This window comes from Musca autumnalis, unplaced genomic scaffold, assembly GCF_047663935.1.
Source record: "Musca autumnalis isolate F117 unplaced genomic scaffold, ASM4766393v1 scaffold_2, whole genome shotgun sequence".
Lineage (NCBI taxonomy): Eukaryota > Metazoa > Arthropoda > Insecta > Diptera > Muscidae > Musca > Musca autumnalis.
In genome coordinates, this window is record NW_027411755.1 from 136631521 (window position 1) to 136703609 (window position 72089).

The 72089-nt window shown below is 34.1% G+C and overlaps 1 protein-coding gene across 4 annotated transcripts; it reads right to left on the bottom strand.

Annotated features, from left to right (window-relative positions):
- Window positions 1-36057: 36057 nt before the first annotated feature.
- On the bottom strand, window positions 36058-51103 carry salm (spalt major). Of its 4 annotated transcripts, none has more exons than XR_012410467.1 (5): window positions 49790-51103; window positions 38321-42332; window positions 37948-38084; window positions 37747-37823; window positions 36058-36910 (listed from the first exon to the last, which is right to left on the bottom strand). XR_012410467.1 is itself a non-coding variant. In XM_073969426.1 (5 exons), the coding sequence occupies exons 1-5, from the start codon at window positions 49938-49940 to the stop codon at window positions 36907-36909; spliced, it is 4374 nt and encodes a 1457-aa protein (XP_073825527.1). In that variant the 5' UTR covers window positions 49941-51103; the 3' UTR covers window positions 36058-36906. The 4 variants fall into 4 exon arrangements, 2 of the variants coding, with proteins under 2 accessions (XP_073825527.1, XP_073825526.1); XR_012410466.1 differs by having other exon boundaries at window positions 37743-37823; XM_073969426.1 differs by having other exon boundaries at window positions 38328-42332.
- Between the last annotated feature and the right edge of the window lie 20986 nt (window positions 51104-72089).

Here is a 72089-nt window from a genome sequence, read left to right on the forward strand (position 1 = left end):
CTAGAATCAATCAAACTATTGTTTTGTTTTAATATTTCACCAAAACCACTGTCTCGTTATCATTTTATAGCTGCTAGAATTCTTACGTTTTATTACGATTTGATGCTGCTGCTCCCGCTGCTGCTAGCCAGCAATTGTTGCTGTTTGTTAAGTTGATCCAATTTCTCATGATGAAAACGGGGTCTGCTTCAATTCATTTCGGTTTTGTTTCCCATACATTTCAAATTCATCTCACTCAAACTCCAAACTGAAGCTCATCCTTTATGGCCGGATGATTATTTTCTTTCACGTACCATATAACCATATACATGTGAAAATTCAACGTGAATGTTTAGTCATTTATGTTGTTGCCATGACCACCACCGTCATCATCATCAGAAGCAGCAGCAACAACAGCAGCCAAGCAATATCATTGCCGTCATTGGCAGGAACATTAGTCTATCTCTACATCTCGTCCCACTAACCATTCTTCACCTCTTGATAATGTTTTGAAGCTCAGCAACAACAACACCAACAACAACATCTGTATGAATTGTTATAAATCAAACGTTCATTTTTTGACTTTATGCTAAATCAAACTTTAAGCAGACAGAACGAATAAAATAATGGTGGAATGAGTGAACGAACCCCCACCAATGCATGAACCAGTTAGGTTTTTTATTATTTCACATACAAAATGTTACTATTTTGGGAAATAAAATCGTTTTTGTAATACATGATTTTGAACCAATTTTGTCGGTCTTCTGCTTGGTTTAATTTCATTGTGCATTGGCAAAAATAATTGTTGTTTGGCAATAAATGTAATGTCTAACGGAACATATTTTTTAAAAAGTCTTAAAATCAAGAACCTATTTCATAATAATAGCGCTGTGAAGAAACCTCTGGAAACAGAAATATTTCAGCTTAATCGGTCTGTGCCGATATACCTGTTCTTCCCAGGCAGGATGCCTTTGTGTATGAAGCTGTGGATTAAGGATTATTTTCTCACATTCCAAAACCACCAAGAGTAGTAAGGAGCGGGAGATAAAGGACAAGCACGGCTATAGAAGAGCTGTGAATTATTGCTCCAATTTTTTGGATAAATCCCCAGGAGAAGCTTTGCTTCGTGAAGTCGTTTGAAAGGAAGTACCCTCCGCTCTCTAGCCCGGAGGCCCAAAGGCTGCGTTGACTACACCGAAACCAATCAAGATGACAATACCGGTGGTCTCAAGTTGTCCGGATCCCGTGTCTTAAAACAGGTATTTGTGAAGAGACTGAGGATCCTTCTGAGTATCCACAGTCAGGTGGCAAGAGGGAGCTCAAACTTCCCTTCTGGTGAGAAGCCACATGAGCCACCCTTACCTGCAATCATTGATAAGTCTGATCCTGAAATCAGGCTCAATGATGATAGAGGGTCTATTGTGGATGGTCATATCTTCGCGTTGGTGGTATAAAACTTATCCCCAGAAATTTGTCGGTATAGTCCACGCCTTCATATAGCCTCCAAAGAACGGCTCCTGCCGCTTTTCGATATTTTGAAGGTTATGACCACAATAATCTGTTGCGTAAGGTCATTACGTCTAAGTATAATTATAACGAAATCCACGAAAGATCATCCACTACAGTCTGCCAGCAACTCTGGTGGATTTCGAACTTGATCTCTGATATTGTAGAAAAACTGAACGACGATAGAAAAAAGAAGAGAGATAGCTATTTCCGTAACAGTGTGGAGAATTTACTCTGATTTTGTCAAGTTGTTCGCTAGCGGGTTGGTACTCTATGAATCGTGACTATGAATAAATTGCCCTAATATAAAGCACATTAGTGAAACAAAAGAAAACAAACTAAAGAGCTCCGCAATCAATAATAAAAGAACAAAAGAAATATCTTGATATCCTGATTTAATTTAAAGAAAAGAGCTATTGTGTAATAATATATTGTAATAATATATAGTGAAGCTGGAATATTATTCATAAACTTAATAATTCAACATAAGAAGTCTATGCATATAAAAATTGTATAATAATAAAACAAATAAGAAAAGTAAAAAAAAAATACGTATGAAATATAACTGAACATAGAATAAGAAAAATGCAGTGCTTATATTCAACACGTGATGCAATTGCAGCTTAAATCTCCTAAACGACAAACTACAAAACAATAATATAAATTATCTGTAGTCATAAACGAAATCTCACCAAGAGAATATTAAGTTATTACTTCAAAACTAAGAGTACGAAAAGGAGCATAAATAACATTGATCAAACAATGCAACAAAAGAAAAAAAAAAATGAAGTTAAAAGGAAATCAACAATAACAGTTGGGACCGTCAAACCGAGACCAGAAAAAAATATACGTAAACCGTCACGAAAATTGCAAACAAAACAAAACTAATGAAGATATAATGCGTATCAATAACATAAGTAAACAGAGTGTGAAGAAGTAAATAAAACGAAGAAAATATACATAAAATGAAGGAAAAGAACAAAACCTTAACAGCAAGAAGGAGATGAGACGAACAAGCTGGTCACAACAAAATAAAAAGAGAAAATAGAAATAAAATAAAATGAACCAAAACAAAGCAAGGAAAAACTAAAAAAAATATATATAGAAAGAAACAAAGAAAAAGAAACAAATAAAAAAAGAAAATACAAATAAAAACAAAAAAAAAAAAAATGTATATAAATCATTCCTTGCTAGAACCGCAAAAAGTATAAAAATATATGTAGTTGCAAAATAAATAAATATCTAATTTAGAAATTATGTAATACTAATGGCAATAAAAAGCAAATAAAAAAATAAATGAAAGAAAAAAAAAAAATAAGAAAAATACAAATACCATATGAATTATAATAAAAATATATTTTATGAATTATATAAATTATCCATATACATATTTTTATAAGAATAAATTGTAAGTATGTAGTTATAAAATAAGAAATAAAATAAGATAATGGATATCAAAATATTTTTTTTATTTTTTTGTGTTACTATAAAGAGATGGTAGAGTAGATTCTCTGAAATGATGTAGGGTGTTGCAACTGAGGTAAGTTGGAATATGTTGGGAGATAGGAACAGGAATAGACATGTGGATAGTTGAACTGAAATAAACGTACAGACTTTTAACACAGAATATGGGCGTTTCTTCGAAAACTTGGAGCCATTAAGAAACGCATTGGCTGTATACATATAAAGTTACAGAAGGGGTGGGCGGCTCAATCTGTACAGACGGACGGAAATTGCAGACAAACGGACAGTTTTTGTGTGTTCATTATGGTTTTGGTTATTTTATGTACCTGACAAGTATTCGCAATTTATATATTTTTGACACGAAATATTTATGTGTATGGTCAGGGTGTTCAACTGTGGAAAGAATCTACCCAAATTCCGACGAGTAGCCGGTTGGAGCCACCGTGTTATGACCCTCATTGGGCACCCAAAAGAAACCATAACAAATCCACAGAAATGGCTGAAATTTAGTATTTGGCATTCAATATGAAATTTGTCCCTATAGGTCCACGCCTTTTATAGCCCCTATAGGACGGTACCTCCCGATTTCCGGTATTGTGAAGGTTTTAATATCATTATCTCCCCGAAATTGCTGCAATTTGGTATTTATCTTCGTTGGGGGAATACAACTTTCCCCCAGAAATTTGTCGGTATAGATTCACGCCTTCATATATCCCCCATAGAACGGTACCTTCCGACTTGCGGTATTTTGAAGGTTGTAGCCTCAATATTCCTCCGAAATGGCTGAAACTTGGTAATTAGTATTCGTTGGTGGTATAAAACTTTGCCCCTAAAATTTGTGAGTGCAGGTCCACGTCTTATTTTAACCCCCATAGAACGGTACCTCCCGATTTTCGGTATTTTGAAGGTTGCGGCCACAATAACCCACCGAAATGGCTGAAACTTGGTATTTAGTCTTCGTTGGGTGTATAAAACTTTCCCTCTGAAATTTGGCATTTAGTCTACGTTGGAGTTAAAAACATATCCGACTGAAATTCGTCGGTATATGTCCACGCCTTCATATAGCCCTCATAGAACGGTACCTTCCGATGTTCGATATTTTGAAGGCCCTAATAACCCATCGAAATGTCTAACATTTGTCGGTATAGGTCCACGTTTCGATATAGCCCCTATAGAGCGATACCTCCCGGATTTCGTAATTATGAAAGTTGTGACGTCAGTATCCCACCGAAAACTTAAATTTAGTATTTAGTCTTCTTTGGGCTATAATAACTTTTCCCCACAATTTGTCAGTACATTTCCCCTTTTTGATATAGCCACCGACATATAAACATTCAATTTTGCACATATTTAAAGTCGCTGTTGCACATGTAAATCATGGTCTTACATTTTGTAAAACGGTTAACAAAAGAACATAGAAGATGTACATATAAGTTATTTGTGTGGATAGGATTGGATATAAGCGATCGTAAAAAGTGCACCACCTCAACTGGTTTTCTTCATAAGTCCAAACTTGTCCGGTGGAATAGACATCTGAATAAATTATATCACGAGGGCTACGGATGTGTGAAGATCACCTATTTCCTAGTGCAATTGAGTGATTACTATACCCGGACCGAAGATGGGCATGAAGCGAACATATTTCCCAAGAAAGTTTCCGGTCACTGTCTGAAATTGAGGGAGAATGTTCGCTTAGGACATATATAATATCTAGCGGTTTATGGCTTCAGATAACGCCTGTTGATTCACAGTTGTCATGAAGTTCATATCGGCTATCTATTGACGTCTTAGAAGTTGTCAAGTACTGAAGGATGTATAGGTTGCATTGTGTTAGTAATAAAGTCGATCGTTTTTCTTCCCACTGTCATAAATACGTTTAAAAACTCAATATATCCTAAAACTAGCAATGCACTTTGATTTTTCACTTTTGAGTCAACAACTCAAGATGTCGTTCCCGGCGTCATACAGTTATTTCTTCATTGGTTTAAACAACGAAGCTAAAAAAACATTCACATAACAAATGTTGGTCATGCATGATTTCTTTTATTAGAAAAAAGCAACAAAGTAACAGACAACAAATTGTTGCAAATAAAACACAGAGTACAGCGAAGAACATTAACTTGGATTAGCTTTTCTTTTTCTTCTACTTTTCCTTTGCATTATAGCCGTCTTCGTCGTCTTTGATAGCCTTCTGTTAGTGTAACCAAAATTATTCTTTCTATCGACTATGTTTGTCTACTGCTAAGGACGTGATAGCTTACTTATTATCCATGGAACGGTGTGTGTGTGTGTGTGGGGAACTAGTGGTATGTCCGTGACAGATTAAATATAGACGAGGGAGTTGCATGATTTAAATTTTGCAATCACAGAAAATGGATATCAACTGAAAATTATTCCCAGTGAAAGCTATGGAAGGACAACGACCAACGACTAAGGAATAGTAGCAACAATACGAAAAAAGAGAATGGAGGACATGTGGGTTAAAAATGAAAAATAGATTTCTAATGAATATAAATAAGACTTGAGAACTAGAACCTGCCATACACGTACATATAGGTAGGTAGGTGGCTGGTGACTTGTGATTGGTTACACCAGCAACAACGGTGGCAGAAAACCAGCCAACATTTTCTGGTCAAACGTTGCAAATTCTGCGACACTTGTCTCAACCATAAGACACGAGTCATTAATTAGTTTAAATTTTTTTGATACACCAGCTATGGCCAAAGATAAGAACGACTCAGCAACCAAAACAGACGTCAGCAGTTTTCAATTGTGTCATTGCTCGCTGTATTGCTTTATCACAACTAAGGTATAACAGAAGAATTTTGTAAACTGTCATCATAATTCAAAACCCGGCAAAAATAGTGGACGACAGAAAACGTTTAACTCCTAGCTTGTGACACGCAAAACAACTGTTACCATTTAAAGTGAGCCACGGGAATAGGGGTGCATTTTTCAACTCATTTCATGTCATTTATGTACGGCATGCCTTCAACTGTGTTGACGGATGGTAATGGGGACGCTGACAAACATGTTACACATTCCTTGGAATCATCCGGTAGCAACATATCATAAAAGCGTGTAATAACCATAAGCATACATGTCAACAGCAACAACCTACCATCAAATGCCTACATGTTTGAGATAGATATTTTTTATTTTCAGAAATATACAAACACGCTCTTTATGAACAAGAAAATGCGCATGCGCGCACAGCTCACATTTGTTAAGAAGGCTAATCATTTACACATTCACACACACACAACTATCTCAAGTGTGCCTGTTTTTCTCATATTTCTTCGTGATGTGATGAAAGGTTGTACATTGAACAAAAATAAATTTTTAACACCCTTTTGCCATAATTTGACATAAACATCATTAGCCATGTATGTTTGTATGGATGTAAAAAAGGGTGCTGCAGCTGCTTGAACAGTGGTTACTGGCAAGAACAGTGCTAAAATTCTATAAAACTCCTCGATATTAGATGCGGTTCTTGTATCGTTGTACCTTCCAATCTGCGGACCACAAGGTAGCTAAAATCGAGAGGTACAGTGATATGGTGGCTATAACGAAATTTATTTAGGAATGCTGTATATCTCTTACGAGGACTATATACCGAATTTTACAAATTTCTTTAAGATAATGCGGCTAAAACCTTGAAATACCGAAAGCCGGGTGGTACCGTTCTATGAGGGCTACATAAAAACGTGGATCAGTACCGACCATTCTCAGGGTGAATATTTTTAAACACCCCAACCAGGACTAAATACCAAATTTCAGTCAATACGGTTAGATTATGTGGCTAAAATCTTCGAAATGCCGAAAATCGGGAGGTACCTTCTTTGGGGAGGATATGTGAAAACTTTTTCAGGGGGAATGTTTTGTACCCCCAGCGAAGACAAAATGCCAAATTTCAGCCATATCGGTTAGATAATGGGGCTATAACCGAAAATCGGGAGGCACTTCTGATGGGGCTATATCAAAACGTGGACGTATAATGAGAATTCTCTGCGTGAAGATTATATACCGAACTATACCATTTCTGTAGGATAATATGGGTAAAACTTTGAAACTACCGAAAATCAGGAAGTACCTTCTACGGGAACTATATCAAAAAGTGAACCTATGTATATTGACAATTCTCGGCAACAAAAGTTTCATACCACCAACGAAGACTAATTACTAAGTTTTAGTCATTGCTCTATGATAATGCTGCTAAAGCCTTGACGTTGACCGTTCTATGGGGGGCTATATGACAGCGTGGACCTATGTATACTGATAAATTTCTGGAGGAAAGTTTTGTAGCCCAAAAGAATACTAAATACCTAATTTTAGCCATTTCGGTGAGATAATGTGGCTAAAACCTTTAAAATACCGAAAATCGAGAGGTACCGCCCCATCGAGCCTATATCAAAACGTGGGTCGATATATCCCATTTTCAATACCAAACATGCTAGAAGTAATATAAACTTTTGTACCGAATTACAAAAGCTCTTTAAGATATTGCAAAGTGTATCTTGATTGCAACAGGTGGACCGACGGATGGGCTGAATTTTATGCTGATCATTTTATAGGGTCTCCGGCGATTTCGATGTGTTGCAAACTTAATGACAGGGTATAAAAACAAAGACAAAAAAGAACCAGTAAGGAAAGAATCAAAGTCGGGCGTGGCCGACTATATGATACCCTCTACTGTGAATGTGTAAGAAATACATGGGGACTCTTATCAAATCTGAAGCGATTTCGATATAATTTGGCAAATTTATTTATAGAACAAATTCCGTCACACGTTCCAAAATGCATCAAATTGGGACAGATATAGCGTGTTAGGTGCATCAAATATCTCAAATCGACCGAAAATATATATGGGAGCTATATCCAAAACTGAACCGATTTTGATATAATTTAGCACATTTATCTATAGACCTAATTCCGTCATATATTCCAAATTTCATAAAAAATTCCCCTACACCCCATTTTTATACCCTCCACCATATGGAGGGTATAATTAAATTTGTCATTCCGTTTGTAACACATCGAAATATTCATCGGAAACCCTATAAAGTATATATATTATTGATCAGCATAAAATTCTATGTCGATTTGACCATGTCCGTCTGTCCGTCCGTCCGTCCGTCCGTCCGTCCGTCTGTCTGTCTGTTGAAATCAAGATACAGCTCGCAATTTTAAAGATAGAGAGTCAAAATTTGGTACAGAAGTTTTTATTACTTGCAGGATGGTTGGTATTGAAAATGGGATATATCGGTCCACGTTTTGATATAGCCCCCATAGAACGGTACCTCCCGATTTTCGGTATTTTTAAGGTTTTAGCTTCATTATCCTACTAAAATGGCTGAAATTTGGTACGTAGTCTTCTTTAGGGGTATAAAACTTTCCCCCAGAATTTTGTCGGTATCGGTCCACACCTTCATATTGCCCCCATAGAACGGTACCTCCCGATTTTCGGTATTTTAAAGGTTTTAACTTCATTACCCTACTAAAGTGGCTGAAATTTCGTATGTAGTCTTCTTTAGGGCTACAAAACTTTCCCCCAGAATTTTGTCGGTATCGGTCCACACCTTCATATAGCCCCCATAGAACGGTACCTCCCGATTTTCGTTATTTTGAAGGTTTTAGCTTCATTATCACACCGAAATGCCTGAAATTTGGTACTTAGTCTACGTTGGTGGTATAAAACTTTCCCCCAGAACTTTGTCCGTATCGGTCCATGCTTTCATATAGCCCCCATAGAACGGTACCTCCCGATTTTCGTAATACTGAAGTTTGTGACATCAATATCCCACCGAAATAGCTGAAATTCGTTATTTAGTCTTCCAAGAGTTATAAAATATTCCAGAAGGTATTATCAGTATAGGTCCACGTCTTCCTATATCCCCATAGAAGCTTACTTCTTGATTTTCGGTATTTTTTTAGTTTTAGTCACATTCTCTTACCGAAATATAGGAAATTTGGTATTTTGTCTTCTTTGAGCCTAAAAACTTTCCGTCAGAAATTTGTCGGTATAGATCGACGTTTTGAAATAGTCCCCTTAGAATGGTGCCTCACATTGTTTTACCGAAATTGCTGAAATTTAGTATTAAGTCTTCTTCATACACGAAAGGAAACTAATTATTCCATTTTACTTCAATACAACTTGTGGTGGAGGGTATAACAAGTTCGGCCCGGCCGAACTTAACGCCGTTCTTACTTGTTTAAAAATGCTCTTTTTAAAATAATTACGAATGTATCGGTTTCGAAATTAATTTGCGAGACAATTAAGGTAGTGTCTCCGACCTTACCTACTTTTTTAGGACCCAAAGACTTGACCACGGCCTTTTTTAAAAATGTGTTACATCTACGTAGGGGATGAATGATACCAAGCAACGTTCTTGACCGGCTTTAACATGGCAAAGTCCAGGATTTATCTTGGTCCCTCTTTCATCTCAAGTGGACACTGACCTCCCCGTGGTGTCACCTGGGAACTGCCTTTAACACCTGTTAAAGGTAGTGAGCTAACATGTGCCGCGCGTTCACCCATAAGAACGTTAAAAACTTGGGTTTGGGCGTCGGGTTAGTAACCCTCCCCTAGAAAAAAAAATCCTACTATAAAAAAACGAAAGAAAAGAAAAACAAACCCCTCTAAAGTTGACGAAACCCGCAAACGTTTTAAGGACCATGATCTGCGAATCTGCACCTGAAATGTTCGCACTCTTTATAGAGAAGGTGCAGTCTTCGCATTGGCAGACGTACTTGAAAATACAAGGCCGATATTACTGCCATACAGGAAATACGATGGATTGGGAAAGGCGTCACAACAACACCTAAAGGTGACGCACTGTATTATAGCTGCCATGACGTAAAGCATGAGTTTGGTTGCGGATTCGTAGTTAGTCGGAGACTAAAACATCTGGTATCCAGCTTCACCCCAGTGAATGAAAGACTTGCTGCAAATCGAATAAAAGCTAAATTCTTCAACATCAGCTTTATTTGTACTCATGCTCCCACTGAAGAAAAGGACGAACAGACCAAAGATATATTTTACGAGCGCTTAGAAGAAACATATGACCGTTGCCCTGCCCATGACATTAAAATCATTTTAGGTGATTTTAATGCCAAAATTGGAAAGGAGAATATCTTTGGCCCAACAGTCGGGAAATTCAGTCTCCACAGTGAAACATCTGACAATGGTATGAGGCTGATAGACTTTGCAGCTGCAAAAAACATGGTAGTTAGCAGTACCAGATTTAATCATCTCGATTTTCATAAGGGCACCTGGCTATCTCCAGATCAAAGAACAAGTAATCAAATTGATAATGTTGTAATAGATGGAAGACATTCATCCAGCGTGTTGGATGTACGATCGTTCCGAGGCGCAAACATTGATTCGGACCACTACCTTGTTGCAGCCGTTGCACCCGTCTAAACGTTGCAAACAAAGCACGAACAGACTCAACGCGGAAGTTGGACATCGATAGGCTGCAAACACAACAGATAGCCACAGCATATTCCACTCAACTAGCCCAATTGCTTAACGCGAGCACTCCTCCCGATAACATAACAACACAATGGCAACATATTGCCCACTCCATGCAAACAGCCGCAAAATCCATACTTAGATTCCAGAGACATCCACAAAGGAATTCATGGTATGACCAGGAGTGTCGTGCTGCTACCGAAGAGAAAAATGCGGCATATAGAGCTACTTTGCAATCAGTAGCAACGCGTAGCGCGCGAGAGAGATATCGGGAGAAAAGGAGAGAAGAGAAACGTCTTTTCCGCAAGAAAAAGAGAGAAATGGAAAAGCGGGAGTGTGAAAAAATCGAGATGTACAGGAGCCAGAATGAAGTCCGAAAATTCTACCAAAGAGTGAAACATCAAACAGATGGCTTTGGTACAGGCACATCCTCCTGTAGAGACCAGCAAGGTAATCTGGTAACAGATACAGATAGCGTGCTCAGGATATGGAAGGAACATTTCTCCAATCTGCTGGTATCCAATAGTAGCGAAGACGATGATACCACAGATCCAATCCCAGAAGATGGTATAGAATGTATACCGCCCGGCCAAGATGAGGTAAAAACAGCAATCAAGCGGCTGAAGAATAATAAAGCAGCAGGAGCCGATGGCTTACCAGCCGAGCTGTTTAAAACTGGAGGCGACGCGCTGATAAGGTGTATGCATCAGCTAGTTAGCACCATCTGGCAGGAAGAACGCGTACCCGACGATTGGAACCTGAGCATCCTATGTCCCGTCCACAAGAAAGGAGATAAGACTGTATGCTCCAACTATAGGGGCATAAGTCTTCTCCCTATTGCCTATAAGATAGTGTCAGGGATATTGTGCGAACGACTAAAGCCAATGGTCAACGAAATAATTGGACCATACTAATGTGGCTTTAGACCTGGTAAGTCCACCATTGACCAGATATTTACCCTGCGGCAAATCCTAGAGAAGACCCAAGAGATACATATTACACACCACATATTACATATATTTCACCTTTTTGTCGATTATAAAGCAGCATTCGACAGTCCCCTCCGATCAAAGGTATTCCACGCAATGTCTGAATTTGGTATCCCCGCAAAGTTCATCCGGCTTTGTAAGATGACTTTAACTGATACTAGGACCTCAGTTAAAATTGGAAAGAACCTCTCCGAAGAATGTTGGACCAAAAGAGGTTTCAGACAAGGAGACAGCCTTTCGTGTGACCTATTCAATATTTTGCTGGAAAAGGTAATACGAGATGCAAATGTCAAAAGAAATGGCACAATTTACACCAATAGCCACATGTTACTTGCCTATGCTGATGACATGGACATCATGGGACGATCAGTAAAGGAAGTAACTGATACCTTTAGGAAGGTCGAAGCAGAATCTGCGAAAGTGGGTCTGGCGGTAAACGGCGAAAAGACCAAATTGGTGGTGTCGACGCGCAAAGCGTCCATAGAGCTCGGACCAACTGTTGGAAGTTGGTACCTACAATTTTGAGGTAGTTAAAGACTTCGTCTACCTCGGCACTGCCATAAACACAACAAACAACATCAGTTGTGAAATAAGAAGAAGAATTGTATTGGCCAACAGATGCTACTATGGTCTAAGTAAGCAATTTAAAAACAAAGCCACATCTCGTCAAACAAAAATAACACTATACAAAACGCTGATACTACCCGTGTTAATGTATGGCTCCGAAGCATGGGTACTTGCGCAAGCAGATAAGGTAGTGCTTGGTGTGTTTGAGAGGAAAATTCTTCGAAAGATCTACGGGCCGATTTGCGTTGACGGTGAATGTCGACGTCGTATGAACCACGAGCTATATAAGCTATACAAAGACATGAATATAGTTAAACGTATCGAGATGCAACGATTGCGTTGGCTAGGCCATATCATGAGAATGAGCGATGATGAACCCGCTAAAAAGGCGTATGAATACATGCCCCATGGCGGTGCACGCAGAATCGGCAGGCCTAAGCTTCGATGGAGCAAACAAGTGGATGAAGAAATGGAAAGGCGCGGTATTCCAAAAAGTCAAGCGAAAAACTGAGAGGAATGGAGATCTTTTCTTAGTTCGGTCTATGGAACAAATGTTCTGTAATGGGCCAACTAAGTAAGTAAGTAAGTTACATCTACCAAACTACTAAACCTATTTTCCTGAAATTTTCATGGAATGTACAAGGATGGCCTCCGGTGGAAATAGGATGCACATTTTCTTGAATTTCTAAGAGGCGGGGAACTTCCCTTTGCCATAGTTAAAAAACCCCATATATTTATGAATAAATATCAAATGCCGTCATAATGGAAAGAACATTTTGCCCACTTTTTTCAGTTTTCATTCCAATTTAAATTTTTTTCAGGGAATGTACAGGGATGGCTCCCGCCAGGATACATATTTTATTAAATTCCGGAGGGCGGGGTATCTTCCGTATGCGATATTTTTAAAAAACGCTATATTTGGTTTAAAAATTTTCGAATTAATTCTAGGTACTTTTTTGGGGCCTAGAGACCCGAACACGCCTGTTATTTTAAATGTTATATCTCCAATACGACTGCCGTTGTTATGTATATTTTGTGAATTTCGGAGGAGGTGGGGTACCTTCACAACGCCTTTCTTTTAAACGCTATAGGTATAAGCCAAACTTATGATTATATCGGTTTCAGAATACATTTTGGGAGGCTATGGGGTTTTGTGTACATATTTGGAGCCAAAATACCGGACCACGCCCACTTTTTTAAATGTGTTATATCTTGAAAACTGATGACAACGCCCACTCTTTTCAATAAAAAACAAATGAATTGTTGAAACAAAAATAGATATTGTTGTTCCAACAAAAGCGAAAAATATTTTTTTTCTGCGTGTAGTTGAACTTGTTTGAGCTTTCTGGACCCGTTTTACTGACTTTCAGAACAATGACTTTCAAATATTTCCTAATTATGTCTGTGGGGATGTGTTCTCAATGATTATTATGTCCGTGAACCTGATTTTGCATACTTTTTGTTTGGTAATGAATATACTACCCAAAAATTCGGTATTCAAGCTTTTCCAGAAGGGGTTTAATTTCCATATTTGATGGGTTTTATTGGATTTGGCGCACTTTTTGAGATTTATTTTGATAGCAGACAGTAATACCGATACATTTAGTAAAAATTAATACATTTCAAAACTATTGAAAGAGGAAATAGAGCTTTGTTTGCCCTATACATTCCAGAGGTATTTTGATGTTTTCAATGCCAAAATCGGACTATTTTACATTGATCCATTATTCGACAATACTATGTGTCAAATATTCATTCTTTGAATACTTGTCTATGGCCGATTCTTCATTGTTTATTGTTAATGTGGTCTCAAGCCCTCCATGACGGCTTTTTTATCACCTTCAATACTGTCATGAAAATGCAAAATGACTGCAAAAATTTATAAAAATGATTAGTTTTATAGTACAGCCTTTCCCTTTGCAATACATTTATTGTCACCTAAAAATAGTAGGCAATTCTTATTTTAGTCCGTATTTGTTATAAATAGCAAATAAATGTTGTATACTTTGACGGAATATTGTTTTGAGAACCAATAGCAAGAGATTTGCACAAAAACCCGTATAGTGTTTACATAATTTGTAGCCATAAATGAACAATTATTATGATTTTTTTTACAATTTTGATCTTTGCAATACATTTGTTGTCTAACTGTATGTAAGATGTAAGTTTTTGTTCTAAAACACTGTGCCAAGTCTAAAATATACTAAAACTATATTCACACATTAGCCTATGGTTGTTTGTCATAAATTTGTTAATGTTTCTGTTCCGAATTCGATATTCACCTTTCGTGGCGCTCCACATAAATTTTTATGTAAATATATTTTTTATTTATTTGTTTGAAAATTCGAAAATATTTGTTTTATTTCTTTTTTACGAGTCCAAAGAACGACAGCAACAACAACTAAAGAAAAGGGGTAGTTTTTCATTAAAAGATCGAAGATCATGTTGCTTGGCGCTTGTATTGCAATACGAAACGGGGGCACATAAATATACTATTTGTTGAAATATGGGTACAGTGGAATATGATGTGTTGTTGTTTTGATATGTTGGCTAAGGCAAAAGGAGTAATAGTGGCATTAATGGCAACAATAACAACAACAATTGAACACAAGTCATCCTAGTTGTTGCTGTTGTGGCGGCAGTCACCATCCTTGTTGTATCATCATCATCATCGTCACTTGGAAATTGTTTACATTTTTGTTCAACATTCATAGAGTTAATTTGTAAGTATGTAGTATGTATAAGAGTGTGTGTGTGTGCGTACGTGCAACATTTATTTACAACATATTCAAGAGTCAACACTTGAATATGCTACAAAGCCAGTTAGTTATTCAGTCAGTCAGGCAAGCAGTCAGTTGTACAAACTGCATGCCACATGATGATGATGCACTCCCCTCCCGTCCGATATCGCTGGATCTTGTATGTATGCAACAATACCATACGTAGGAGCAAAGCGGCAGCTACATACCTCTCCACATATGGATGAGAATATACACATGTATGTAACATTGTTTATGGCATGTAATTGTTGTTCAGTTCGTTTGTTTGTTTGTTAATATTATTTGTTGTAATTGCATGCATAATTATAAAGTTATGCCTTCTGTTCTGCCCCCGTCATCATCGTCATGTTTTGTTGCCACTGAACATTCAACAAATCATGTTGATTGATTTGGGTCGACTCAAAGAAATTTATGACAAACTTGGTAATAACTTTTATTTGAGGGGAATGGGACATTTTAAAATAGATTGAACGTAGAAATATATTGATTGTAGGCCTAGGTTAGTTTTTCGGAAGTTAAATTAAATATTTTGACATTTTGTCAGTATTTGAGGAACGTAAATAACGGGTTGAATGGAGCAAACTTCTGTTTCCCTTAACAACGTAGTCGCGAACTCCTCAGGCTCCCGAAGCCTATCAACCATTTTTGACTCCCACATAAACACTTAAGCTGCTAGGTGGAAAAATGTTCACCTTTCAAGTAAATGGTTCACAGAAATCATTAGAAAGCACACTGATGCATTCCTGAGGATATCAAAATCGGATTCTATTTTCACAAATTTGCATGCTGGGTTTTGCACGGTGTCATCGATCCTTGCCCTATAGGAATTTAAACGGCTGCACCATCCCGAGTAATTGTGCCAAAACTACTATGGTTGTGTTGGCAGCTGACACTCCTCATCTGCAATGGAAGGGGATGTTCTCCAAGGACAGCATTCACACGATAGTTTTTATTGGTATCTGCGACTGCATTTGTGTGAATGCTGCTTGATAAACTCCTTGATATAGGGGTTCTCTCTTGTAACGTTGGACCTCTTTTTCTAGATCATGGAGGTCCCTCCTAACATTTCTCGATTGGAGGTCCTATGCACCATATGTTGATTATGATGGTTCTCAAGTTAAAACACCAGCAAGTACAGCAACGAAAGCATGTTATTGTGTTAGTGTACTTTGGTTCCTCGTGTATATTGTCCATTGAGGAGGCAACCTGTTGCAGTTCTCAGGGCTGGATTCTGACAAGTTTGAATATTTTTTCATCGCGTTGCAGTTATATTCGCGGACCACACTGTCGCCTCATAGCTTACCACACATAGACCGATCTATCGCGTTATATGTGGTCAACAAGGTTTCTTCGTCTACACACCATATTACCATATTACAAGGCAATTCAGGGCCTTCTGTTTGTAATTTGAGCCAAGAATTCCGTGGAATCTATTAACTTCCTGGGATATCCCAGGAAGGACAAGGACAACTTAAAAGCTTTCTATGATCTCAAGATCTGCAATCTGACACTAATATTGTGACTTTTATAAACTTAAATACCTAAAAAAGGAAAGACAACATCCTGTTGTGCCGATGCACAGGTAATATATTAAACACCGCAACCGGTTTGTCCGGTTTTGGAACGGGACTATCATTCTGACCTTCCACATGTTGGAGACCTCGAAGGTGCTGAGACAAAGGTTGAAGGTGCATGCAAGATAATTTGCACCGTGTTGGCCAATGTGCTTCAGCATCTTCGTTGCCAGGCCACCCGGTCCAATTGTTGTGGAGCTCTTGAAATCCACTAATTTCTCAATCTTACATCGGAGTTAATTGCAATGAAATTACAAAAAGGGATTGAAACCGCAACGGCTGGTGTTAAATGTTGTGTGTGCTGCTGCTGCTTAGGGGACTCCGGGGGAGTCTGAAGACGATGATGAATAACTGGGAACTGTGTTGACGCAGCATGCAGCAATATAGTCCCTGTCGTAGTCCCTCACATGATGCACCCACTACCGGCATGTATTACATCTCACCGTATATTGAGTTTGGTGGATGCAGATGTGACAAACCGAGCACATCTTTATTGTTCCTAGATTTTTCTCCGTACCGGTACGGACTAAAATAATCCGGAGCAGACATTTTGGAATATGCAGAAAAACGACAAAAATGCAAGCATGTGTACACAGGGGGGTGGCTGCCGCTAGCAGCAACCCGGGTGTTGTGTTGTTCCGGGTCAATCCGGTATCGAATAACTCGCCACAGACAACTTAATTTATTTTGGAATTTGGAATTTTGACTCAAACTTGTTTTACTATAAAAGAAAGGCTGAGGGATTTGAAAACCTTAATGAGCCCTTTGCGTTTCTTTTTCCTGGACTTTAACTGAGCAAAAAAGTCTACTAGGCCATAGTTCTATAGTGAAAATCGAGCCTCCCGATTTTGACATTAAATTTTTTATTCACGTTTTTTGGACATTTTGGCATATAACAGCCAAAACATTGAGATTTTCGATCGAACACAAGGACAGCAATTGTAGCCAAGGCAGTAGTTAAGAACTCTCTAATACACCGCAAAAGCATTGGAACGCTCCTTCAGGCAGTTTTAGCCTTGAGAAGGTGCAAACTTTTCGAAAAATGTCGATAAATGGCACTGTGCTACAAAAGTTGACCAGAAAAATATTTAAGCGTTCTGACACAAAATTATATCGTGTTGGGATCCATGGACAACGACAATGCCTTTAGTTCGTTTGTATAACTTCGTTTTATTTTTTATAACGGTAAAAGTAGTGAAAATCTGGGTTTCTTGCATTTTCAAATTTAAACGGGCATATCTTATTTTTTTACAACGGATTTCTATTGATCCTTCTTCCTTTTAAAGGTGTGAATAATATCTTTCGAACAAGCTATTATTTTTTTTTTAAATCGGTTAACAAGGCCAAAACTGCCTTAAGGAGCGTTCCAATGCTTTTGCGATGTATTAGAGAGTTCTTAACTACTGTCTTGACTACAATTGTTGTCCTTGTGTTCGATCGAAAATCTCAATGGTTTGGCTGTTATATGCCAAAATGTCCAAAAACTTGGATAAAAAACTTAAAGTCAAAATCGGGAGGCTCGATTTTCACGATAGACCTATGGTCTAGTAGACTTTTTTGCTCAGTTCAATCCTAGGAATAAGAAACGCGAAGGGCCCATTAAGGTTTTTTCCTTCCATACAAATCGCCCCGGCCTAGTATAAAATCCAAAATATTACATACATTTTAATTTTGATCGACCAAATATTCTAAACGAATATGGTCTTATAATGAACTCAGTCTTCAGAACACTATCTTACAAAGAAATGTCACATCGGTCCACTTTTGACCACAGCCTCCATATAGGGTTACCATCCTTTTCTTTGTACATTATAAGATTTAACCACATTTGTCTGCAGAATTACTTGTAATAATGTATTTTGTTTCTCAGTGCGGGAAAAATCTCCACTTTTTAGCGTGGTCCAACATTAGGTTGTCCCAAAATTAAAATAAGTTATTTGTTAAAGTGAAAACTCCTAAATCTTTTTTCTTTCGCGAGTTTTTGTTACAGCTCTATGTTGGGTGCCACCGTGGTGCAATGGTATGCACACCCGCCTTGCACGCAGAAGGTCAGTGGTTCGATTCCCCGGCCAGACAACATCAAACATTTTTCAACGGTGGCAAAATACCCCTCAGTAATGTTGGCGACATTTCCTGAGTATATCAGCCTTGAAAAACTTCTCTACAAGTGGTGCCTTAAGGCACGCCGTTCGGACTCGCCGATAAACAGTAGGTCCCATATCATTGAGCTAATATGAATCGGGGTGCACTCATTGATATGAGAGAAGTCTCCCGTATGGGATGTTGTGGAACAATGTTTTTTTGTTTCTATGTTACCGTGACCATAGAAATCGCTAATAGCAGAAAAAAACATTATATTAAAAATAAATGTAATTTCTTGCCTAATATAATAATAAAATTACTTAAAAATATTCCAGAAAATATAAATTCAGCAACTAAAAAAAGGAGTTAAACTTTTTGTCATAACTGCCAAAACCGCAGGTTTCCGCAAAAAGTCTATACAGTTTTGAAATCTACAGGCGCTAGGCTTCAATTTGGTACTAGTGGCCATTCTTGCGAATTTTTGGAAAGTAACTTAAACTTTAAGGAAATCCATACATCTGTATTAAATATTTTCATTTTGACCGATATTATAACCCAAATAGTATATGACAACCCCTCCAATTTAGGGATTTTTCATAACTAGAAAAATGAAGTTAAGGCAATTTACTAAATGATTCAACTTAAGGTAAGGCGTTAATAGTAGTCCTTTGTTTCATAAATTCGCTTAGAATATACCCATTTTTTCAAATTTTTAAATACATTTTTTCTTCAAAAAAATTGAAAAAATAATTAGAGTTTCGAAAAATTTGGAACGTTTTGAAGCGATTTGCGTTTTTAAAATTTTAAAACGGTGTCATGATTTTTTTGATTTTTGTCGTTGGGCGCATCCACTGTGCAATGTGGAAAGGGTATTATAAGTTTGTTTTGGTAAAATTCATGTAACACCGCGAAATATTCGTCATCTTCATATCTCGACCAGTGATGCCAGATAAGTTTGGTCGAAAATCGAAAATTTTAGGGAGCCAAAATCGTCAAATCGGTAAAATAGTATTTCAAATCGTCAAAAATCGGCAAATACAATAAGTTAAGAAAACAATTACCAATTCATAAAACAAAGCAGTTTTCTGACAAATAACTACCTACGAAACACTGTTAAAAAACGATGTTCACCACCACCCCAAACCTCACTTGCCGCTTCTGGGATGTTTGTGGAATAACTATAATATATTATTAAGTACATAAAAATCTTTTATTTAAAGAAGAGATTTTTTTAAATTTTAAACGTTTTTGGTAAAAAAAAAACTAACCAATTTTTTTAACAAAGTTTGAATTTAAGTCGATAATTTTTTTAAAAGTAATATTTTCCAAATTCCCTCGTCTAAAGACAAGATTATTAGATACTTTAAAAGCGAATAGAAATATGTGATAATCTGTGGTTTTCATCACGCCATAACGCGGAAGTTCGACTCACGGCGCATCTGTCCTTCGGGGTTCATAATATACTCACCAAGACCTTTCTTTCTTGCCCCAGACTTTCACCTCCATTTTGTTGCACAGTGTTATCTAATCTAATCTAAAAAAATGTGTTCAGCTAGGTGAAAGGTACCACCTACGGGGCTATATCAAAGAGTCAACCTATCTTTAAATTTTTTGGCGGAAAAGTTTTATAGCTGCAGGGAACTTCAAGAGTCAAATTGAGGGTAGTTTCTTCAAAACAATGTAGACCCTCAAAAATGGACCCATGTTGACGAATTTTAGTGAAGAAATTTCGTGACCACTGAAAATTCCCGAAAATCGGGAGGTACAGTTATATGGGGGGATATACCAAAACATGGACCTATATTGACGATTATTTTTGAATAGACAAAATTGTAGCTAAAATTCTCAAAATACCGATCATTACAGCTAGTTCGGTTAAAAATTGCAGCTAAAATTCTCAAAATACCGAAAATCGGGAGATACCGTTATATGGGGGCTATACCAAAACATGGACCTATATTGACGATGTTTCGATGGAGATGTTTATGACCACTGAGAAATTCAAATGTCAAATTACAGCTATTTCGGTTAAAAACTGTAGCTAAAATTCTCAAAATACCGAAAATCGGGAGGTACCGTTATATGGGGGCTATACCAAAACATGGACATATGTTGACGATGTTTGGTGGAGATGTTTCATGACCACTGAGAACCTCAAATGGCAAATTGCAGCTAGTTCGGTTAAAAATTGTAGCTAAAATTCTCAAAATACCGAAAATCGGGAGGTACCGATATATGGGGCTATACCAAAACATGGACCTTTGTTGACGATGTTTCGTGGAGATGTTTTATGACCACTGAGAACCTCAAATGTCAAAGTGCAGCTTGTTCGGTTAAAAATTGTAGCTACAATTCTCTAAATACAGAAAATCGGGAGGTACCGATATATTGGGGCTATACCAAAACATGGACCTATGTTGACGATGTTTCGTGGAGATGTTTCATGACCACTGAGAACCTCAAATGTCAAATTGCAGCTAGTTCGGTTAAAAATTGCAGCTAAAATTCTCAAAATACCGAAAATCGGGAGATACCGATATATGGGGACTATACAAAAACATGGACCTATGTTGACGATGTTTCGTGGAGATGTTTCGTGACATCTGAGAACCTCAAATGTAAAATTGCAGGTAGTTCGGTTAAAAATTGTGGCTAAAATTCTCAAAATACCGAAAATCGGGAGGTACCGTTATATGGGCACTATACCAAAACATGGACCTATGCCCATATCCTTTGGGATATAAGTTTGTTGTTCACTAGGAACCCTGAGTGCCAAATTATAGCTAATTCGGTCTGCAAACGTCAAAATACCTCAAATCCAGATGTACCGTTATATGGGGGCTATACCAAACAGTGGACCCATATAGCCCATCTTCGAACTTGACCTGCCTATGGAAAAAAGACCCTCGGGTGCAAAATTTCAGCACTCTATCTCAATTATTGCGGACGCTAGAGTGATTACAACAGACGGACAGACGGACATGGCTAGATCGTCTTAGAATTTTATCCTGATCAAGAATATATATACTTTATAGGGTCGCAAATGATTGGTTCGATGTGTTACAAACGGAATGACAAACTTAATATACCCTCCATACAATGGTGGAGGGTATAAAAAATCGTCAAATCGGCGTTTCTGTTCAAATCGGCAAATCTGGCATCACTGATCTCGACGAGATAAAGCGATTTTGAGATGTGTGTCCCTCCGTCCGTCTGTCCATTATAAATTGTAATCAAACTCCAGGCCGCAATTATGGACCGATCGTCATGAAATGTTGTATGTAGGTCGGGTTCAGACCAGAATAGATCACTATATCACTATGATAAGATAACTGAGTTACAGCCTAATATAGCCAGTTATTTGTTTGTAGTGTAATCATAAACACGCTAGAGGTCGCAATTTTAGCTCAATAATCACGAAATTTTGCACGTTGTAAGAGTTTAGGTAGAAGAAGATGCCTACAATTTTGGATGATGATCTGATATTATTTAGGACCATTACCTTTGTATGAAAAATAAAAAAAAATATTATTTGTCAATATTTTATTTCCTGGAGGGCATGTACCGGTAAAGTAGCCTACATATGGAAAGAAAACTACTGACCTTTTCCCCTGATGTAAATTACTATAACGTGTCTGCTAAATAATGGGCCTACTGCCTAATATTTAATTGGTTTTGTGTAGAGAACCAAATTTTCCCATTCCCAGTTTTTGCTTTATTGCAAATTACATGGCGCCCTAGCGTATTAATTTTCCAATTGGATTTTTATACATACATTGCAGCATGGGTTGCTTTGCCACCTTATTTTAAAACGATTCCCCAGCCATCAAATCTTCATCGGCGGCAAAATACCCTTCAGTAATGTTGGCGACATTTTCTGAGTATTTCAGCCATGTAAAGCTTCTCTACAAGTGCTGTCTGCTGTGGGTCCCATATCATTGAGCGAATATGAATCGGGGTACATTCACTCATTGATATGAGAGAAGTCTCCCTTGTCCCTTCTGGGAAGCATTACCGACTATCGCGATATCTCTGTTGTTTGACCACCTAATTTTGACTACGACAACCTAATTTACATCGTTGTAAAGGTGATATTTTCTACTTTCCTTGTCAGGTTTTGCTTTTGAAACAGAACTATTGGCTTTCAAATAAAACGTTGACCTTTTCTATTTCAGCCATGTAAAGCTTCTCTACAAGTGGTGTCTTAGTACACGCCGTTCGGACTCGAGATAAGCTGTGGGTCCCATATCATTGAGCGAATATGAATCGGGGTACACTCACTCAAGTCTCCCTTGTCCCTTCTGGGATGTTTATGAAACAATTAATATATTATTATTTAAGCTTGGTCTGATACGGTGCCAGAATCCACAAAGTTATTTCTTACAATAAGTTTATTTGTTTTATAAAGAAATTTTGATTTGTGGATAGCAAATTCCCACAGGGTCGGCCCGTTCTTGGCTTAGTTGTTTTTTTTTTTTAATTGTTTGCTAACATGATTATTCCACTAACCGAACTGACACCAAATATTAGCAAATATGAGAGTATTATTAGCTGATAACCCAAAACAGAATTGAAATGAAATCAAAATAATACCCCACTAAATGTAAACAAATACACTTTCCTTTATACCCCTATAAAAGGAGGAGGTGCGAAGAGAATAAATAATAAGCAAAATAATATCACAAATCGAAATCAGAACACAAGACGGCTATTGCAAAGAGATTTTGGTATTAAAGTCGTCGTCTTCACTTGACAACATCAAAATAATTGAAGGCGTTTTATTTAACGTTCGCTTTTGCAATATTGGGCATAAGATATTTTTGGCTTATATCAGGCACACGCCTCATATTTGTACGACAATATGCCATGGATTAGTTATGATTAGATATGGACAGACGTTACGCCACACTGAGCCACCGGGCGGGTAATGAATGGGTGGGTGGTGGTGAAGGAAGCGATGTGACTACGACGATGTTGTTTGTATGGTTGCCCAGCGAGAGAGAGGCGGGTAAAGATATTAGCAGTATCGATAACAAAGCATATTTAACTTTGTGTGTGATAGCTTGTGTTTAAGCCAAACATAAGATTATATGTTTGTATGTGAATGAAGATTGTAGTGCTAGTGCCGTTGTTGTAGTTTAGCATACAAAAGCAATATAAACAAGCTATTTCACACAACACTTTGAACATACATACAAATATATATTATACATGGATTGTTACAAATAATTGTTATTACACTTCATGTCCGTCCTTGCATAGCCGGTGTGTATGTATGTGTGTTGTAATCTTGGATAACGTCACAAAAACAAAATTGTGGTTAATATTTATTTGTTTGCCTAGGCGGCAAGTGAGAGAGTTTAGGCCAAATATTAACACGGCACGTGTTAATATTAAGCCTCGAACGTATGTTGGTTTATTTCTTGGCTATTCCAACATTGTGAAAGAACAATATTGGGGGCGTTAGTGTCGGTGTTTTTTGTTTCTCTGCATTTTTCTTGCGTTCTTTGCTCGAGCAATGTTTGTTGTCTTCCTGTCAAAACATTCTGATTAGAGATTATGATTAATTGCCTTAGATACCTATTTGCCAATGATAGATAGACAAACAAGCAGATGCTACTGTTTTGTGGCCTGCCAAGACATGTGTCTACAATAACACTAACAAATTGAGGAATTTCGCAGTTAGATTGATATTAAGTTCGAAAATTAGTTAGCATTGGGAATATAAAATATTCGGTCCTCAAAATGAATCAAATAGATACATATATTTCGTTAGACTATAACGGTTCACTCTTTTGGGTACCTCCCCCACAAAAGTTCGCATTTTTTGATTAAGCAGAGTTTAGGGTCGTCTCGAGAATAGTTTTGGAATTTTTACCGTGGTTCATGGTCATTAAGTCCGTACTTCCTAGTCGGAAAGTTTTAAAAATCACACGGTGACCAACTAAAACGGCGAATGGGCACGATGTCTACCGAAAAGAATGACTCTCAAACTGAGACCAAGTTTCAAGATGGATAATGTCGACCCATTCCTTCAGGAAAATCTCAAAGCGATAAAACCAAATTAAAATGTCTTATGAGCACTATAACGTACGAATCGAGTATTCGCTTCTATTAGTAACAAGTCCTTCGAGTATCTCCCCCACAAAGTTTTAAAGCTTTCGCACCGAAATGGCAGTTAATGGACTGTTCGAGAATCATTCTGAAATTTTTACCGAAGATAAGTTTTCGTTTTCGTGAGCAAGTCCATACTTCCGGACTTAATAGTCCGAAAGCTATAAAATCTAATGGTGAAAATGTCCCAAAATGGATAGTATCGGAACATATATTCCAGTTAAAACTTTGTGATCACGCCAATCACGACCGCAATTTTTTTCTATTGCAAGCCAATATAATGATAATAATAATAATAATAATAATAATAATAATAATAATAATAATAATAATAATAATAATAATAATAATAATAATAATAATAATAATAATAATAATAATAATAATAATAATAATAATAATAATAATAATAATAATAATAATAATAATAATAATAATAATAATAATAATAATAATAATAATAATAATAATAATAATAATAATAATAATAATAATAATAATAATAATAATAATAATAATAATAATAATAATAATAATAATAATAATAATAATAATAATAATAATAATAATAATAATAATAATAATAATAATAATAATAATAATAATAATAATAATAATAATAATAATAATAATAATAATAATAATAATAATAATAATAATAATAATAATAATAATAATAATAATAATAATAATAATAATAATAATAATAATAATAATAATAATAATAATAATAATAATAATAATAATAATAATAATAATAATAATAATAATAATAATAATAATAATAATAATAATAATAATAATAATAATAATAATAATAATAATAATAATAATAATAATAATAATAATAATAATAATAATAATAATAATAATAATAATAATAATAATAATAATAATAATAATAATAATAATAATAATAATAATAATAATAATAATAATAATAATAATAATAATAATAATAATAATAATAATAATAATAATAATAATAATAATAATAATAATAATAATAATAATAATAATAATAATAATAATAATAATAATAATAATAATAATAATAATAATAATAATAATAATAATAATAATAATAATAATAATAATAATAATAATAATAATAATAATAATAATAATAATAATAATAATAATAATAATAATAATAATAATAATAATAATAATAATAATAATAATAATAATAATAATAATAATAATAATAATAATAATAATAATAATAATAATAATAATAATAATAATAATAATAATAATAATAATAATAATAATAATAATAATAATAATAATAATAATAATAATAATAATAATAATAATAATAATAATAATAATAATAATAATAATAATAATAATAATAATAATAATAATAATAATAATAATAATAATAATAATAATAATTGTTCCACAAACATCCCAGAAAGGACAAGGGAGAATTCTCTCATATCACTGAGTGCACTCCGATTCATGTTAGTTAAATGATATGGAACCTATTGTTTATCGCCGAGTCCGAATTGCGAGTCCTAAGACACCACTTGTAGAAAAGTTTTACATGGCTATGATACTCAGGAAATATCGAAATTGGCAAATATTTAAACCCACCCCATCATACCCTTCTCATAAAAGTTGCCCAGGTACCAAAACTTTACCGCCCGATTTTAGAACTTTTGCTGAAAATGTCGTTACAGTTTAGACGTCCAAGACCACGTAGAGAAGCTGTCACTAAAGGGAAATGGTATGGCTTCAACAATGCCATAGATAATACTATCAGTCTACAACCGCCCGTAGGTACATCCGAAAGGACATCCCTTGTTACCGACACGAATTTCAAGATGTCATACCAGCAGACATCGATCGAGAACAGTTAGTGGTTCTCGCTGAATAAAGTTAGTACACGTGTACGCTGTATATTCTAATGAAGACAACCGTGCCCTACGCCAGAGGTCGCAGACGTCAAGACAATCCCCAATGCAGGGACGGAGGATTACCTTTCCAGTCTGTTCGATACAGACCTTAAGACTGGCTGTAATGAACCGTACAAGGAATATATGTACTCCTGGTTATATGGCCAATATTAGGCCTCTTTTGGAAGGTCATTATCGATTGGTCTAAGAGGACTTTAGTTTCATCATGTGTTTCGGCATTCGGTCCTCGACAATGACCAGGGGGTATAGCGCTGGCTGAGCTGTTTGATAGCTCTACGTTTTGCACGGTCAATGAGGACGCCCCTACTAGAATTAGCGGAGAGTGTCACAGTTCGGCAGACATAATCATTGTGTGAACTGGTCTGACAAATGACGTCACCAGCTACCCGTAGTTTCTCTTGGGTCAGACCATCTCCCCATTATTGTCTCCATCAGCAGACCGCCCGATTTCAGCACCTCTGAACGTCGCACTTCCATCAATCATGGGAAAACTAATTTGCATGGTTTCAGAAATCACCCCTGCAGACATCCGCCCAACCCTTCTGATGTTCGGGTAGCAAAAAGGACGTTCCGAGACGCCATCACTGCTGCAGCCGCTCACTATAAGCCTGCAGGTCGTATACCCGAAGTGAGAACAAATTTCCCAGAAGAGGCGGCCTGCAGACATCTGCCCAACCCTTCTGATGTTCGGGTAGCAGAAAGGACGTTCCGAGACGTCATCACTGCTGCAGCCGCCCACTATAAGCCTGCAGGTCGTATACCCGAAGTGAGAACAAATTTGCCAGAAGAGGCGGCGGGATTTGCAAATGATCATGATGAGTTTCGTCGAGCCAAGCCCAAAGTCAGGGAGCTGACAGCTGGCTCGATAATGGGCATAAGCGAAACAAATGCCTAAATCATCTGAAGTGTTGCCGGAATAAGTGAATTGTGCGCACTGGTTAAGTCTCTCTAGAACCGTGCAAAAAGGAAGGTAGGACCTCAGTCACGTTTGGTGGTTCCCACCACAACCACGCTGTTTGAGGAAATTGAGCAGACTACAGTCCGGTCAAGTTTGAAATGTTGGATAATCAACTATATATGTGTGGACGATATTCGTACGTGGAATTTAGGAACAAGAAGCCCAAGCCCTGTTGACTGAAACTGGGAGTTCCCCAAGATGGTGTGATATTTGCGAAACTGTATAACCTCTACCTCTCGAAAGCTATGCGGATGATTGTACGAACTTGACGTCAGGTACCATACCTGATATTATATCTGAAATACTGAATTCGTATTTGACTGAACTTACCAACTTTTTCCATGTGAGGAATATGTAAATATCAGCCACCAAATCTACAGCCGCCCTGTTTGCCAGATGGTTTACATAGGTGAGCACTGAGTTGAATGTCATGGTTGATGGTAGAAGAATTTCGACCACCAACTTCGCCAATATTCTAGGGGCCACATTCGACATCATGTTCACATCGTCAGTGCATGCCACAGCTATCTGCGACAAGGTGAGATGTAGGATTAAAGTCCTTAAGTCCCTAGCCGTCAGTATTTGTGCAGATAAGGAAACCTTTTTGACAACATAGAAAGCGATCGATCGGATATTTTAGATTTTATATTTGGTGGTCATAATTGAACATTTCGGGTGCCGATAAGGATACCTTGTTGACCACATTGAACGCGTTCGATTGTTCTGTGGTAAGCTATGCGGGGCCAGTGTGGATTTAAAGGTATCAGATATTTCTGATCAGATATTTTTGATTTTATATTCGGTGGTCAGAAAACTTCTCCGAACAATTGCTGACATAGGTCTATACCGAAGCCATTAAACGTAGCTACAATTGGACATTTCACAGTTTCAATGATCTAAACAGTAGATTGAAATCTTCGTCGAAAATTTATCGAAATTTAGAAAATATCACGGCTATTGCAAACAACATTAATTAATTTATAATTTTGATGTCTTTCTCGGCAGAAAACCGAAGCCATGAAAACTTAAAAAACATCAACTAATGTATTGATTTTGATGAATTTCAGCTTTTGGCAGAACTTCAGCATCTATCATACATTAAGACCATACTGTGTCTTCTTCAATCTTGTAAAGAATATTTAAAAACGTATACCTAATTTCTTGAAATAATTCATATTACTTCGCTCTTCTAATGAAATCAAAATTCCCTTTAATCGATATTTAATACATCCAACGCACATTAAGGTTATCATCTAAGAATTTCAAAATTTTATTTTTTTTTAAATGTAATAAAATAGTATTTTCAAAATAAACTTCCACCATAAAATCGATAAACTTATCACCCGACCAAAAGAGTTTTCAGCTCATATCACTTCATAACACCATTACAGATTTCTCTGAAATCAATAATGAAACCATATTTCTCTATTAATAAAAGGTAAAAAAAGATATTAATCGCAGCATAACTCGTTCAAGAAATTTCTTAGAGATCTTAGATTGAAGATACAAAATGTTTAATACAAGCCAAAGAAGTATAAGGTTTGGATGTCCATACATTTCTTAATTTTCGTTTTCATTCCTATCTTCATAGTTAACATAAACATTGGACACAGATTCTGGAGAAATTGAGTCAATGAAACATTCAATGTGAAATAAAGATAAATTTTACGGCTCTAGAATGAAAACAACATAACAATTTTTTATGTTTCGTTTTTCGTGTGCCCGTTCGTGAGTCTTTGCTAGATGTTGTGACGTTTCTCTGTTGATTTGATATTTTTTATTGTTGTTTATTTACATTTTGTAAGGTTGTGTGTTTTTGAAGTTGTAAATCAAAATATTTGTCAGCACAATAACAAATCATAATTTCTTTTTTACTCAAAAGATCATCATCATGATCACGCTCTATCTTTGTCTGAACAACTGGCACCTTATACAAAAAACAACAACAAAAAACGAAAAAAAAATATTTTTGGGTGACTTAGTGACCATCGTCGTCATAATCATCGTTTATTAAATGCCTCAAACTGGTATCCAGCTGTGCCTGGCGAAAGCCGCCAGCATGGGTAACAATAATTGAGTGCAACACACAAAGGCAATGAAATTGAAACTCACAACACCACCAACAAAAACAGAACCTTAGCCAACGTTACTTCAACAATGTCACACTAGAACCCACAACGTTGTTGGCGAACAACAAAAAATGGTAACAAGTGTATCACGCTATAGCAGATTTCAAGGTGTTTCTGAATAAAAAATGTTGATAATATTTAATGTTTTTTTAGAGTAGAAAATTCAGTTCTTGCTGAGACACCAATAACAACAAATGTTACAATTTTTTGAAAAAATGAGGTCATAACCTTCACTTTTAGATAATTATGATTTATTGACCGGAAATAAATAAATTTATTCAAGGTTATTGCTTATTTAGAAGTTTTGTGTTTTTTAGAAGATCCAGAGCATTATGTAGAGGCGGGATATGCAATTTGCAATGTTAAAAAAAACTAGGCCACAAAAGTAACACCAAATTTTACACCTTAATGTTTTAATACCTGTGATTCATTGAAAAAAGCAAGGACAAGACAATTTCAATCATATTTCTGCCTGCAGCTTACACTCCACCATGATCAATTTTTAAAAATTTATTTAAAAAACAAGTAAGAACGACGTTCCACGAGTTGTATTGAAGTAAAATGGAACAATTAGTTTCTTTTTTTATGAAAAAGACTAAATACCAAATTTCAGCAATTTCGGTAAAACAATGTGGATAACCTTAAAAATACCAAAATTCGGGTGGTACCGTTCTAACTTCGATCAATACCTACAAACTTCTGGCGAAAAGTTTTTAGACTCATAGAATACTAAATACCAAATTTCCGATATTTCGGTAAGATAATAAAACCTTCAAAATACCGAAAATCAAGATGAACGCTTCTATAGGGGATATAGGAAGACGGAAAAGTTTTTACCTCCAACCACCGACGTAGCCAGGGGGAGGCTCGGGGACATACCGTTCTATGGGACCTATACAGACAGATTTAGGGGGAAAGTTGAATACCACCAACGAAGACCAAATACCAAATTTCAGCCATTTCGGTGGATTATTGTGGCAACAACCTTCAAAATACCGAAAATCGGCAGGTACCGTTCTATGAGGGCTATATGAAGGCGTGGAACTATACGGACAAATTTCATATGGAAAGTTTTATGCCCCCAATGAAGACAAAATGCCAAATTTCAGCCATTTCGGTGGCTTATTGTGGCCTTCAAACACCGAAAATTTGGAGGTACCGTTCTATGGGGGCTTTATGAAGGCGTGGACCTATACCGACAAATTTCTGGGGGAAAGTTTTATACCCCCAACAAAGACTAAATACCAAATTTCAGCCATTTCGGTGTGATAATAAAGCTAAAACCTTCAAAATATCGAAAATCGGGTGGTACCGTTCTATGTGGGTTATATCAAAACGTGGACCGATATAGCCCATTTGCAATACCAAACATCCCAGGAGTAACATAAACTTCTGTATCAAATTACAAAGCTCTATCTTAAAAATTGCGAGATGTATCTTGATTTCAACAGACAGACAGACGGGCATGGTTATATCGACTTCGAATTTTACCCTGATCAAGAATATATATACTCGGAGGCTCGGGGAGATACCGTTTTATGGGACCTATACAGACAGATTTAGGGGGAAAAGTTGAATACCACCAACGAAGACCAAATACCAAATTTATACTTTATAGGGTATCCGATGAATATTTCGATGTGTTACAAACGGAATGACAAATTTAATTATACCCTCCATATTATGGTGGAGGGTTTAACAACACTCTCTGTCTGTTTGATTCCTACTAGACTATTATCACTTCGCAATTCTCAGTTATACTCAGCCTACGAAATCGGAATTAGGAGCAGATCTCACAGACTACCAACTCTAAAAATTTCAAAACAACCAGATTATTAACATTAAAAACGAATTTGATCACAAACATCTTAAACCTTTATAGGAGGCCTAAAATGTCAGAACTTTCGTGACCCTTATATTGGGAAGTATGGGCATTAGGGTTATGACTTTTTGACATTTTTTCTCAAAAATGATTTCCTGTAGCGGGGATGAATGAACTTTTGCATAATAATCACTACGCTATCGTTTATTCCATTGAAATATAAAAAAGTTCACGCACAAATCGATTTTAGAAATATAAATTTTTGAAAAAATTTATGAAATGAAAAAAAAAATTTTTTTCAAAAATTATTTTTTGTTGCACGAATGAATAAATATAAGCCTACTAATAATTATAATAATGCTCATTTCATTCAAATATTGAAAAAAGGTCATGCACAAACCACTTTGAAAAAATTTAAAATTTTTTGTTTTTTGTTAAAAAATTATATCTTTAAATAAAAGCGTTTACGACATTTTTACGATTCTCAGAATTGAAGAAAATTAGCGAGAAATAAATGTTATGTCAGTTAAATTATTTCATGTGACTCTAAAGTTTAATTTCAATTGTATATCTGCTCACAGTGACTTCAAAAAATTGTCCATAGTTTTGATAAATTCAAATTTTAAAACCATTTTGTGCGTGAGGTTTTTTCACCGAATCACCTTATAATTATGATTTTATGTAATCATATGTCAAAACTCATCACGCTATGATACAGGGATATGAGGTTGTAAAAAAGTCATAACCCTAATGGGCATATCCAAAAAATAATTATACCGTTGTAATCAGTAGCTCAAGGACTGCCAATTGGAAACAAAACCCAAGAAATAGCCTTATGAATTTAAGTGAAAAAATTTTGAACATTAGCGGAGGTTGTATTCGAAAAGGTCCATCGCTAAACTCAATCCCAGTCCATCACTAAACTCAATGTAGATATGGAAAAAAATAAAAATATTAAGATGGCCAGAATTTGAATTAAAGTTACTCCTTTTTATACCTTCCACCATAATAATTTTGCCATTCTGTTTTAATTAGGAGGGTTGGCGTTTTTTGTTTGGGATGACGACTTCTATTTTGTTTTTCAAAATAGTCAGGCTTAATCCCATAGTCGTTGTTTTAATATTTTATTAAAACAACTTTAATTTATTAGTGGGAAAAAATTGGCGATGTTTACCAAGGGGTAAGGCAGGGAATACTATAGTTTCAGATCTCGCCACAGATCTTCATCAGTTCCCTTATTTCTTGTTTTTCAACAAGAAACTTTTTATACCCAAGTGTCAATTGCTAGCTCAAATAGATACGTGCGCAAAGAAAAACTCTGATCGAGAATTTCTTTGTCACTACCTAAACTCTAGCAACTTCACTTTTTTTGAGAAAGGGACGGGTAAAACTTATAAAGGGCAATGAAAACGTTGCAATATCGATTTCTTGGAAGTGGGGAACCTGCATTAATTTTTCGGAGGAACTTTTGGTAGAATTTTTTCATGTAGAAAATCTGATCTTGCTTTAATTTTTCAGATAAATATCAAAACAAACATGGAAGGAGGTGAGCTAGAAGGACACAATATTCTACAAAAAGATTCCTCATTATATTTCACTGAAAACATGTCATCTCAAGTAATGAAAAAACAAAGCCAACCAAGGATATAAAGTTATTTTCTCAATAAAAAATCATTATAAGTCAGAAACTTCAGTTATGGGATCCTTTGGGGTTCTTAATATAAACCACAATGACTTCTCATAAAATACAAGATGTGAAGGTATAGTCTTCTTTGGGGGAAACAAACTTTCCCCAGGAAATTGTCAGTATAGGTCCACGTTTTGAAATAGCCTCCACAGAACGGTAGCTCCCGATATTCGGTATTTTGAAGGTTTTAGCTACATTATACTGCAGGATTATGTAAAATTCGGTATGTTGTCTTCGTCGAGGATATACAGCATTCCTGCAAAGAATTATCAGTAAAGGTCCACGTTTTGAAATAGCCCTTATAATAGGTACCTCCCTATTTGCCCTATTTTCAAGATTTTAGTCGCATTATGCTACTGAAATGGGTAAAATTCGGTATATAGTCTTCGTTGGAGATATACAGCATTCCTGTCAGGAATTGTCGGTATGGGTCTACATTTTGATGTAACCCCTTAGAAAGTACATACAGTTTGTCAAGTAATTATTTTCACACTACGAAAACGAACATAATTAGTAAAGAATGGTAAATAGCTGTGATAAAAATGTCAAGTTTTTTGTAAAAATTAAACGAAGTTCGGTACGTGATGCAGATAGTATACTAAGAATCTGGAAGTAGCACTTTTGCAATCCCATCATATCGAAAAATAACCTATTCCAAACTATTGTATTGAATGTATACCACCTTAAGAATTATAAAGTAGAAGTAGGTGATGGGCTGCTAGTTAAACTGCTAAAGAATGATGATGTTTCATATCCAACAATTGTAAACTTACTTTTGCATGTCCCGTGCACAAACAGAAGTCCGCAATAACCCAACACTTGGAAAAGACCCATTTTCCTAGCTAAAACTATTTCTATGTAATTTTTGTATTGAAATTTATTATTATTTATAATAATTGCCACAAAATATTGATTCGGAATTATTTTCAGCCAAAATTTAAAAAACGCCGTCAAAATACATTGAACATGGCGATCCCATTGTATGTGGTCTAAACTGAAAATTTTTGCGCTGTTGATAATTTTTGGTACGAAGGGTTTCTACCACCTGATATGTCAAAATGTAAAATTTCAGCAGAATCGGCTTAAAAACGTGAAAAAAAGCTTCAAAATACCTTGAATTTGGGGTACCCTTGTATGGGGGCTGTATCCAAACGTGGACGACAGTATTTGGTAGAGAAGTTCACTGATTACTCGAAGTTCAAATTGCAAATTATCAGGAAAATCGGTTCAAAACTGTACCACCCACATATCAAGCCGTAGATATTAACGAGAAAAACATCCAGCAATTTTTGTAGAGAAGTTTTTTGACCAATTGGAACCCCAAATGCCAAATTACATCCAATTTATAACGAAAATATAGCTACGAACTTTAAAATACCTGAAACCGGACGGTACCGTTATATGAGGAATAGTCCAACGTGGAATTTGGGGGACAGTTTTTTGACCACTAGGAACCCTAGATGCAAATTATAGATAATTTGGTCAGAAAATGTATCACAAGAAAAAAACTCCAAAACAACTGAAACCGGTCGATATCAGTAAATAGCCGTTATTCCAAAATGTAGATCTATGTCCACATTTTTTATGGCTAATTTTATTAGAAGACAAGTGTGAAGGCGTTTTTCACTTCACTTACATTTTGATGTACATACGTATATTCATCAAGAGCGAGAGTTTCAACGATATGTTAAAAACTAGGTTGAATTGAATTTCTTAATAGTTGTCAAAAGTTAAGCCAAACCCAACGCCCACCTTGGTTTAATACCCCTTTGGTTTAATACAATAAAACGCACTCATTTAATTTTTTTTCACAAATTTCATAATGTATTTTTTGTATATTTCTTTTTTATTTGTTTTGTTTTACTCTTTCATGAGATGTTTGTTTGTTTTCTTACTAAATATATAATTATAATAATTTTGTTTGTTCTTAATAGTTTATACATTTTAATAAGTTTTTTCTTCATTTTTTTAATATATAAATTATTATTTAATTTGTTATTGATATTTTAGTTTATAACTTAATACATTAAATTGTACACTTAGTTGTTTAAAAAATAATCTAAACGTAAACTGTTTGTTTTGTTATTTTATATAATAATATGTTTGTTTTAATATTGTTTAGAATTATAATTAATGTTATTTATATTGGTGACTAATTACAATTAAGTAAGGGAAGTGGGTGTTTTATACTTAAACTAAATGATATAGTATTTATTACATGAACAACAAAAAATGAAATTAAAAAAATAAAAATTTCAATTTGTCATTAAATGTTTTTTATGTACAAAATGCCATTAATTTTAGTTCATTTGTTTTTTAGGAAAAAATGTTTTCAAAAACAATAAAAAGTATGAAATAGTATCACAATTTTTTTTTTATAATTTTTTTATTAATTAATTAATGATTTTTTTGAAATTTTAAAAGAAAAATAATTGCAATAATTTATTTACAAAAATAAAAGGAAAGGAAATTATTTTTTAATTTTTGTTTTTGTGTTTTTTTCTTTTGATATTTTTCAATTTTTTTCTTTGCATTTTTTGTTTTTGTATTGCACAATAACTATTGTTGTAAGTGTTAAATATTTTACATTGTTATTAGGTTTGGTTTTAAATTCGAATTTTTGATTTTACTTTATTGTGTTATTTTTTGTTGTTGCTGGTCTTTTTTCCTACTTAGCTGGAATTGTTTTTGTAAAATTTCTTAGTAGATTTTTTTATGAAACGAAATCAGTCTCTTTTTTTGTTGTTTTCTTTATGTTTGTTTGCTTTAGTTTTAATAGCATTTTTCCATTAAATATTCTTCTTTCTCTTTGAAGTTAAACGAAAAAATAAATTAATGGAAATAATATTAAAACTTATTGATCTTCCTAAAAACAATATTATTATTTATTGTTGTAGTTTTTTGTATCTAAATAACAATTCTTTGGATTTGTTTCAATATTAAAAAGAAAATTAGTTGGTTTTTATGTCTTTTTGGTAATTGTTTATAGCCATAAATAAATTAATTATTTTTGTTTTTTTTGCCCAGGCCCGAAAGATGTTTGTTTATTACAAATTACCCTTGTGCCTACCTTCGGCCCTGTGTTTGTTTCACCACAAATAATTGCGCTTTAATTTCTGGGGATTTAATATTAGTTTCAATTGCTATTTCATCATTTTGACGTCTTTTTATGGTTCATCACTCCATCCATATGCTTAAATTAAAAGCGTATAGCGCTCTGTTTTGTGTGAAACAACAAAAACAAAAAGTCAAGCCGCCAACCAATTCATTCAACCCACTGAAGCAACATCAACAACAACAAGCTATCATACTCATGGGTGTTTTTGGTTGGGGGCCTGAAGCTCCCCTTTTTGCCAATGCCTGTATATGTGTCACCAGTATGGTACTGTGTGTGTTGCCTCAATGGGTTTCGTTTGTTTTTGTGTCTATGTATGAGTGAGATCATTGCTATGCGAGTTTTGTGATTTAAATGTTATGAGACTTGTCACGAAAGAGGAATGAAGAGCTTCTCTGATTTGTAGCAGAGCATGGAGTTCAATAAGAAACCCATACTCCCCATGCCGATCCTTCTCTCTTTTCCTGACAGTTTTTCCAACTTAAATTTATAACAAAAAGTTTGCATTGTTTTTGTTGTCATATCTTTGGGATTTCGTTTTGAAAACCACGTCGATTTTGTTAAAAGTTTTACTTTTTTGTTTGGATAAAATAGCTCTACAACTTATCTAACCCTGAAATCCGGGATATTATTGTGTGATATACTCTGATTCTGGCCTATGTGATAAACGCCAGAAACGGGGAGCCACAAATGCATTGAGTGTGATGACTTAGTATGGACCTCAGTCTTCTTTGGCGCCACTCATCTAAAAAGAAACAAAAAAGGTAAAGAGAAAATTAGTTACAAAATTCGTTTAAAGGAGAGACATAATGAGGATAGTGAAGATAGGGGGAGATAATGAAATGCAAAGGAGTAGATGGAATGCTAGAACTTCAAGATCCAAAAAGCTTTTTAAATATTCCAGAGAGAAAGAGCAAATACATGTGATATTTTATCACAAAGAAGCGCTGTTTTTCGTCAGCAAGTAGATGAGCTAGACAGAAAGGCCTTTGGGAGAATTGTTCCTTAGATTGTCCTCTTCAACTTAACTACGCTATGATAAAGTTTTATACTAAAAAGGTATAGTTTTTACGTTTGTGGTACTAAAAAGAGTTTTATGACTGAAGAGTCCAAGATATGAGTTAGACAGACGTCTTCAGGAGAGGCAAGCTACATAGGTAGTTTGGGTCTTTGGAAAACGTGTTCCTCAGAAGATCCTCTTCTTTTTACTTCCTTACATGAAATGTGTGCAATAGACTATATCTAAAATCTCGCCTTTACCCGCCAGCTTCTCTAGCAATTCAAAATTGTCTCTATTTCATTTCACCTTCTCCACACGCTTCCCACAATTGAAAATCAAATAGAAAAATATTTAAAATAAGCTTAGTTTGACAACTACACAAAAACTACTGCTCTTTTTAACATTGAACGAACGTGTCTATCTCATTCATGTTCATTCGTGACAAGAATAATGACTTTATAATGATTAGAAATTCTCCCTTCGTACAAACTCCCTCCCAATAGAAAGTGGAGAAAATAATGAAATAAAAATGAAATGAAAATCAGTATAATTATTATTGTTGTTTTGGAACACTTACATACTTGACTGCTCGGTTCCGGAAGGTTTCTTGTTCCATATCACGAATTTTATGGGTTAACATGTGTTGCTTAAGATTACCCTGGAAAGATAAAAACAAAAAGGAAACACAGAATTAGTGATTTTGTCAAAAAAAATAAGCAATGTATCTTTGAAAAGATTCTAAGGAAATGTTTGTTTCGCATTTTTGTTTCGGTGACACTTACCTTTGTTGTAAAACCACGATCGCATATTGTACATTTGAATGGTCTCTCTTTTGTATGACTTCTATAGTGAATCTCCAAAGCCGAATGGCAGGGGAATGTTTTGAAACAAATGCCGCAGGTAGTGCTGCCTCTGACTCCTAGAAAAACAAAACAAGAAAAATATAACAAAAAATTAGTTAAAAACTCCAAACCATTTTAAAACTAGAAAGCGTTTTTTAAAGCATAATAAGTAAGCCATGCAGCCAGCACCGATGCAATGTTAGCAAGCTGGAGGGATAACAACTGGAGCTTTTTATTATTTTTTTGTGATTCTCAACAAAAGGAATTTGAAAAAACTTAAAATTTATATTGGAATAAAAATTGTTTCACTCACAACTCACCCGATAGAGCTAAAGGATTGAATGGTGCCGCCGGCATCACTGACTGTGCTATCGTATTCATTGCTGTGCACATATTTTGCGTGGAAGCCGGTGGAAACAGCGGGAGATTTGGAAACATGCCAAATGGTGGTCGGGGTCCAACCAAAGGATTTGGTGGCGGTGGTGGGCCCTGTGCCATTTGACCATGCGGCGAGGGCGCCGAAGAGGAGGAGGCGGCCGATGTATTGGGCGATAAGGCTGATTGTTGTTGTTGTTGCTGCTGGTGCTGTTGTTGCTGCTGCTGCTGATGATGATGTTGCGCTTGTGCCGCCACCTCACGACGCAATTGTTCCTGATGCATTGCCACAACGGCATTGTGTTGCATTTGTTGATGATGTTGGGCTGCAGCTAGGGCAGCTTGTTGTTGCATTAAATGCTGATGTTGTTGCTGCAAGTGATGATGTAAACCTGGTGGCAAACAGTCTACGGGGCTAGCGCCTGTAGGTGGTACGCCGGGGCTAATTTGTGACATTTTTGGCGATTTACTCAAAGGAGATGGTGATCGTTTTATCGAAGATACCGACAAAGGTTGGGGTGAACGTGCCGTATTCACCGCAGAGCTGCTAGCGGAGTTTGGGGCAGCCCTTGGTGTCAAATCCAAGGCACCATGAGAAGTTTCCGATGCCGAGCGATCGGGCGAATTAGAGCGTTTAACATTTACAGGTTTATTCAAAGCCACCGGACTATTGGGTGCCGAATTCACCGAATTTCCATTGGATGTGGCCGATTGTGGTCGAGAGCCAGCATTTGCCAACCCCGCGGGATCAATCCTCAACTTTTGTTCAAACAACAAAGTTTTGAAATCATCTGTAGACTTTGGTCTATCTGCCGACTCCATATCATTGGAGTTGGACATATGTTCCGAAGACATGTCATCATCATAATCTTCTCCACAATCCATTTGATCTTCCATATCACCCTGGGATGATTCCGAGCCTATTGTACCGTTGTGAGGACCACCCATATGTGGCATTCCTGGACCGCCAGGCATACCAAAATGAAAAGCTGCAGCAGCGAATGGATTCATAAAAGCTCCTGGCATCATGGTGGGTGGTGGATCTCTTATTTCAGCAGCCTGTATTTGTTCCGGTGTCAAATCGGTGGGTTCTCCCGTATGCAGACGTATGTGTTGCTGCAACACCAAGGCATTGGAGTATTTCTTGTGGCAAACAGGACATTGATGGAAATTACGCATTGGTGGGCGGATTTTATGAACAGCCATGTGGGTCTTTAGGTTACCCTTTGTTGTGAAGGCTCTTCCGCAAATGCGACACTTAAATGGTCTCTCTCCCGTGTGGGTGCGGTAGTGCATTTGCAAAGCACTTTTGCACGACAAAACACGATCACACACAACACACTGATTTGGATCGGTAATCTTCTTGTTCTTCATCAATTCCTTCAACTTCATGGTTTCCGAGGAGTTTGAAATTTCTATGAAATTCTCCCATGAATTGTCATTACTGTGGGGCCGAGGCAAAAGAGCCATGTCATATGGTTTCAGGGGATTGCAGAAAGGAGCACGTTGTAAATGGGCCGGTGAACGTATCGGCGAATGTCTGTCTTCAGTCTTGGTAAAGTTAAGCGGGAAACGTTCGGCAAAGAAATCCTCACGATGATGCATCATTGATGGTGGCAATTGTCCAGGAGTGGGCAAATGATCAAGACTATGTTGGGATCCCGGTGAAGGTTGCGAATATATAACAGCTGGTGGTTGGACTGGTTGCACCACTGGTGGTAAATGTTGTATGGGCTTGATTGTGGCTGGTGGCGGTGATGGTGAGGCATTAGGTACTTGGGATCGGGGGGCAATAGAAGGTGATTGTGATGAGGCAGTTAAATGTTGTTCCTCACGTTCAACCTCCACTTCTTCGGGCTTTTCTTCTTTGATTTTCATGCCCGTTGGTGTTGGTGGTGACATTGGTTTAGGAGACTCTGTTGGGGGTGACTCCACAGGCCTGCTTTCATTGACCGCCACTTCTTCTTCATTCATTTCTTCAGGTAATTCGGATTTAATTTGTGCGGGAGGTTCGGGAGAATTGGGCTGAGAAGTTTTACTCAAATCTGTGGGTGTATCTTGTTGGGATTTATTCAATACAGCCTGGGCAGCTTGTTGGGCTTGGGCTGCTGCTTCTCCCAAGTTGCTGGGAACTTGAGGAAAGAAAGGATTGGGAAAATTAGCCGTTGAACTTTGGAGCGATTTCAGCAGATCCAAGGGTGGCCGATATAACCCTGACAAGCCTGGGAAAGGATTTGAGGGACTGGGAAAATTCAATGCAGGCATTTGTGCTGGAGCCGTTGCTGTGCCAGCTGGTGGTGCTGAGGGCATTTGTTGGGGCATTGCTGAGGGCGAATGTGATGGAGAACTTTCGGGTGACATTTGATCCAGTAGAGGAGGATGGAATTTATCCAAATGTTCCGGTATGGGAGTGGCATTCATTGGAACATGGGGAAATTTGTGGGCATGACGCTGAAAGTGTACCTTCAAATTGCCTTTGGTGGTAAAACGACTGCCACAGACATTGCACTTAAATGGCCTTTCACCTGTATGAGATCTAATGTGTATTTGCAGGGCGGAGTCGGAACCAAACACCTTGCCACAGTAACGGCATCTGTGTTTGAAGAATGGCTCATTCCCGGCCTTGCCATTATTTTCTTTGAAAGCAAATTCATCGGCCATATTATTGGCCAAAATACCCTGAGATGCTGAGTCCAATACTTCTTGGGCCCGTTTTTGTAAGAGATCCAAAGAATTTGGTTCGGGCAGATCATCGTGATGGGTAATAATGGATGATGCCAAGTCAGAACCAAAAGGCAAAGGACGATTTTCCATTTCTTTTAGTTTGTCCAAGGCATAATCGGAGCTTTTATTGTGGCTGGATTCAACACTCATGCGTCGCTGTGTGGTATCGGGTTCTCCTTCATTATCACGTTTACGTTTCAGCGATTCCAATGGTACACCAGCATTGATGAGATGTTGTCTAGCCTTATCCTCTGCCATGCGGGCTTCAGCTTTTTGCCTCAATTCCATTTGGGCAATGCGTTCTTCTTCTTCATATGTATCTTCTTCGCCATTTTCACCTTCTTCCTCCTCCTCGTCTTCGGCTTCAGTTTGATTTTTTGTTTGATTCATTGCCAACTGAGATTGTAATTGTTGGATCAATTGAATTTGAAAGAGTTGTTGTTGTTGCAAATTAAAGAGAGTCTGTTGCAGGAAGGCCAATTGTTTCATGGCAGCCTCATTGTCCTGACCCGAAGCACTATTTGCAATGGTTTTGGCTGCGGCTTGGGCAATTGCCAATTGCATATTTTTAATAGCCTCTATGTTGACAGGTGTGGTGGGAAATTGACTGTTGGCCATTAGAGAACTACTTGGTAGTGATGGGGTGGTCGGTACACTATCCATTTCAGATTCTTGGGTCTTTAGTGATGATAATTTTTCCCCTTGTGTTTCGGCGTTTTCTTCAAAATCCATTGATTTTTGAAGATCTTGGCCTGGGTGCTGCTGTTGTGTTGAGGTGTTATCGGCCTCCGACATTTCCTCATCATTTTCGGCAATTGATGTCTTGCTGAGACACATGTTTTCTTTATCTTCTGAATTGTGGGATTCGTCGTGGTGGACTTCTTCTGCGGCGTTGTTTGTCTCTTGATTTTCTGTGGTCGATTCTTGGGCCTTATTTGTGGGCTCTTGAGATTCATTGAGGTCTGGTGGTGTGGGTGAGGGAAACTCTTGTTCCTTGGGATATGTTTTTTGTGGTGTAGATGGATTTTCTTCTTGTGTCATCTCACCGAGTGTGTTGTGGCTTTGGAGTGATGAACTGGTGGCGGCAACAGGTGTTGCATCACCGCAATTATCATTGCTGGGACTTACGGTTCTATCACAGGAATGACGACTGTCCTCTTCAGTGGCTGTGGCCGCAGCCAAGGGTGAACAGGAACCATTTTGTTCATGATCCTCGCTGGGTGAATCTGAAAATAGTTTTAAAATAGGGGGTAAATATTAGTAGGGGATTTCGTACGAGTATATTTTGCTAAAAACTATGTGGGATAATTAATGGGAAATTTTTAATTATTTTTTACTATATTTTTTTTAATAATAAGAAAGACGGTTTTTTTATTTTGCTTGAAGTGTTCTGTATTTTGTTTCTAAGCCATTTTTACACCTGTATCAATTGTTTTGGCATTTGTGGCGTAAAGCAAGTGTTTTAACATTCCTAAAACAAGCAACCTGCTGCTGTTGCTACTCAGCCTCGCTAGCTAGCTATGCATCCAGCAACCTGCTTTCTTCATCTTTGGTTAGTTTGCCATGCTTTTGCCTATAATCTTATAAAAACAATCTACTACTCTCTCGCCTAGTTTTTGTTTATTTCTTTTTTTCGTTTGGTTTTTGGTGGCAAACTGGCTGACTAGTTGCTTGCTTGGTTAGTTGGCTAAACTAGCTGGCTGCTGTTTCTATTTCTATGGCCTTCTCTTCTTTGCTGTTACTGCTAGTCAATATGACTTAATCGCGAGCATGTCGCTTTGTGGCGGCTCTGTTTTCAATTTGTGTCTTCGCCTAGTTTTGCCGGGTGGTGGTGATATGCAACACCAAACTCTTCCGTGCCACCAGGCCATATGTGTTGCCATGTGTTGTATATCTTGCATTGTTGTCATCATCATCATCTGGTGTTGTATCCCTGAATGCTAACTTACCAGCCAGCAGTTTAGTTACAATTGTTGTTGCTTTATTTTTATAAATATTATTTTTTTTTTGTTTTTGCATTGACGCTCAATGCAACAATTAGTTAAGTTTTTAGTTTCGACTATGGTGATATGGTTTTGTAAGTTAATCAAGACCAAAAAAATAGTTTTTCGTGGGCAAAATATCAAAGGTCCATGCCGAAAATATAAGTTTTAAATTTTTTAAAATGCATATTTGGTTTGAAACAAAAATTAAGACCTTTAAAAACTGAAGTTCAACTTAACTAGATTTGCCATGCTGACCCTTGAATATAAAATACCCATTGCATGTTCAAAATCGAAATGATTTAAGGTGTTTTAAACTGAAATCGTCTGCTTTACTTGTATTCACAAAATTTTACATGACCACACCATGTAATTGATTTCCAATTTAATGTCTTTGACGTTTCCTTGTCATTATGAAATTCTTCTTTCAGCAACATTGTAACTACTTTCTGTTGAAAAGTTTTATTTTTTATTAAATAATTCAAAAGCCTGCAAACGACCTTTTGAGTTCAAACACAAGAAACCCAAGTACTTGATATTCATTATACTTATTTTTTCCGAGTCCAATTAAAAATTGAATATCTATGGAATTGTATGCGGAAGAAAGACATTTTGGTGGGTTCTGAAAATGAATATTCAAAAACACAGAAACAAGTGCAACAATGTTGTCGAGCGCAGTAATAAATTAATTGTATGAAATGTAAGCTATTCAATTGAATAATAATAAAAATATAATTAAACTGGTAATCGAAATCGATACAAGGCGTCGATTGTTAAATAAAAAAAAAACTAAATGGCATAAAGAATTAAAGTGAATATCAATTTTTTTTTTTTTAATTTTTGTGAAATCAGATTTTTTAGTTATAATAAATTGAAATATTAAAAAAAAAAAATAAATTTATTAAAAAATAATGAAAATTAATTTTTTTATGATTAAATTATTTTCACAAATGTATTTTTAATGTTTTTTATTATTTAATTTTTTTTATTTATTTTCTTTCAGTATTATTGTCGACAATGATGATAATTATCGAATTTTTCTTAAAATATATACATATTTAAATATTCGAAATTAAACTTTTTTGAAAACAATTTAAAGAAAGAGAAAGATGATAAAATTATTTCCAGAAATGTATTTAATTTTTTTTTTTTGTTTTGAAGATTTTTTATTATTATTTTTATTTATTTTCATTGAAAATTCTAGTTCATTATCATCTTTGCTTGTTCTTGCTTTTTCTTTACTTAAAAATATATTTCATTTTTTTAAGTCCAACCGGTTCTGTTGTTTATGATGACACCTAAATTGTCATTTACTTTCAATCTCATAATTTAAATATAATTTTGCAAATATTGATCTTTAATTTTATTTATAAGACTGGCGGCTTCTTTGGTGGCAGATAAGTTTTTTTGTTTCGATCCCAAATGATGATTGAAATATGATAAAAACAAATGACAACCAAATACAGTTCTTAATTATAATAACAATTAATTATGAAGTCGAGTGAAATAAAAATAAGCGTGTGGATTTTTTTCATTGATAAAAAAAGGTATTTCGTTAGAATTTAATATATTTTAAAGGGCTAACTTATTAAAGAAATTTCAAATTTCTATATAGAGATTTTTTTTATTTTTTATGATTTTTTAGAAATGTTATATAATAAAAATCAAGTTATATAATGTTGACAAAGTTCCCTTTTTTTTTTGGAAACATTTTGTTTTCAATGGATTTTTTTTTTATTTTAATAAAATAAGTATTAAACGAAGAAGATATTTTGAATTTATAAAGGTAGATACGTATATTATTTTATATACATATATTATTTTTAAAGAATATTGTTTAGAAATCGTTTATAAAGCCCACCTATAAAAATAAAATTGGCTTTTGACTACTTCAAAAATATTAAACATTCAAATTTGCTTAAAAATATTTTTTTCCACAAAGGGAACACTTTTATGCATATAATTGTTATTGTTTTTAACTTCTGGTGTTGCTATTGAATTTAAATAACTTAAAAAGGGGTTTAAAAAATCTTCCTTCTACGTTAGGTAATAAAATAACATTTTTTAAATCTTGAAAACCTTGAGATTCCCCACTCACTTTATTAGACTATTTCATTTTTTTAATTAAAAATATTATTACTCATAAAATAAGCAATAACAAAACATTTAACATTTAATCATAACCAATTTATTATTTAATTAAATTTCTTGTTTCTTCCATATACAAACTGTATAATCTATTTTTTATGACATTAATATACATATTTCCTATGACAACAACAAAAGTAATAACTCATTGCTTTTAGCATATTTTTTAATACAAAATATAATAAGTTTGCCTGACATATATGGCGGTTTTTATGTTTCCAGCGGAAGAGTGTTAGATTAAGCAATTTTGGAATCAAACATAAAAAATCTAACAGGAAATACATATATAACAAAATATAGGAAATATGATTAAATTGTAGAGGTTTCAAATAAAAAAATTAGTAGGCAGAAATTCTTTGAAAATATACAAAAATTAAGAAATTAATCTCCCATAATTAAAAAAAATTGAAAAATTTGTTTCCTAAAAATTGTGATATTATAAAACAACCATCGTTACAGCCTCAAAATATAATCATCTCCCAACTATTTCAATAGTTATAAAAGTTTGTCTCCAAATCTTTTGACTGTTGTTTATTGCCAACCAATTTCATTTCATACTGCATACGTCTCGTCTCATAATTTACCTCAATCTTAAGCGTTAGCGTCATTATCATTGCCATCATAAATATCTGTGCCGCCAACTCACAGAAAAAAGTCACCAAAACTCAACGGAAGCTCTTTTGAAATTCAATTAAATATTAAAAAATTCAAGAAAATATGAAAAATTTCCTCTCTATATCTCAGCTGGCAAGCGACCCAAAGAAGAAGGGGGGATTAAATTAAAATATATATTTCATAAATTGTTTTCTCTGTTGAACCAAAAAAAAACAAAAAATACAAATATTGAAATCATTTCGTTGAATAAATTGTGACTGCCGCCACCTCCGCCCCCCATGGTGTGTCTTGTGTGTGGAGTATTTTTTGGTTGATAAATCATGTTTTCAAATTATATATAGATTCATATTTAACACAAAAAATAACATATAACTACAAACGTATGTTTGTGTTAATTTTTTGTTTTGTTTTTAGTCAACCACATTTTGACAAATGAGTTCAGTTTTAATTTCAGTTTATATATTTAACCTCACCAATGATTTTGGAGGAGAATGAATGGGTGGTATGTTAAGTTTGTCAAAGGGTTTGTAACACCTAGAAATGGTCACAACCTTTTGAAATTTAGTTTAGAACATTTCATTGTTTGTTTTTAGTATGCCTTGTTTCAAAAATAACCTCATAAACAAAATCATTAAACCCCGCAACAAATCAGGAAATTAATCTATTCATAAAGTATTAAAAATTTGTTTTAAAGAACTTGATTTCTTTTTTGGCTAATTGCCATTAATAATAATTTTGTTAATAAAAAATAAACAATCAATAAATATAAACATTATAATTTTTAATTAAGTCAAGCAAAAATTTGCCATTGGCTAATAAGCAAAATGGTATAAGTTGTAAAATTTATTAAAAACATATAAAGCTATAAGCAAAACAGTATAAATTGTACAATTTATTAAAAACATATAGAGCTAGTCAGTATATGAAAGTTAATCAGTTATCTTGAACAAAATTATTGATTTCTTGCTCTTCTAGTTTGTAAAGCTTCCATGTAAGCGTAGATCGTGAAAATGACTTTCGTGTTTTTGTTTAAAAATAAAATGAAATTTTCTACTTAACAAATGTTAGTCATTCCGTGAAATGTGATAAATATGTTAATAAATATGATAAGCAATATTAGTTGATATTTAAATATTCATAATGATGATGGCTGTTAGAATTAACCTTTGCATAACAAAACATGAGAAAAATAGTGACTAGGGACCCGTAAACAAAATAAATTAATATTAAATAATAAAATTGGAATCAATGAACCAAATTTTGACTACAATGGAAATGGTCTGAATTATGTTGAAGATGCCCAAGAATCGGCAAAGTAATAATTTTAAGTTTGCCAGATATTTAACAAGAAATATGTTTGAATTCATTTTTTTCAATTTAAATTATCTACAAAATGTCTTCATACTTTTTTGGAACAACATCTTTAATACTTAGTGAGATATAAGCATTAAGAAAGGTGTCGTAAGATCTCTTGAATTCGAATGCATTTATAGACAATAACGATATTAAAAAAATCCAATTTTTTAATACATATAACTGGGAAATTGGAATGCCCTGTGTTATAGGGTTAACTACAAATTATTATTTTGCAAACAAAAAAATCAATTAAGTCTCTTTCTCTCTAACTCCTCTTTCCTAGATTTTTCTTTTTATACAATTTTCGCCGTCTAAAAAAAATTAACATCTCCAAAAATTTATTGTTTTTATTTATCTATCTACCATACCTGTTTTAATATATTGAAATTTTATGTTTTTTTGTCTATGATGTTTGTCATGATAATATTTATGATTTTTATAAGGCAATCAACCTTAACAGCAAAAATAGCTACAAAAGAAACCGAACAAAATATAGTTTATGACTTTTCATTAAATCAAAATGGTAACAAAAACAACAACAATAAAGCCCTATTAAATTTTGACCAAGATAATAAATTAAAAAACAATTCAAAATTAGTTTTAGGTGCTGGTGGATATGTTTAATTAGTGGTTGGAGTTTTCGTTGGAGTTATTATTGTTGTTGTATGTAAACTAGTTTTCTAGACTAATAATAGTATCTCCATATATGATATATTTTTTCAATCTTTGGCTTTTAAATTATTTATTGGAGTTGAGTTTGATGATGGGGCAAGACATTTGATAGTTAACACAGGTTTTGCAGAAAAAAATGCAAAAATGATCTCCCCTAGAATTTGGAAATATACATAATAAAATCTTCTAAAATTCCCCACAATGTATTATGATAATAAACATAAAGTAGCTTGAATTTAATCTAATAAAATTTGTTTTAAAATATCCACCTGCATCCGAGTAAATGTTAATGATTTAAAGATGGGCAAATAGACATAAAGTCTCAATTTTATAAACGATCAAAGATAGATTGGTTTTAATCTAATAAAATGTTGTTCTACAATATCTACATTTATCCAAGTAACTGTTAACGATCTAAAGACGGGCATCATTCCGGATTTGTTGTGATAAGATGTCTAAAATCCTCCATTGAGCAAAATTCCTATTGCAATGATTGTAATCTACAGAACAAAATCTAATTTTTTTGCACATAATAAGATACATAATCCACTTCTCCATAAATTGGAAAGTATAAACCATCCAAAATTTATTGGTTTCCACTCATACCCCCATTATTATAAGTCTTCTTTTGTTATAGTTTGGATTTATCGAACAGATTTATAGCGTTCGGGTTAACTTAAAGTTAAAAGTGATGATTGAATTTCAAGGAGAAACTTCAATGTGAAAATTATATTTTTAATGCCTCCAAATTAGTTTATTTTGCATTTTCAAATCCAACAGATAGTAAAAGAACACATGTAATAATTGCCCATAGCCAAGTAACTTTAACCGGTCTAAAGGAACATCATATTCGGAATACATCATATGTATTTAAATAAGGCTTAATAAGCGTTTATAGGCTCTATAACATCAATAATATAAACGATCAAAGATGGCTTGGTTGATATATAGGAAAAAAAAGATATTCTACAGTTTTTTACACATCAAAAAAGACAGATTCGTCCACTTCTAGACGCTATAATTTAAAAATTATAAACGATCAAAAAATTATTGGTTATCTACACTTATCCCAGTTACTTAACGATCTAAAGAAACACAATATTCGAAATACATCATATTGAATGAGTCTTATTACCCGCTTTAAAGGTTTTAATATTAAAAACATAAACGATCAAAGATGGCACGGTTGTAAAGGATTAAATTACATATTTAAAAGATTCCACTGTATAATTAGCTCCAAAATTATCACATAATCCAAGTAACTGTATATTTGCTATAACATCAAATATTTTATACATATGTACCTATATTGTTTGGTTGTAAATAATATATCCAAAATATGATTTACAACATAATTAGCTCCAAAATTATCACATTATCCAAGTAACTGTTAATGACCTAATGTGGCATAATATGCGGGATACGTTATAATGTAAAATGAATCTAAAATATTTATATTTTTTTATTTTATAATTTTTATTATTTATTTATATTTTTGAAATGTTATATATAAATAAATAATCTATTTTTTTAGAAAAATTTCCAAATCTTTCTTTTCTATAGAATACATTTACTAACAATTTCTAATAAATTATTATTATTCTTTTGGCAAAAACTAAAATTTATGTCTGCCCACAAACAATATTTTCTTATTAAAAAATATTGACTCAAAATTTTATATGTATAAAAACGGCATTTTCTAATTAATATTCAAATTTCAGATACATAACACTTCTGAAAATGTTATACCAACTTATTATATATGTATATTTTTCGTTGAGAAAATTTTGGAATAGATATTGGAAAAATCCAAATTTTTCCAAGGATTTTCAAATATGATTTAATTTCACTGAACTTTTTTTTTTTGAATTTGTTATTTAATTTTAAAAATGTTCAAATTCTTTACTCACCTTTTTCAGCACTTTTAGCACGATCTTTTAATTGTTTAACAATTCCATATTTAACCGTGCCAAATTGTATCATTTTATTAATGGTTTCTTGATGGCTTTCTTTAAAATCACTTCTCATTTCACACAAAACCGTTGAGAAAATATTTTTCATTTAGACAAAGAATTTGGGGGAAAAACGAAACGATTTGACCGATAGAATATTCCTCAAAATATTTAATTTTAATAAAGCGCAGACAATATAACACAGGACGGGAAATGCGTCGTTGTTGTTTTTACAAAAGATATAAAAATCATAAAGTTTTTTTTAATTGTTATTAAAGTCCACGGTAGGGCATATTTTGTTAAAAATTATTATTAATTTTTTCTTATATATTTTTATTATTTAAAAAAGTTGTTTTATTTTTAAGAAACCATAAAACTGATTTATTTGAAGTTTACACTTTGAAAGAATTAAATTCTTTAGTTTTATTTTAAAAACACATTTGTTTATTAAATTTATAATAATATCCTTTTCAATAGCAATGTTCCATTCCAATATAAACTAATGATGATGTGTTGTATTGGCTGTTGTTGTTCTTGTTCTATTGCCTTGTCCAATTGAATTACTTAGACTTTTGTAGTTTTTGAATATTGTTGTTCATGGTTGCAATGCTGGCTTGTGATTGGCTTGTCGTTCTTAGTTATTTATTCATTATTATGAAATTTTTTTCTTGTTGCTGCTATGTTTCATAATTCCAACTTTGTTGATGTGCTGCCAATCTAACTCAATGTTTTTCTTTCACTCATACTCTCATTTCGTTTTTAGTTTGTTTTCTTTTAGTTTGACATTTCGAATTTTTTGTCTCTCTTATTTTTACCGGCGGCTTTTCAGGTTTTAAATTCCGTTAAAAGATTGTGATAATTTTTTAAATTATATTTTTTTGTTTGTAAATTTGTATTTGATTGTGCTGCTGCTAAACATTTCACTTTTATAAATATTTTTTTTATTTTGTAAATTGTTATAAGTTTGGTCTTCTTATTATTACGTTCTTTCTTCTTTGAAAACACTACGTTAATATTTTGCTTTGTATTTACTTTGTTTTATTTTTTTCGATTTCTGAAAATGTTATCTCTTATGTGTGTTTTTCACGTCTCTTTTGCTTGTGTGATACGTTCAGCACGCGCGTCAAACTTACACTGACTTCACAAATAATAACAGCCCAACCAAAAAGTCACTCAAACAATTCGTAATATTTTTGTTGCTTGTGTGCAGCAGCAGCACAACCAGACCACCAGCGCCACCACCTTAAATGCGTACTCATACTCAGCACACTCACTCATACAGCCATACACATTTCACTATCAAGCAGTCCACCAGCCAGCCAGCAGCAGCAAAAACATGTTATCATTTCAAATATGAAACATATATCAACATTAATTTTTATGTGCCTTCTCTTTTTTTCTTTTTTCCTTCAACCCAACACACACAACAAACGGCGGGGCCCTCACTCACTGACACAACAAACACACAGAGCACAACGGCAGCAACAACAACAACCACAATGTATAATGTTATGAAAACTCAAAACATCATAATTTTATTAATATTTTGTATTGCCATCTCTTTCACGAGCACAGGCTGTAAGGCAATGCCAATGGTATAGTCTTTCCTTGTCTCACTAACTGCCGTAAGTTTAACTGTTAACTAGACTCACACCCTTTTTTGTAAATGGATGAATCGAAGAGATTCTCTCATTGTGCGGGGCTCTCATAATAACACAAGTGCAGCTCTTTTCATTCTCTGTTGTGGATTGTTGTTGATGGGTACTCACATAACGAGGAGAGTGAGAGCCTACATTTATTAATGATTTATCAATGAGCAAAGGTAGTTGCGGTATTCTTCCTCTCATGAGAGAATTTTGTTATTAAAAATGAGCTAAGGGAAATATTTTTTTTAGTTATTAATAGGTATATAAAATTATTTTTTTACGAATTAAATATTATAATTAAAATACAAATTAAGAATAAATATAATTAATTTATTATAGTAAAGCCAATGGGCCATTAAAAACATGTTTGTGCGTGGCTGTGTGGGAGTATATATTTTTCTGTTTATTCTCTCCCACAATAATTGATCATAATTCATTCATATTGTCGCTGTTGGCTTATTCGTTATGAAGTGAAATGTAAGCAAAAAAAAAAACAAAACACACAACAACAACATTACATTACTCTCCAACAGCAGCTACGCAACGCATACACTCTCCTCTATTGAGGTAAGCAACTGGTTTTATTTCTCTTTTACTCTTTTTATCCAAACAACCAGCCATTTTAACTCTGGCCTTCTCTGTCTTTCATATTTAATAATTTAAGGTTTTTTTATTCATATTATCGTTGTATGTATTATGTTGTTTTTGTTGGTATATTGTGTCTTGCTTGTCATAACCAAAGGCACCAATGTACAAGACATCAAGTCTTAGCGACAGCGGCAACAATAATAAAAAGTCTAACAACAACAACACAACCAGTGATGAGTATGACTGTAACTACAACAAAACAATAACAGCCAACCCCCTTCATTTTAGTTTTTATTCGATTGTGACTGTTTGCTTCAACGTCTTCTTTTTCTTCTGCTGCTGTTGCTGCTATCGCACATTAATATTTGATGAATACAAGGCGACGGCAATATGGTTGGTGGTGTTGACTCTCTACTACACTCTTTGTGGTTGTTGGTGTTATATTTTCATCATATTCTTTATTATGACTTGTATTTATCATAAAGTTGTTTTTTTTTTCGTTTTGGTGGGGTTTTTGTGGTTGTTGTTTTTTTGGTTGTGTTGTGTTTTCTTCTTAGAGCCAAAGGTAACCTCCCACTTTCTTAAATGATTTGTCGCTGCCATTATTTCGGTTACTGTTGTTGCTATTTTATTATTCTTTTTTTGGTTAAAGAAAGAAAGCGTCCTTTTTTTAGAAATTAAGGCTTTTCTTTAAAAATAAAGAAAATATATATTTTTTTAATTTTTTTGTCAAGGGAACCCTGAATCGGTAATGGTGTGGTGAATGTATTCCTTTTTTTTTTTTGAGAAGAACAAAATTTAATATTTAAAAATGTTAACACTATTTCATGCTTAAATTCTACTAATAAAACACTATGCATTTTATTATTTTAAAATTTGTGCCAGAAATGAAATGAACATCAAATTAATAAAAAAATCTGCCAAGTAGGAGGTGTCCTAAAAATATCCAAGAAAGCAAGGAATATACCTAATAGGGCTATCAAACCTTTCAAAATTAAAGAAAACCACAGCTAAATTTTTAAATTTAAGGATTTACTTTAAAAATAAAGAAATTATTTTTTTTAATTTTTACAAGGGAACCCTGAATCTGTAATGGAGTGGAGAATATATTTGTTTTAGAAGAACAAAATTTAATTTTTAGAAATGTTAACACTATTTCATGCTTAAATTCCACTAATAAAACACTATGCATTTAATTATTTCAAAATTTGTGCCAGAAATGAACATCATATTAATAAAAAATCTGCATTTTCAACGGTGGCAAAATACCCCTCAGTAATGTTGGCGACATTTCCTGAGTATTCCAGACATTTCAAATTTCTCTACAAAGTGGTTTCTTAAGGCACCCTGTCCAGACTCGGCGATAAACTGTAGGTCCCATATCATTGAGCTAATATGAATTGGGGTGCACTCATTGATATGAGAGAAGTATCCCCTGTCCCGCCTGGGATGTTTTTGGAACAATTATATAGGTATAATTTGTTATGTGTTTGGCCCGCAACTCCTCTATACAAAATCTATAATATAACTACATTAAATTATTTGAATGGCATTTCTTTATCGGAACAAAACGTCTCTGGAATACCCCCGAATGATTTATAGTGAATCAACACTGTGTATATTTTAAAGAAGAAGATTTTCAGAATACTTTCATTGTCAGTCATCTAAGTTAACAGCCAGTTTCTGTATGTCGAAAGAAGAATGTGTGCGAATGAAACACGCCCGAACTTTAGTTTTCAAAATAATTTTACCTTTGCTTTTGCTTCAAAACAAAAAAACAAATTTGAAAAACACACAAGAGTTTGGACGTGTTTCTTTCGCACACATTCTTCTTTCGACATACAGAAACAGGCTGTTAATAAATTTGTTAGGTATACAAATTTATATTTATAAATTACATTCTATATTAGATGTCTATTTATAGTTGTAATCCTGCACCATAATTTCTAAGATATTTTGCTCCTTGTACAGAAAGTAATATAGAAATATAGTTAAATTATTGTCAAAAAGCATCAAAAATATTGTTAAATAAGTGAAAAGTCGTTAAGTTCGGCCGGGCCGAACTTGTTATACCCTCCACCACGAGTTGTATGGAAGTAAAGTGGAACAATTAGTTTCCTTTCGTTTATGAAGAAGACTAATAGGTCATTTAGATATGACATCATTAGCCGGATTTAGCACATTATCAGGTTTTATTTGCTAAATCCAGCCAAAATCTACCAGATTTCCCATACAAAAATAAATCCTCCTATTGAGTGGATTTGTTTTAAATCTGGCATAAATCCTCGTATACAACTCTGTTTTTTGCAACATGTTGCTAGAAAATACAAAAAGTTGCAAGCCTAAAAATAATTTAAAATGTAAAAATTTGTAAACATGGGGAAAAATTAAATCTGTTTTGATGTACAAAGTTGATTTTAATCAACCAAGACTAATATTTATGATGTCTAAACGATAAAATAATTCGTTTATTTATTTTAGATGGGCAAACTTCGATAAAATAATTCTTTATTTGCTCTTTAGTTAGCATAATGTGCTAACATTTTCACTATTAAACAATAAATTTGTAATTTGACGTATGCTTTTTTGAGTCGAATTCAATTTACAAAAAATTCTTTTGACGTTTCAAATTCGATCAGATGGGCTGATGCATCTACCTTGGCAATTGTGATATGAACAAAAATCAGCTGACTGCCATTTGAATCCTCCAAAATGTATATCTAAATGCAATGAGATTTGTACTGGATTTATTAAATCCAGTCGAGGATTTATGGCTAGTCTAAATGAGCTATAAAACTATGGGTCTAACTTTCAAAGTACCGAAAATTCGGAGGCACCGCTCTATGGGGGCTATATGAAGGCGTGGACCTACACATACAAAATTCTGGGGAAAAGTTATATACCACCAACGAAGACTAAGTAACAAATTTCAGAAATTCCGGGGGAATATTGAGGCCACAACCTTCAAACTACCGGAAATCGGGAGGTACCGTTCTATGGGGGCTATATGAAGGCGTGAACCTATACAGACAAAATTCTGGAGGAAAGTTGTATACCACATATTCAGACATTTCGGTGAAATAATGAAGCTAAAACCTTCAAAATACCGAAAACGTGAGGTACCGTTCTATGGGGGCCATATAAAGGTGTGGACCTATACAGACAAAATTCTGAGGGAATGTTTTGTAGACCCAACGAAGACTAAATACCAAATTTCAGCCATTTCGGTGGGATAATAAAGCTAATAACTTGAAAATATCGAAAATCGGGAGGTACCGCTCTATGGGGGCTTTATAAAGGAGTGGACCTATACAAACAAAATTCTAGGGGAATGTTTTGTAGCCCCAACGAAGACTAAATACCAAATTTCAGCCATTACGGTGGGATAATGAAGCTAAAAAGTTGAAAATACCGAAAATGGAGAGGTACCGTTCTATGGGGGCTAAATAAAGGCCTGGACCTATACAGACAAAATTCTGGGAGAATGTTTTATAGCCCCAACGAAGACTAAATACCAAATTTCAGCCATTTCGGTGAAATAATGAAGCTAAAAAGTTGAAAATACCGAAAATCGGGAGGTACCGTTCTATGGGGGCTATATCAAAACGTGGACCGATATAGCCCATTTGCAATAACAAACATCCTAGGAGTAATAGAAACTTCTACACCAAATCACAAAGCTCTATCTTAAAAATTGCGAGCTGTATCTTGATTTCAACAGACAGACGGACGGACATGGTCAGATCGACTTAGAATTTTACCCTGATCAAGAATATATATACTTTATAGGGTCTCCGACGAATATTTCGATGTGTTACAAACGGAATGACAAATTTAATTATACCCTCCATAGTATGGTGGAGGGTATAAAAAGCAGGGACTACATATAGTAGTCCAGTATTCTTGCTCTCAGTCTCAACACCCTCCTCTATACGAAATCTTTAATATAACTGCATTAAATTATTTGAATGGAATTTCTTTATCGGAACAAAATGTCTCCGGAATACCCTATGATTAACAATGTATCATCACTGTGTATACTTTCTAAGAAAAAGATGTTTAGAATTTGGACACTGTCACATAAAATACCTCCTTTTTTCCATTGTTAATATATCTATATTTAATTAATATGTTAGCTATATTAAATTATATTTACAACAATTTGTAAATATAATTTAATATAGCTAACATATTAATTAATTAAAATTACATTTTGTATTAAGCTGGAGAAGTTTCTTTATATGTATCTGTAATCCTGCCAATAATTTATAACATAGTTTTCTTCTCGCGCAGGAAAAAATAAATAAATAAATCTATTTAAATTATTATTATTGTTAAAAAGCTTAAAGGGTTACATTTTCCTAAAAAAACTAGAACTAGGCAGAGTGTTCAATCTCAAGTATCATTGCTAGCTTCTTTGTATTTTTATTTATAGCAGTATTAAAGAACATTAATATTATAATGCTTCAGTTAAATAGATTATAAAAGCTAAATGGCAATTGTAATATCTAAATTGTTTTTTTTTACTAAGCATTATATTTTCAAGTCATCCTACTTTTAATATTAATCCCAATTTTTGGAGTTTTTAAATCCATTCCGAAATATATACATACGTATACATTTTTTATTTATAGAATCGAATAGGTATCAGAATGTAATTTGTTATTTAAAAAAAGGTAGAGGACATGCTCAAAAAATCGCCCAAGGATATTAGGGATGGGGATAGTCTAGAACGACCATTAAATCTTCAAAAATTTACCTACTATAAGGAGAAGTTTGAAGCTCGTTTTTTGCAAATACAAAAGGGAAACTTTTGAGTATGTACGGTGCTCAAAAATATTGTAGTACAGTCGAACCTTGATTATCCGGGAACCTCTATTATCCGGGATAGAAAAGAATTGTTGGCATTTTTTCCACTACCTCTATTGTTTGTAGTAAACTCCATTATCCGGGAGTAAAAACACACCTTCCAATTAATTTGATTAATCAAACAATTTGTGTACGTATGGTATGACAACATGGCATGAATTTAGTTCAGATAAATCTGATGATCATTATATAATTCTTCCAAAATCAACTTTTAAAAGAAGCAATACATACTTGTTGGACTTCATGACTGACCAGTTATTTCAGAACAAGATGAGTTTTTATTTCATGCCAATTCTTTACCAAATATAAAAATGGGACAGTTTAATATTATTGTATGCCATTTTTACTTAAAAATATGTTAAAAAAAAAAAAACAGTATAAAAAACATTGACTCCATTATCCGTGAAAATCGATTATCCGTAATGCCTCCGGTCGAGGTTCGACTGTAATATATCCTGTGTTTAAATCCAACGTGATTTGGAAGATACCGAAAATTTACAATTTTTAAAATTTAACTGGAACATATTTTCTGTAAATTCAAATGTTAACAAAACTTAGAAATCTTATAATTCGGATGATGATTCAAAAAATTATAAAATACGTATTAAGATAATGGATAATTTGGGAATATGCATTTAATCTATCTGGTCCATAGATTTTCTGAAGAATTTTACTCTCATCAACCGCAAAGCCGACTTTATTATTGACCATTAGATTTATTTCTTCATAGAGCTCGCTCGATAAAAGTATTTTCCAACCGAATTGTGAAAGATTGGTATCTATAAATATTTGTCTCTATAGGTAGCGGAAATTTGCCGATTTTACCCGATTCACCGAACCAAATTATAAGTAATTTTGTGGTTTTATGGATTATATATAAATTATCCTCATTTCAAAATAGAATTAGCAATAATTTGAGATTCTTCTTTTAATTTCAATTACAAATTTTATTTAAAATCCTTATTTCATAATTTCCTAAAGTCCATCCTATAACAAATTCACTAAAATGTTTAAATACAATTTGCTACAATCCTTGAAAATTGTCTCATTTCCTTTTTAAATTTTGCCAAAACTCTTCAATTGCTACAATTTAAATTTAAGCCCTCCCTCTTCTTAAATAGCCAAAGGAATTTTATTTCTGTTATCCTATTTAAAAATAAGAGATAAACACTCAAACACTTAAATCAATTTGATAGATTTTTGGTTTTTCTTGACAATTGGTCTTTTTGTTTAAAAGGAAATCTTTTATTTTTAAATCTTCATCTTCTTCTTGTTGTTCTTAAAGTGTAAAGTGTATTACTGAAAGCAGCAATTGGTTAACAGTTAAAAAGGCCTTTAGTTTTCTTTATTTGCTATGAAATTAAATGCTTTAGAAATGGCCCATTTAAATATGTATAACATTGGTTGGTTGGCTTGGTTGGTTCGTTGTTCAATGACGAACATACATACATATGGATTTTGCCAGTATGTATCTTGTACACATAGAAAGTAAACACTTTTAGAGTATAGAAAGATACATACATATCTACATGCCAGGCAACAAGTGGCCAAAACTCTTTAAGATCTACTGTGTATGTATGTATTTATTTGCTATATATTGTAATGTTTAAGGATTTTAAAGGCAAAGGACAATTTTTGTTTAATTTAATGTGAAATTTGATAGAATTTTTGTATTGGTTAGAAATTGAGATTTTAGTAAAGTAATTTTTAAGAGGTGGTTGTTTTAGTACAAATATAGGTACTTACATATGTATATTCAAAATTAAAATGCATAATTTCGAAATTTTCATAATTTAAGAATATTTTTTTTAAAGACTTACCAGAACCTACATTCGTGCATTCTGCATTAAGAATTTTTTTCATAAGTGATCAAATATCGCTTAATTATGCGGATTTGTCATTTTTTAAGAATTTTAATTCTAATGCATTTATTGGAAGTTTTTTCAATAAAATACATCAATAATTATCGGCGTAATTATAATTATAGAATATCGTTTGAACTTCAACTTAGTAAATTATTAGCAATTAGGGAAAATGGATCGTTAAAAATTGTCTGTGTAGACTGTGATGATGTCAGTGGAAAAATTAGGTCCTCTGTCTATGACCATTTCGGTGTGTTACAAACTTTTAAGCCAAAACCTCGTAGTGTAGGGTATAAAAACTGCTAATTGGACATGTTGACCTTACGAACAAAGTCAAGAATTCTTAAACCAAATTTTACTTAGACATATAATTGACCCTGCTGACAAATTTCCTTTCATGCAAAACAAAAGTAGTTCCCCTGAAGTCCTACTTTTGCCTCGTTTAGAATTATGCGGTGCAGTATTACCATCTGAATTTCTGAAAGGCATTCTAAACGAGATTAGCATTTCCTTCCATAAAATTTATTGCTGGAGCGATTTAACAATTGTTCTTTCATGGCTTCGCAAAAATTCCATCCACATGGACGACTTTCGTAGCGAATAGGGTTTGTCGTATTCAGGAGAATGTGGGGCAAAATAAGTGTTTCCACGGGCTTTCTCCTTCGGAGTTGGTTTCTTCACAAATTTGCTGGCATGGCCACATTGGCTAGTTCTTGACAGTTCAGATTGGGGCATTCAAAACGTTTCCGTGGATACTGATGTCGAACTTCGTCCAATAAGAACTCATATCATTTTCATCAAAGGCTATGAAGATATTTTGAACCAATTTGCTTCCATAGACAGATTTCTCTATAACATGCATCCTGCTCATAGAGGAAAATATAATTTTGAAGGGTCCACACCTACCAATTCTGAAATTCTGGCAGAAAAGATTTCGTCTTGCTGTTTAGCTCAAAAGGCTCAAAAAACACATGTGTCTATGTGTCTGTTTTTGCTTTGTCTTTCAATAAACAACCACCATTTATAAATTTGTGTATATAATGGAAATAGCCAGTGAGCGCTTGCTGGGTGCAAGTGAGCATGCATTTCAATGTGTTTTACATTGAAATTTACGCTCCCATGCTCTCAATAACCGCCCACTGGTGCATGTGTTTGTTTTTTTGTGGCTTTTGTGTTTGTATTTGTTTGCACTTAACATATAAGCTTTGTTCCAGAACTAAAAAGTTTTTACAATTTTTACGACTTTTACACATTTTACCCGAAAAACCGTTCCCGTACACAAAAAAGTTGTAAAATGTTCACTTCTCTTTGAACAAAAATTGCGCTGAATGGCGCTCTCTTTAAAAACTTTTTACTCGACAAATTTGAGCGTGTAAAAAATAGTAACATGGTTGCCGGCGTCTGATTGGCAAATACGCCGACTTTGACATTTGTTCCAGTTTTTTTTGACGTATTTTCCATTTTTCCGTTCCCGAACTATTTCAAAACACTTTTGTGTGAGAAAAAATTTTTTACAGTTCTCTCTTTTACGAGTTTTACTATTAAAAAGTACGGGAACGAAGCTATAATTTGTTTGCACCCAAACATATAATTTGTTTGCAGGACCCAAACATATGTTATGTTTGGGACTGCTTGCAAACAAATATATGTTTGCTGAAAAATATGTTTGGGACATATGGTAGAGAGACCTTTTTTCTGTGTGTAGCTCAATCTCCAACTCTTTCCACTTCTGAACGGGACCCAATTATCTTACCATATCATAGGTAGTAGGTTCGCAAAACTTTTGGGTGGAACAAATTCATATAGAGTACATGCACGGAGAAAACCAATTAATGCTTCGTACGCTTCGCTTGGAATATTGGATTCCTCGTACTACTTCGTTGATTAGGGCGACAATAAGGCATTGTCTTAGCAAAGAAACGCACTTTTTCTTAAATCATGACATCTCTTCCTCCGTAGATAACGTCTATTTGTAGACCATTTTTTATAACAGGTATCGATTTTGCTGGTCCATTTGATATCAAATTCTTTTCAGGTCGAGGTTGTAAATTAACAAAAGGTTATGTTTGCGTCTTCGTTTGCTTTCCTACGAAAGCAATCCATTTGGAACCAGTGTCTGATTTATTCACCGGAACCTTTTTGGGTGCTTTTAATAGACTTGTTTCGCACCGTGGTTGTCCCAAAGCTATCTTCTCGGGCAATGACACTAACTTCGTTGGGGCACCTAGAGAGTTAGAACGAGAATTTAAATTGGCATTAAATGAGATGTGGCGCGAAGGACCAAACTGTTGTGGAGTAATGTACATTTTAATTTGTTTTTATATAACAATTTTCGGTTTTATTTGTAAATTTTAGTCAAATAACTAATATTACTTTATCTTGGATTTACAATGGTGTTGCTATGTTGTTGATGGACGTAAATCCGAAAAACAAGTCAAGTTAAATTAAAAGTTTTTACTCTTTGTAATTTGTCATCGCAAGCTTTGAACAAAATTTCAAAGTAAGATAAAAGAGGTAGTTCCACAAATGACTGAAAATTCTTAAGCGGTGCATTTTCATGAAGATTTAATTTGAACTTAAACAGACCCACCTTCGCTTTACATTATTGAATGCTGATTGGGTTCATAGAAATAATAATGGTTCATATATTTCGCCCTTTTACACAATACATCGCAACATAGACGCTTGAACAATATGAAAAATAGTAGGGGTATATATTTAAAAAATAATAATTAAAATGTTTACCAATTATGTAAATTATCGAAATAGATGTAACTCTAAAAGTCTAATGTGTTACTCTGGTAATCTAATTCGTAACATAAAGTCAAAACGTACTATCTTTGCAGATTTTTTATTCTGTAACAAATTTTTACAATAATTATTTTGTATTGTGTATTTGGAATTTGCTGAACTTAAAAAATATTATTTTCTTATTAGGCCGATAGCCGTAGTTACTAGAGCTTTTAGCTTTTATTATAATTTAAAATTGTAATACATTAGTCTTTAGCTGACCAATTTCATTTTTTGTGTAGAACAAATTTGCTTTTTTATATAAAATTTATTTAAACAACTGCATTTTTGACCTACATGCACAAAAATGTCTTCAATTTTTCAATGTGCAGGTAAGCGAAAACTACTGTAAATGTTTAAATAAAACATATTTTTTATTGTTGGTTTTGTCTGGCTAATTGATAAATACGTATTTACATACAAGTTAATAAAATAAGGGGTTTAATGCTTTTCCATCCCAAAGTTTCATCAGTTATATAGTGACTTCTTCAGAGGACTTTTCCAAAAGGAGCTAGTTCCTTAATATAGTTCCATATTTCAAAATAGTTCCGGGACAGATATATGTAGTTTAACGAATCTTCCTCTTTCATCGTTCTTTTGCAGCCATTTAATAGCAACGAAGAAAGATCGTTAAATTAAAGGAACGAGAAGACCGGAAGGAACTATATGAACCATATAAACGCTAGCGCTGGATATAGGCCCTTGTCCGGAATAGTTTTTTCGAATTAGTTCGTTCCGGAACTACACAATTCTAGTACCTACCCAGCAAAATTTTCGATGCCAAAGATGCCATTCAATCATGGGTGCAAGTGAGCTGGCATGTCATCTTTATAGCATCTTCATCGATGAATTTTATATGAGCGTGGACCCCAAAAGATGCTATTTATTTTTGGATCCAAAGCATGTCATTTACACCAATGCTTTGGCATGTTATTTTCACCAACCCGTTGCAATGACATTATCATTACGACGAGAGTTTTAACGTTGGTTGTGATTTCGAGTCTCCGACAACATCAGGCCTATTGTAAATAATTAATCTTATATATTTAGAAAAAAAATTATAAATAAAACCGTAAAATTCATCTCTATTGGATCGATGGAATGGGTTCAAATGCTGATGAAAAGATCGGATCTTTCACGACTTCTTTTGCATGGGTTCAAAAGCTGATGAAAAGATCGGATCTTTCACGACTTCGTTTGAACCAATTCAAAAGATGCTATGAAATCACGTGATCGCATGGAACCCCTTCCTTCAAATTTTGCTGGGTATAACAATCACATTACAATATTGCAATTTTCGTTTGAAATGCTAATTAAGCCCAACTGAGGAACTAATAAAAATGATTATAATTTTGATGTTGTATTTTAATAAATAAAAAGTTAAAAAAACTGGACAATTTTTAATATTCGACCTCATTATGTTTGAAAATTATACTTTTGCAAAAACGTGCCTAAATTAGAAGTACCTACCAAGGCTATCATGCCGCTACCACTAATGTTGCTAAAATAAACAAGGTTTAAATAAAACACTGTAAAAATATGCCATTTTTATTTACTTATTTGAATATGTATTAGCAAATACACCAGCAATAATATTCTCAAGGACATTAAACAAAGCAATAAGAAATATTAGGTATATGTATATTATATAATTGATTTCCCCGTTTCTTAACTATTTAGGCAAAATCAACTTTTATAACACCATTTTCATGCTGTGCTTTAAATAAAAACACACAACTTTTAATATTCATCAAAATTCAGTATTGTTTGATTCAATGTCAATAAAACAAAAATCAACCAAATTGAAACTCATAAATTAATAATAAAAAAACGTTTTGAAAAATAGCAAATAAACTTTATGCCTATCAGATCATTTCGTATGCATAAGTAGGTACAATATTTTTGTGGAATTTTTAAAAATCCGTTTAAAGACAAAACTAGAATTTTTAATGTGGTTACATTTGCATTTTTATGATAGCTATGGATCAAAAGTCAAACACACAATTCACAACCACAAAAATATTTTGGTACCTATTTATTGGGTGGGTCTCTTAAATTGAAATAAAAAAATCTATGAATATTTTATTTTTATATTCCCTCTTTTTAAACTTTCTGCTATAACTTCTTAACCTTTTGCTCTTCCATACACATTACAAAACACCTTTGAGTTTCTTCCTTTTCTTGACGGGTGCTGCTGGAAAAATTGATTTGTCTTTCTAACCAACCATGACTTACAATACCACCACGACGAACCAACCAAACAACCAATAAAAAATAACCTCAAATATTTATAAATTCTCATAAAAAAATTGTGGTACGAAAGAATACAGTATCCTTTGCAGCAACAAGAGAATAAAATACATATCATAAAAAAGCGAAATAATAACTCCACCTTCTGTTGAAAGAAAATCGTGGAAAAATGAGTGAAATAAAATCCACCTCTGGGGGTCATATAACACCTTTGGAAAAAATTGCAAGCTAAAATATGGGAGGGATGTGTATTAACCAACAAAAGCAATTTTCAAAAAAAAAAAACGTAAAGGAAATTTCTGCACTGGCGTTTTGAGGTAACATCATAAATTCTATACTCAATAAATGTTTTCCTTCATACTCTACCACCCACAACCACTCTTTTGATAAATAACAGAAAAAATACTCAACTTTAATAAGTAGAAAAAAGAACAGTAAGAAAAAATATGTATTTATAGTTCTTGTGGGTAAGGCAGAGATGTGTGGATACATAGGTACAAAGGTTAAGATCCCTTATGATATATAACACCAACACCACCCCCGCAACATCCATATGAACAACGGAAGAAAAGAAAATAAGTCCTATAAAAAATATATAATGAAATAAAACAACCCAAAGAATAAGCAGAAAAAATGTTAGCCACGCCAACGATGACGTTAACGTGTGGAAGAAGACGTTAACTTTGAGATAACAGAAGCCGCATCAGCAGCAGCAGAAGTATAAATATGAAATATAAACTCATATATTGAGGTGTTTCTTGCAGCAGCAACAACATCGAAGGATATATAAACCACCTTTTGCGCACCAGTAAGGAGAACCTCAATAAACAGTTTTCCACCCATCCAGAGAAGTGGGACTAAAAGATAAGGCCAACAAACCAACAATGACTTCATCCACATTACTGTTATTTTATAAAAAATTCATAATTTCTTAGCCTGAGAGAGAGTACGTAGAGGGCGGAGGAATAATGCCGCAAAGTTTCATAAACTCTCATATTTCCTCAATGTTGAGTAGTAATATCCTTGGCATTCATATTTTTGACTTCAAACCACCACCACCAGTACCAAGCATTCATATAAGAAGCAACAACAACAAACAGTAAAGCAAATGTCTGTCCAACCATTCATTGGCAAGCAATCATACAGTTAACACGCACACACTGGCACACAACCAACACATATGCCAATAAACCGTTTTATTACGACTTCTGCTCTGGCTGACAGTAACAACACAATACTCCTCCCCACTTCGATGAATTGTTGTTGTTTATTTTATTATGCCATACAGAATAACATAATAAAATAATAACACAACAACAAAACGATGATGACGGTAAAAAATCAACAATGCACAACCTAACAAACACACACACTCTAGTTGTTTGTTTCTTTCTCTTTTGATGAGTTATTTTTTGTGTACTCTTCTCCATTGTTCATAATTCCACCAACCACACACAGTCAACAAAAATTATGAATGTTTGTTGTTGTTGTTGCGGCGCGAGCACCACTCATAAAAACAAACAGAAAATATGACAGGCCAACGACAAAACGATGATATGGCGGCTGGCAGCTTCACGAATATTTGACTTAATCGCTAACGGAGCAACAATGCTCATACAAATGAATTAACATCTTCCGTCTCATATTCCTCAGCAGCAGTTTGGCAAAAACAACAAATATTTACTATGGCCAATAGTTGAATGGTGAGCAAGAGTAGTTACTGGCACTGAGTGTCTTGTTCAAAAATTATGAGTATAATTTTGATAAAAGACTGGTTTTTCGTTACTGCTCTCCCATAATTCCAGTTGTTCTCCCTCTCCAAAATTATTTCATGCAGTGAGATAATGCAAACTGTTTTTTTCTTCGTTTTGTGATATGAGAATCTCTCATAATGATGATAACAGCTTCATTTGTGATGCAAAAAGTCACAATCTCTACATTTCTATTTATCACAGTTTACGTTTACTCAGCAAGAGAAGCCAAGAAGCAGCAACAAAAATGTCCTCTTGAACAAAAGAAAAAAACGCGTGCAACATCATCCTAACACTTTGTCGGATTGCAACGTTATGTTGTGTAGAACTCTGTAACAGGGAGAAAAAATTATTTTTCTGTTCCTTTACACTCTTGCAGACCACGCATGACAAACTAAGCGTGCAGTTGAAGCGCTGCCACTGCATTAAGTCCGTGAACATAGTGGTAAATGTTTAAATAACATTGTCAAGAATTAAGAATATGTTATCTCTTTCGCACGTACATGTAATAAAGGCAAATGTTAATTTCAAGCCTACAGTAGCCGTTAACATTTATGTTATCGGGCAAATTTCTCCTAATGTTAATAACACAGTTCGCAATCTACGACTTTAACATTTTCGAAATTCTGTTATTAGTTCAAATAACAGTGTATAAGACTTTTAACATCAACTGTTAAAATTACATAGACTCAAGTTATGCGTGGTTATGTGACTCAAACCAAATAACTCAACATTTTTCGAAGATGATATTTTTGAGAAGAAAAATACGATAATTCGTAAATTGTAATTCGCAATAATAGGTAACAAACTGCAGGTCCCTTTAAAAAATCGTTATTATGAATTTTAGTCACCTCGAAAATTTGTACTTTTTTTTGGGATTCGAAGTCTATATAACGTACAATTTTTTTTAATTTTTAGTTGGTCACATTAAGGGGTTTTCAAAATTTTCCTCATTCATCGCATAGCATTTCACTTTTTTTTTTGATTTTTTGTTCTCGTCCAATATTTTGTTGATGACATTTTTTACCCTCAGCATTTATGCTAAAAGCCAAATTTCTTTTGCAATTACATTTGAAACAAAAAAATTCTTCCAAATATGTATATTTTTTGGTTTGATTAGAAATATCAGAAATTTTTTTTTGAAGTTCTCCCACTATTTCGCTAAAATCCCATATAATAATGAATGTATTCTACTAAAACATCATCAAGAAATATGGTTTACAATCACAAAGGCTTAGTTGCTTACAGTGATACCTTATAAGAATAGGAAATTAAGAGTAATATTGAAATTACAATCATTTAAAAAAAAGCCTATCAGTCACTAAACGGGTTTTTTTGGTCCCTTTTTTCCAAAACGGTTAAAAACTCCTTTAAAATGTGATCGTATCAGATCAAAATATTCTACAAAATTATTTGTCATAAAATTTTACTATAGGTCCCCGAATACACCAAAACTGCAAATCGTACCTATACGCCAGGAATCTGCCAAAAGTAAAATCACGTTTTAGGGTTAATGTTGTACTTTATCTGAGTTTATTAAGTTTTTTTCCCACAAAACTTCATTTTAGATAGAAGACGTCAAAGACAAAAATATTCTCCATCAAATTTCAATATTCGTCGCCGAATAAATGAAATATGTATTTACAATATATATCAAGAAAATATATACATCAATTTTGCCAAGAAAACACCCAAATATTTATACCCTACACCACACTGTGGTAAGGGGTATTATGTCTTTGTGCATTTGTATGTAACATACAGAAGGAAGCGAAATAGACCCATAGTTCCTTTTGGGGATATACATATAATCACTTTCTGAGTCGATTTATGCATGTCCGTCCGTCTGTCCATGTATTTTTGTTCGCAACGTACAGGTCGCATTTTTTGTCCGATTCAGCTGAAAATTGGTGACTACAATTTTTTTAGCCATAGGAATAACGCTATTGCTTTTGGTGAAAATCGGTTCAGATTTGGATATAGCTCCCATATATATTTTCGCCCGATTTCACGTATTTGCTGCACCAAACACGCTATATACGTCCGATTTTGATCAAATTTTGAATGTGTGACTGAATTCGGTCTACAAATATGTGTGCCAAATAATATCGAAATCGGTTCAGATTTGTATATAGCTCCCATATATATTTTCGCCCGATTTCACGTATTTGCTACACCAAATACGCTATATACGTCCGAATTTGGTGAAATTTGGAATGTTTGACTGAATTCGGTCTAGAAATAAGTGTCCTGAATTATATCGAAATCGGTTCAGATTTGGATATAGCTCCCATATATATTTTCGGCCGATTTCACGTATTTGCTGCACCAAACACGCTATATAAGTCCGATTTCAATCATATTTGCAATGTGTGACTGAATTCGGTCTGGAAATAAATGGGCCAAATTATATCGAAATCCGTTAAGATCTGGATATAGCTCCGATTTATATTTTACATATTCACAGTGGTGTAGGGTATCATAGAGTCGGCCCCGCCCGACTTTGATCCTTTCCTTACTGGTTTTTGAATAAAATTGTATTGATATTTTTTCGAGTTGATGCATGAAAGTAACATGAAATTTAGTTTTGACGAAAAGCATTAAAAGAAGAAATGTTCTTCACAAAATTTCACTGTAAGTCCCAGAACAAACTAGATATCTAAGTAAAATACTTTGTTAAGAAAATTACGTTACAAAATTAGATATTATAAGTAGAAATTATTTGTTAAACTTTTAGACTCTTAATTAAAATTTATTCCATACTGAGTCAAAATCTCCTAAAATATTTCTCTTTTTGCGGATTGTGTCAAAAGAAGAAATGTTCCAAATTTCATTATGAGTCTCTGAACAAAAGAAATTTGTAGCTATAATATGTATTTAACATCTCCAGAAGCTTTAGCTTTTTATATATGATTTAGGGCCATATTCTACCGTTTTTATTCACTTTTTCGTTATCTGCGGTCACAAAATATATTTTATTGATGTTTTTCCTAATAAATTCTGTCAGAAGATTATGTGTGCTTGATCCAAACTGTTTTTGAAATACCTATGGTGAATATATGTATATAGGGAAAATATTAATAACCCAGATAGGACTTTGAAAAATTACGTAGTTTAGTACTATAAACTAAAATAACGTCACCAGGATAAGTCATAGGTTCCTGATATTGTATGTGAAAATGTGGGGATAGTCTATGGCTTTTCCTGGCGTTTAGGTACGATTTACAGATTTGGTGTATTCGGGGACCTATAGTAAAATTTTATGACAAATAAGTTTGTAGAATATTTTGATCTGATACGATCACATTTTAAAGGAGTTTTTAAACGTTTTTGAAAAAAGGAACCAAAAAGACCCGTTTAGTGCCTCGCATGAGGGTTATTTTTTTCATAAAAAGATACTCCGCTTTGTTGTCAGTAATATTGCCAATGACACTTTATACCTTAAATGCAAGGATTCCAAGGAATCTGATATCGAATATTTCAAAACCTGTAGAAATAAGCGGAAATTGCCACGCCTATTTAGGTTACTTCCCGAGGTAAACTTTCAAAACGCCGATACACGTGTCTTCTTTTTTTCGGTCCTCTTTCATAATCTGGCCGAATTATCTTGTAATTATTTTTTGTGTTGTACAGTGTATTTATGCATATTTCGATGTTTCACTCAGCGGCCAAAGTGTGTCGTCAGTTGCATCACAAAATGCAAAAAACTTTAAAGTGGGCAAAGTCGCGCAATATGTATACGATTTTGATGCGCATCCGATCCGATCCGATACACCTATTTCAAATAGATTCTTCAAGATTCGCGGATGTGCCTCCACATTCTTTTTTGGTAAAAGACCCATATTACTCGCGTATCTCAGTAATTTATGGCATGCTTTTTTCACATATATAATAATCTCGCTTAAAAGATTCCATTTATGTAAACATTTTCAATGAAAATCGAGACTTAGTACGAGGTTTTGTCAAAATATATTTTTGCAGATTTCCTATTTTCAAGCCATCTATATCCACCGTTTTAGTGAATGGATTCGAAGGACTCATTAGATTCGTCGCGTAAAATGACTAAATTCACGCGGGGTTCAAAGGAAAACATAAGATCCACTTGTATAATGTCGGTCCATTTTCTAAGTTCCTCCTCCGCAACACTTTAGAACTTTAATCCGGGAACTTTAGGTCGGAAATTGAAGAACACTTGTAAATTTTACACGCCAAAAATAGTTTTTTTTTTACGAAAATTCACGTATCAAATTTTGACCTTTAGACTCCAATTACTAGGATGCTGTACGGAGCACACTCATGAGTTATACACTAAAAGATGTGACATCACGAGTTCTATAATAGGTCGGTAATGTCGGTCCATTTCTTAAGTTCCTCCTTCTCAACACTTTGGAACTTTAATGCGGGAACTTTAAGTCGGAAATTGAAGGACACTTGTAAATTTTACACCCAAAAATAGGTTTTTTACGAAAATTCACGTATCAAATTTTGACCTTTAGACTCCTATTACTAGGATGCTGTACGGAGCATACTCATGAGACATTTATTAAAAGTTGTAACTTCACGAGTTCTATAAATACATATATTATGAGTTTTGAATATTACCCCGAAATTCCGGCTTCAAAATGTCAGCATCAATTTTGGTAGATGCAGTGGATATATCGAAAAATCATACAATAGTATCATGTTGCCAATGGAGTATTCTTTAAGTCTTTCTTTTGTTTTATGTCTATAAAATGTAAGGTTAAGCTAGAAACCAGAAGGGAACATAAAAAAACTTGTTGGCTTCAACCCAATTTTACCCATTTTTCTACATTGATGCCAACACAGCTCCCACGTAAATTAATTTTAATGGTCGACATTATGGGATCCTTCCTAAAACACTTCTTTTTAAAGAATTTCTGTTATACTATATAGAATATGTTAATAGTTCGCGAATTCTGAAAGGATGCAACTCGGATTCATCAATTGTAAAACATTTTTGGTTTTTTTGGGCAAAATGTACCTCATCGAAACCACAAGTTCGAAGATGAGACATAACGGTCCATTTTTCAGGTACCACCCCCAAAAAGTTCAAAAATGTTCGGAAAATTGGTGCGCACGATAACTCTTGAATGGAGTAACCGAATTTGTCAATACACACCGTGACATTTCTACCAGACATAGATAATGTTCCAATATAGATCCCATCGGTCCACTCCTTCGGGTACCTCTAACACAAAATTTCCGAAAAGTTCAGTTTAGGATCTGCTCTTGAATCGCTTTGATTTTTGTTGTAACAATTTGTATTCACTGGCCTCCATATAACGGTACAAGTTTCCTTAGAATATAGCCTAAAAGGTGCAAAAAAAAAACACAATGACACCGTGTGTAGTGGTTGGAGCGGAAGATAACTCTCGAACAGATCTGCCGACTCGGTCCAACATTTGGCATTCGTAATATTTTGTTCAAACTTAGTTTAAGTTCGAAAATAAGCCATATCGGTCCACTACTCCAAATACCTCCCCCACAAAAAGTTAAAAATGTTCGGAAAAATTGTGCGCACGATAACTCTTGATGGGAGTTACCAATTTGGTCCTAATATATCTACCAGATATAGATCAGTTTCGAATATGGACTATATTTGTCCAATCCTTCGAGTACCTCCCACACAAAATTTCGGAAAAATTCACTTTAAAACCTGCTCTTTGTACTTCCCCCAATATTTAAAAAATGTCACTAAAATTATATGCACGATATCTCTTGAAAGATGCAACCAATTTGGTCCAAACTTTGGATCTCCTAATATTTTGTCCAAAATTTGGTTTAACTACTAAAATGGTACATATTGGTCCTCTCCTTAGGATACCTCCGCCACAAAAGTTCAATACTTGTGTCTAAGTGCAGTTTAGGGTCCGTTCGTTGTGGTCCTGTTTACAGCGACATTATGTTTTCCGTGGACAAGTCCAAAAGTTGTGGGATGACCCACTGAAATGACTATTGGGTGCGATATCTATCGAAAACATATGACTCTCAAAATAAGATGCACTTCCATAATGGACTATGTCGGTCCATTCCTTCAAGTATATCCTCCGCAACATATTTGAACTTTAATGCCAATACACATTTTTGTAGGCAAGTTCAAATGTCCAAAAAGGGCCACAAAATTCGGGAAAGACCCTTTCGGTAGATGGAAGTTTAAATTCACATAGGCTGAGGGTATATCTCTGTCTGCAAAGCCGACTGATACTTTTTTACTTGTTTTCAATAATAAAGATAAAAAAAATAAAAATACAACCTTGTTTTCTTGAAAAAATTATCATTTTAAACAAATGTATTGAGGGGGTGCTTTAGTTTTGGCCGACACTGTATATGTCTTTTCTAGGAAGCGAAATTAGACTTCTCATGATTACTAAAAGTTTTATTCATGTAAGACAAGTTGTTCTTCTCATATAAATTTAGAAGTTCTGTAGGTTTTCTAATAACCGATCAATAGAACTTCTAGAAAAGGCCTGTAGTAGTTAAC

Bases quoted from the DNA above. Each gene is read 5' to 3' on its own strand.
- salm (XM_073969425.1), bottom strand. From the start codon at position 49,940: ATGAAAAATATTTTCTCAACGGTTTTGTGTGAAATGAGAAGTGATTTT. The intron at 42,333-49,789 runs GTGAGTAAAGAA...AACTATTTTCAG, and splicing joins TGCTAAAAGTGCTGAAAAAG to ATTCACCCAGCGAGGATCAT. The intron at 38,085-38,327 runs GTGAGTTGTGAG...TTGTTTTTCTAG, and splicing joins CAATCCTTTAGCTCTATCGG to GAGTCAGAGGCAGCACTACC.